The sequence below is a fragment of the Coptis chinensis genome, chromosome 5 (assembly GCF_015680905.1).
Source record: "Coptis chinensis isolate HL-2020 chromosome 5, ASM1568090v1, whole genome shotgun sequence".
In the NCBI taxonomy this organism is placed as follows: Eukaryota; Viridiplantae; Streptophyta; class Magnoliopsida; order Ranunculales; family Ranunculaceae; genus Coptis; species Coptis chinensis.
The window spans coordinates 41916940-41989028 of NC_141460.1; the positions used below are offsets into that span (position 1 = coordinate 41916940).

Here is a 72089-nt window from a genome sequence, read left to right on the forward strand (position 1 = left end):
TTATACAATATGCAACCATTAAACAAGGACTAATAAAAATAGTCCAGTGCCCAGATATGAATGCAAACCCCATCAGTAACAATGAGCTTTAAATGCTCTTCCTCATGAGGTATTGATGGTTCAAATTTACACATGGTCCAGTGGTGCGTTGACAACCCGTAAAAACACAATTAGATTACTCTAACCTTATTCTTACGGTATCAACTATTTTATTTACTACTCTCACATATATATTCATGCAGTATATAGAGTACGGAATCGTTCCACTCTTAACTCTCAAGACTTAAACAAATTCAATTGAACAAATACAAAGAACAATGGTGAGAGTAATGTGTGATTTGAAATGTCTATACTATCATTCCCAACACAATAACAATAATAACAAGTCATAATTTAATAACTAATTTAAACTTTATAAATCTAATTTTAACAATAGTCTAAGAATCAAAATGAAGACAACCTAATTTATGAATTTAAAACAACTAAAACTAAATAAGAATTTAATCAATAACTAAATTAAAATGGAAACTAATACTTGAATTCTAAAACTAATAGTGATTCTAAACAATAATCTACTTTGTTCTAACACTAAGTAATTGAAGGTAAAAACTAGATCTAAAACAAGCTATTCTAACTAATTAATGAAGTCTAACCTAATTTTCTAACCTCGATCTAGGTATCCTTAAGAGCTAAGCCTTCTCTATATAAATGGAGGAGACCAGATCCACTTTTTCGTGAATGGGCTGAGGAGCCATGTTTTGGGCTGAAAAATCGAGCCCAAAACCCAATTTCTTCAGTCCACAAAGGCCTTTTCAGCTGGATTTAACTTCCACGGACTTTTCGCCCTTTTTTGCTTCTCTGATTGGATCAAGGCTTAAACCATTAGAAAGCTCTTTCCTAGCTTGTCGTTTTGACATAAGGTATGCCCAATTACGAGGTCTGAGTCCAAAGATACAGTCTTGGAAGTTTTATTGACTTTTGTGTGCTGTTTCTGCCCGCATTGACTTTGACTTTTCAGCTTTTGACCAGGCTTTACAAAGGCTTTTTCTCCTTGAATCTTGGCTTTTTATCATAGAACTTCTTAGCAACCAACCCTTGCTCCTTTATCTCGTAAAAGGGACGCATTTTTGCACATATTCGACTCCAATGCCTGAAATACACAAAAGCACGATAACAGTACTAACTCTTACTTATTAATCACATAATTGGTCTAATGCAATATTGTTAAAGGGGTTAAAACTACAGTTTTGGGCTCTTATCAAACCACCCCCAAACAGCATTTTTCTTGTCCTCAAGCAAATATGAGAAATTAGAATAAGTGACAAAAAATAGAGTTCTAACTAATCTCGTTTCGCCAAGTGTGATTACATTGACCATATGCAACAAGGCCTTAAACCACTAGGAATTCCTTAGTGGACGAGTTATAGCCTCGTGAGAGTTTCCTAGTGAAGGTACTCACAAACTTCATCTATACTACAACGACTAAGAAATAAAACTATTGTTTCCTTATTTATGTCTCAATGATCTATACATCTCACTAGTATTTAAACAAGAATGATCATTCTAAAACTTAAACTAATACATGCATAACAATCAAATCATTTTAAGAATAATAACTATACAATGAACTATGATATGAAATGCAATGGCAGGTCCGTTTCTGAAACTTTTGGGTAGCGTACCTAAATAGGTTCTCACAAGGAATGTGTCAAAACACATAACACTCTGATTTTTCCACTCAAGTTTGCTAACTCCAATGTACAGTGGGCACACGTTTCCTCATAATCTCAATGACAATCCAAGGAAGTCGAGAGCAATCAAACACATCTACCACTTACCATCACATCAACCTATTCCTAATTAAGCTAGAAGTCTTTACTAGGTGATACGGGGCGTAAGTGTTAGTTAAAGAAGGAAGGAAATGGATATTCAAAAAGATAAGTCTGAGAAAGTAGGGTCTTCATATTATGTAACTATAGAAAACCTTGTTCTTTTGCTTCTACACTTTGTTTCCATCCTTAGCCTTTTTATTTTAGCTTTTTGACTTCTTTTATTCTATTTTTGGAATTTTTATTTTATTTTCTTTTTCTTTTCTTTGGATGGAAACTTCTTTTCTTTTCTTTTTTCCTTTTCTGAAGCAACTAACTAATTTTTGTTTACATTTCTCTTCACTTTTCTTCACTCATCCCATTTCTCAGACTTATCCAGATAGGTAGGCTGATTTTATTTTTTCTTTTGTTTTATTGGGTAAAGGATTTGTGGTTTGTGAAAAGGCTAATGAAAAGCTCAGTGGGGCGACTAGCGGATAATAAATTTTATATAGGTGTGAATTTCTGGCTATATCAACCCAAAGAAGGCCTAAATTCTCGCTTAGGATATGGTATGGTGATAAAGCAAGTGGATGTGTGATTTCTCTACTTGGAATTTACTTCTCCCTTGTGTCATTACTCAGATATTTCACTCTTATGAGACTTTTAGGCTAGATGCTCACAGGATATGTATTAAGTACTCTAACTTAGGTCTCAGAAAAATACTGCCAAGTACAATCAAAGATGCTCATGCAAGATGTTTGTGAAAAGATGCAATAACTATGACCTACGTATTAATCTATGTTTCAAAAATTAAATCCTAATTCAAGTACTACGTGAGATTTCTAGACTAATATCATTATAGAAAAGGGAACAATACCATTATCCCTAAGTGTATAACATAAACTTTTTATTTATATTTTTAAATTTTTGAAATTTTATAAGACAAATAATACATAATATACAACCTAATATATGCTTAAACATTTACATCGTGTTTCTATACCACCCCCAAACAATTTGGGAGAAAGGGGTTCATAAAACAATTTAATAGCACAATTAAATTATGTAACTAACTAATTTTTATGATTTTTCACATTTTATGAATAAAAGTGCGTAATTTACATCTTAAAAGTGTCTAACTTTTGCAAATATTTCTATCCCACCCCCAAACAATCGAACGCTTTGTCCTCAAAGTGTAAAGAGATAAGGAAAGAATTTACCATAGAAACGTGGCAACAAATTGGCAAGCACTGAATGAAAATATTGTAAAGAAGATAAGATAACATGAAGCACAATTAAACTGTTACGTACTAACTAACACAAACTCTACTGGAGTAAACATGACAGGCAAAGGGGTGGCAAAAAGAGTTGAAATGAAATACCAAAATACGCCACCCCCAAACAAAATTTGAAACTCTTTTGAAGTTTGAAAATTTTTGTGGCCTATACTCCATTAAGGTGGTATTTTACAAGAAATTATATGGGTTTTTTAAAGTCAGATTCCCCTAGACTTAATGTGGGGTCGTTTTAAGTCAGATTCCCCTAGACTGTGCGTACCCCCAAACAAGTAAGAACTGGGGTGATACAAAATGGATGATGCGTGGTCAACTATAAACTAATAGCCGAAAGAGTTGGGTGTCTAGCCATAAAAATATGATGCTAAATGCACCCCCAAATAGAATGAAATTGTATAATTAGAAGCAATTATGTAGAAGAATGAAAGAAAACTTATGTAACCCATCAAAAAACATATGCAAACCATCATGTTGTTGCTGTTTTAAAGAGTTAGAATGACCCAAAAGATGAATTAGTGATATTTTAGGTGAGAAAGGAATGAAGTATGGATTTTGATGTCTTTCATGAGGCTTAGATGAGGAAAAATAAGACAAACTAGGTTTCTCACTACACTCGGTCAAAGCTTGGCTCTCAACTACAGGAATGGTGTACTCATAGGATTGTGTACTAGGCAAACACTCTTCACCGTGAGGGTTGAAAAAATTATAGAGGGTCTCTGAGGCAATAGGCTCAAGTGCAAATTCGAGGTTCTTCTGAAATGGTGGGTGAATGGATGGCTTAGTTGTGGTAGATGGTTGGATTATAGGAGGTGGTAACTCAGGTGGATGGTGGTCAGTTGATGGTTTATCAGTTGGTGGATCCTCACATGCTCTTAAGAAATCATATAATTCTTCATCTAGCTTAACTGAATCTATAAAGCTGTGGTTCGTGGCTTTATCTGTAAGAATTTCATCTATGTTTTCCATTGTTATTTCCTTAGCTACCAAACTAAATTTAGATTCACATTGTTCTAAAGATATTACTTCCTTTAATTCCTTTACATTATCTTGTTCATGCCTTAGATTAGAATTGTTGATTTCTATTTCCTCACTCTCGTCCTCTAAAACAATATAAGTTTCCTCAATGGCATCATGGTTATCCAAAACAAGTCCTATAGAGTCGTCTTCAAGAATTTCCTCATCCAGGTTGTGTGTGGAGTTAATATAATGGTTAATGGGATGGGGGAAGGTAATGGTTCATCTTGTGTGTTGATCTCTAGCAAGGTTGAAAGTTCTGTGTTAGGTGAGGGGATCATGGAAATCATTTTGGCTAGATTCTGAAGCATAGTTTGGGTTTCTGCATTTTGTTCTCTAAACGTTTTTCCATTGTTGGCTATTTGTTGGAAAATTTGGTCTGGGAAGGGTGGCGAGCTAGATAGGTGGGTGATTTCTAGCATGGTGGAAAGGTCTAGCGTAGGTGAGGTTAGCATCAATCTTGTCCGTTCTAGGTTCTAAAGTATTATTTTGTTTTGGGTCATTATTTTATCAAATGCTGTTAGCGGAGGGGAAGCTTGGTGGTGTGGTTATGGTTGGTACGGTGTTTGATAGTCATAGTTATTGACGTTTGAGTAACTCTGGTTGATTTCGTACTGTGCTGGGTTAGGTTGACTCCATGTATAGTTTGGATGACTAGAAAAGTCTTGATTGTATTGGTTACTATGAAAATTTGAAAATTGAGGCTCATAATTATTATTATATTCTATAGTAGGTCCAAACTCTTGGTATGATGGGCAATGAGAAGCCCAATGGTAAAGACTACCGCAGCATGAACATGGTGAAGGGTTTACATAATAATCACATGATTGTTCGTTTACATATTGATATGCCATATTGGTTTTAAAAATATATTCTAAGCCAATTAATATGCAAACGAAACTCTAACTATAAATTTCTAGATAGGCATATGCGTTGACGTTTATGAAAAAGAAGCCTGATTATACTAGAATTAAACTCCTCTGACAGAAGAGGCGAGGAGTGGAAGAAGGAGTACCTGAATGACTCCTTGCTATGCGTTTGAATAGCGTCTTGTATACGTGATCTCAGTGTTTGTATAATGTTAGAAACACTGAATAACTTGAAGAAATGAAAATTTGGACTGACCTGTGAAAATCGGGCTGCTCCATAAGAGGGCGCGGGTCGCGCTCAGAAATGTCCTTGGTAGGGCACGGGTCGCGCTCCTGTCTATCTCAAGTTCTAGGTGGTTGAGCGTGGGGTGCGCTTGGAAATAGGCTACCTAGGGCGCGGGTCGCGCTTGTGCTTGACACAATGTCCAGGCAGTTAAGCGCAGGGCGCGCTTGGAAATAGGCTATCTAGGGCATGAGGCGTGCTCCAATTGCTCCAAAAAATTTGAAATTTTTACAGTAGTTTTCTAAGATGTCTATCAAGTATCCTGTAAAATTTCAGATCAATCGGAGCTATGAAAGTCCTTCTAGTGCCCTTCAAAGTTTGTGAAACAGTTTTCGGACAGAATACAAACAACTGAATGGTTAACCAATCAAAACAGAGACAAAAATCACCAAAATTGTACTGGAGACTCTTGACAGATCATGGGTATTCTTGTAAAAGTTTTAGAGAAATTGGAAATCTACAAATCCTCTTTATTGGCTGTTGTTCCAGAAATTAAGTGTTTGCAAAACTGCAGAAATACACTGGAAACATTCAATGAGTTAGGTGGTCAAAACAAATCAAAAACTCGTAAAATTGTTACTAAAAACTCCTGAATTAGGATAGATACTCCTGTAAAAAGTTTAGAATTTTTGGAACTGCCTATGTAACCTTACTTGTCTGTTTTTCAAGAACTTACGGTTTGAAAACTGAAATGCAGCACTATAAAGATCGTATTTGTTCACAAGGTAAACCAATTAGGAAAATTCTGAAAATATTCCAGTAAATCAATAACACCTTAAATATTATACCTGAAACTTTTCAGAATTTTCGAAAATTTAAAAATATATTTACTGCAGTATTCTTTGCTGTGATTCCGCAGACACAAGGGAGGGAGGGCGCGCTCTAAACAAGGCAAAAGGGATGGCGTGCTTAAAATAGTGAACAGTAACAAAAATATGAGAAAAAAGAATGAAAAATGAAAAGGGTGGGTGGGTAGAGAATGGGGGATTACCCCTTGAATTCAAGCAATTGAATTTTTGTCTTGAAAGAGATTAAGACGGCAGCGGCGCCATTTGACAACCCGTAAAAACACAATTAGATTACTCTAACCTTATTCTTACGGTATCAACTATTTTATTTCCTACTCTCACATATATATTCATGCAATATATAGAGTATGGAATCGTTCCACTCTTAACTCTCAAGACTTAAACAAATTCAACTGAACAAACACAAAGAACAATGGTGAGAGTAATGTGTGATTTGACATTTCTATACTATCATTCTGAACACAAGAACAACAATAACAAGTCATAATTTAATAACTAATTTAAACTTTATAAATCTAATTTTAACAATAGTCTAAGAATCAAAATGAAGACAACCTAATTTATGAATTTAAAATAACTAAAACTAAATAAGAATTTAATCAATAACTAAATTGAAATGAAAACTAACACTTGAATTCTAAAACTAATAGTGATTTTAAACAATAATCTACTTTGTTCTAACACTAATTAATTGAAGGTAAAAACTAGATCTAAAACAAGCTATTCTAACTAATTAATGGAGTCTAACCTAATTTTCTAATCTCGATCTAGGTATCCTTAAGAGCTAAGTCTTCTCCATACGAATGGAGGAGACCAGATCCACTTTTTCGTGCATGGGCTGAGGAGCCATGTTTTGGGGTGGAAAATCGAGCCCAAAACCTAATTTCCATAGGCCTTTTCAGCTAGATTTGACTTCCATAGACTTTTCGCCCACTTTTGCTCCTCTGATTGGGTCAAGTCTTAGACCATTGGAAAGCTCTTTCCGAGCCAGCCGTTTTGACATAAGGTACGCCCAATTACGAGGCATGAGTCCAAAGATACGGTCTTTGGAAGTTCTATTGACTTTGGTGTGTTGTTTCTGCCCGCGTTGACTTTGACTTTTTAGCTTTTGACTGGGCTTTACAAAAGTTTTTTCTCCTTGAATCTTGGCCTTTTATCATAGAACTTCTTAGCAACCAACCCTCCTTTATCTCGCAAAAGGGATGTATTTCTGCACATATTCGACTCCAATGCCTAAAATATACAAAAGCACGATAACAGTACTAACTCTTACTTATTAATCACATAATTGGTCTAAAGTAATATTGTTGAAGGGGTTAAAACTACAGTTTTGGGCTCTTATCATGCGTGTGCTCTCTAGAAGATGAAAATATGCCTAATATAGCTACTTTAGGTGGAGAAAGCTAAGCTAGGTTACACCTTCTACACTATGACCATAAATGACCTCAAGCTACATGATGCCATTAATCTCTTGCTGGATTTTTGGCAAGCCAAAAATGTTGTACCTTGTGCCTGAAATGAAACCAATATTCCTACCACATGAAGTACTTAGTGCTCTTGTAGATGCAAGTACACCATAATCTAGGCAAAACTTGAATTTATCTCTATATTAACCTTGAAGTACTAGAGATTAGTAGATTCCAATGAAAAAGTTCAGAGAATAATTTCTAAAAAACCATATCACAATATATAATGATTCATATATTATTTAATGTTTGAATATTAAACATTTTCATCAACAAAAAAGAAATAATGTTTAACCCACAGAGTTTTAGTGAAGGAGTCCTAAAAACTTAACAAGGAAAAAGAGGCACAACAATGTAAATCATATATTTATACTAAGTGTAACAACAAGTAGACAGACTCACACTATAACACCCTAGGGGAAAGCACAGACACCACAACATGTATATATAGCAATAGTACTATACTATACTACATCACTACAAATGTAGCTAGATAATGTCTAATTGGAACAGAATTCCAAGTACTTGGCCAATTCTCTTATAACTATGAAACAAAGTATTAAATGGTTCTTAGAATACTGGACCCTCGATCCAGATCGAGCATTGAATGGTTCCCATACTAGACCCTGCAACCAATGTAGAAGACTATTCAGTGGTGACTAGCCATCAAGAAATTTTTTATAGAAGGTGATCGAAACAAGGATCAAGTTATAAACATGTGGCTACTAAATAAGCAAGTTTCAGGTGGCAAATATACTCAAAAAGTGAGTGCTAAGCACAGGGAATCAACTGAAATAGAAAAAAAAGGCCCACAAAATAATAGCATACAATCATCGAAACCATTACACATTGACACTTGTAATAACAAAACCTCCTTGTTCAACAAAACTTGTGGTTAACCTGCATTACCACTCAAAGATATTAGCATGTTATTTTCTTTTCCCCCACCAAAATTTCAAACAAAGGTGCACCAAAATCATGTAAATTATAAACAGAGTACCTTCCAATGCGGCTTTAAATTGACGAGAAGATCAAGAAACAAGAAAATTGACACTATTATTTTGGAACGTGTTCTCATTTAATAATTTGAATAACTAGAAAAACTTGTTTGCCAGTGTCTGAAATTCAAAAAAGAAGAAGAAGAAAAAACCCCAGAGTATTTAAACAATTAAACCTAACACACACACTAAAGTGAATTGCACTCACTTTGATCGCCAAACACTCATTAGTTGTGAATTCAACCTCATCTTATGCCCAGTAGTACATCGAAAGCCTCTTTGTCTCAACCTAACAAAGGGAATTATTTGCCAACATACTATTGATGGGGAATAACCATGATATTGATAAGGAATACTAAGTATATAAGTAATAGAAAAAATCCATGTTGTTTGCACTATCAAGACCACCAAAAACAGAAGAATTTTTTCTCTGTTTAACAAAGTAAAAAGGAAGAAGTATAGATCGACAATTGCAGTGGAGGAGTTAGGGTATAAAAGAGTTATTGAAAGTATAAACTGAAAGAATAAGGTTTCAACTTTCCATAAGAGGCGGCGAGTTGCGTAGAACGCTAGAAAGCCACTGTAGAGGGAAGGTGCGTGAAACACTTCTTTCATTTTTCTTTTTCTTGGTTTTTTAGTCCGTAGGGTTAACTTGTTCACTCATTGTTCCGGTTTTACCCTTGCAGTACATGTGGCTAAGAAGGCTGCACACCACAACTATAGTGCACCAAGCGCACTCTAGATTTTGGTTTTTTATATAGTTTTTATTGTTTGAGATTAAATTATTTGTGGGGGCAAAACAATCATGAAAAAAGTGACCAAGAATCACACATAAAAATTTTTTTTTTTCACTGTGTTATAACTGTAGGTCAGGCTATGATTTTTAAGTTAGTAGAGATTCCTATCTCTATTTCAGGAAAAAGAAAAAAAATTAAGAAAGATAAAATAATATGGGATATGAATGCTGAAAAAAACAGTGAGTTGCTACGAGGAATATGTATAAACTATAGGTGGGAGCGTCATGCTGAGAAGTGAAATGAATATCTTGAACTTTTCAAGAGCAAGGTGTCTTAAGGTAATAATTTTGATCGTTAGATTAAAGAAGGGGATGATGACACGTGTCACTACATCTCAACTCTCAAATTAGTAGGGATAGTTTGGTTATTTTAGGTGGGAGGGGTAGGGGTGGTCATTTATGAGGGAGCTCTTTCGACCATCGAAGACTTCAACATCATTATGACATGGTCATTTATGAGGGAGCTCATTTGACCATCGAAGATGTCATCGCAATGTTATCAGACCCAGCTCGGACAGTGACCCGGTAAAAGGACTGGGTCACTGGGTCACCAGTTCGACCAGTGGGTCACTGGTTTAACCATTTGGTCAATGCTTAAGCTAAAAATATTATATAATTCAATTACTACGCATATTTTCACAACTCAACCTCATTAGTGGCCTGAGTGGTCTTAAAGCCACTTCACTCCCAAAAAACCAAAGTTCGAGTCTATATAAAGGATATGTTTTTCAAAATTGAAGTGTTTTTTTACAATTTTAATATTAGATGATGTTTATATTTCTTATATAGTTAATAACTAGCAAGAGAAGTTATTGTGGTGTACCGGTAGAGATCCTCAGTTGTTTACTAGTCACTCAAGGTTCGAGTCATAGTACTAACCAAATTAAAAAGTGCAAGAAAACTGGACGAGTTAATCGGGTTTAGCCTGGCACCAAGAACTTGTTCCCTCTTTCTCTCGCGTCAGGAACTCATGCCCTTTTCTCTTTCTCCTCACTCGATAACTCCTCTCTCTCAGCTCAGATATAGGTGCATACTTTTTTTTCATTTCTCACTGTCTGCCTTGATCAAGTTTTTTATTTTCTCATCTCAACAACTTTTGCGACTTGATTATTATTACAGGTTCCCCCTTTACACATTGGTTTTTTTATTGTCTCGCAACCCACTGTCTGCTCGCAAAAGGTACTCAATTGGCTTTTTCTTTTTTGTTTCGTTCTTGGGGTCCCCGTTTACCCCCTAATTGTTTATTCAGCACAAATTGGTCCCCACTTTACGCTATCAAGAAAAGAAATGCGTCGTTACTCTTTTTAGTACTTGAATAGTATTTTTTTTTCATTCACTTTTGTCTTCGATTTGTTAACTTCTCTTACCATTGGTGAGATGATTCCTTCATTATTCGACACATTCTGCTGTATTTGTAAACTCTATAGTGGTTTGTACTCTAAGATTTCGTGGTCAGTTGATAATGTGTTATGTGGAATATGCTGAATTTGCGCTTGCCAAGTTTTTACTAAGGCTTCTGAGTGACTTATATATTGTTGGTGCATTGGTTAGTTGATGCATTTGCCAAGTTTGGGTTGTTCAAGACGGCAAATATTATTTTTATAGAGATAAGGGCTCAATGAATGGATGAGTAGAAGCAACATAATTTTGTCGAGAGACAAGGGACTTGTTAGGATACATTGGTTAATGCATTTGCCAAGTCTGGGTTGCTCAAGACGGCAAATGTTACTTTTAGAGAGATGGGGGGTCAATGAATGGATGAGTAGAAGCAACATATATTTGTCGAGGGACAAGAGACTTGGTTAGGATACATTAGTTGATGCATTTGACAATTTTGGGTTGCTCAAGATGGCAAATATTATTTTTAGAGAGATGGGGGGTCAATGAATGGATGGGTAGAAGCAACATAAATTTGTCGAGAAACAAGGGACTTGGTTAGGATCCATTATGATTCTTATGTGGTTCTTTTAAATTATGATTCAGAAGAATGGAGGGAGATTCAGTCGATTCAGTAGTTAGAAATTGGTTAAATGATGTTAAAGTTTTTGAAGCTAGAGTTTCTATATGATATAAGTCAAGCTTGTAGCTGCAGTAAAAATACTTGCCGGAAAGAACCGGTTGGGTTTGTCCCACCAAAGGAAGCCCGACCCCCACTTGTTTCTTGATTTGCTATCGAAAATCGGCGTAGGGGGAGTGCCCCACTGCCCCCCATTCAACATTGTAAGACTTTATATGAACACTATCAGGGGCTATCGGGATTGATCAGTATTTAATCGGGGGGTTGCCCCATACGGATTTATGTTTAACTACCAACACTACTGACTCATGTGGGTAATATATAGTGTCCTCAGTGTAGTCAGGAATGTGGAGTGAAAGATATTATAAAATTGTACATTTCGCAAATAGTTGTTGTTGATGGAAAGGAACAAAAGGTAAAAGCATGTGTTAGTATATTGTATTTGAATGAAGTTTGCAAATACAAGTTTTATGGATTGGGCTTTTTTTGTTGGTAATGCAGAAAGTTCTATCACTTCAGGCTGAAAATGAATTTCGGATGAAGTTTGCAAATACAAGATTTATTGATTGGGTTTTTTTTTGCTGGTAATGCATAAAGTTCTATCACTTCAGGCTGAAAATGAATTTCTTAAGATGAAGGTACAACTATTTCTAAACATAGGATATCAAGTGCAAAGTGTTACCTTCTCTCTCTCTCTCTCTCTCTCCCCAAAGCTTATATACTTTATAGATGCTCAATTTCTCATTGAATGACTCGTAGCACCTCAATGTCTCAAATTACATTTGGTATAGAAATCGGTTAAATGATGTTAAGGTTTTTGAAGCTAGAGTTTCTATACGATATAAGTCAAGCTTATAGCTGTAGTAGAAAGACTTGCCGGAAAGAACCAGTTGGGTTTGTCCCACCAAGGGAAGCCCGACCCCTACTTATTTCTTGATTTGTTACTAGCAATCGGCGTAAGGGGAGTGCCCCACTATCCCCCATGCAACAATGTAAGACTTTATAGGAACTGTCGCTATTGAGGTTATCGGGATTCAGCATTTAATTAGGTGGTTACCCCAGATGGTGGGGTGCATGTAGGAGCATAGTCCCTATTCTTTATCTATCTTGTACTTCTATTTAAGGAAGCTTGGGAGAAAGAAACCAGAGGATACACTCCCCTGTAGGCTTTGTCTCTTATTATTATTAGATAAAAAAATGCTCATTATAAGCTTGTTTTGTTTTATTGTTTCAATTACTAAAAGTAATTATTTTCCTTACTCGTCAAGTCAATTTTGACTCGGATCGGTCAACTCGGCCAATTAGTTGACGATTTAGTCGGGGAAATCTATTTAACAGTTGGCTTGGTCCTGGAGCTACTGGTGACGGGTTTGTACTAGGGGATTAATCCCTGATTTGACTGCTTACATGTTATTAAATTTCAACAGGTTAAATGTGGACACTTGATACAGTCAACGTCATTTTTGAACAATTGGCATCTTTGGTACATTTATGGTGATCTCGAATTCTTAACTGGGTTGAACTTATTACTAAAACATAATGGACTAAGTTTTAGGTAGATCGAAAATTGTTTGTAGCACCTATAAGTGGAAGTGATTAACAAATTCCTACATGAACAACAAATATTAAGAAATATTTTATAGGGAAGTTAGATCAAAATGTAGTAAACAATCAATCATTAGGATATGGTTAAGTCATCAATTGGGCCTATTCCTTGAGAAGTTCACTTATATGATGTATGAACCACATATTTCAGACTTTTTTGTTCTATGTTTCTTTTATTTGAGGGCCAGTTTAGACTCAACAAAACACGTCTGTCATTTCCTCTTGAGGGCCAATTTAGACTCAATAAAATAGGTTTGTTCACTCTGTATCCAAGAGCTTAAAACAGCACAAACAGCCTACATTGCAAAAATGGATGGGCTGTTCTAAAAGTCATGAAGACAACATATAGATATGAAAGAGTACACATCTATCTTGCAGATGGGAGTACACATCTGTTTGATAAATCAAAATTTTCAATGTCAATTTCGTATGATTGTAATCTCATTTAGGAGAATGCATTGTAAAAGAAATTGAACATGTTCATTACGTGTTTCCCTTAAAGAGTTCATTATGGAGCTAAATATTATATTATATTTTATGTCCTTGCAGGTGCAGTTTTTTTGTTCCAAGTCTTTATGTTTTATGGAAAATATTTAAGCCGCAAAAAGTATGTTTTCATTTGAATTTGTTCTAATCCCAATCTTGGAAAAAATATTTAATTGGGCTCTAAATAACGTGATTGTTGGATATGATGTCTTATAGTAATTCATGCATTCATTGTGTGTTATTATTATATATCTTAAGCAAAACAATTTTTTTTTTAATTAATAAGTATTAATCATTTGCGAGTCCACTAGCCGTTTCCATTACAATATATTTCCAAAGCTAATCATTATTTGTTTTGTCCTTGCAGGATCAGTTATGTTGGTCTTTTTTTGTTCTAAGTCTTTATGTTTCTTGGAAAAATTTGAGTCAAAAGAGGTATGTCTTCATTCGAATTTGTTAATGATGTAAACTTTTTGATAACTATGGGACTCGAAAGTATATATATATATAATTTGTGTTTTCGGTAATGGCTTTGTACGAGGTGCTTGGATGATCTGGCATTAGTTAAGACATTCAGATTCTTTGGTGTACTAAGTCCTAGTGTTGCAGTGATCTCATTTTTTAAACCAGTTATTTAACTGCTCTAGTATTCATCAAGACGGTTAAGTAGCTGGGTTAATCAATGAAAAGTATATTGTTTTAAATTTTCAGGTTATGACAAGTTTTATATTTATTAAATGTTGAAAATACAGAGGAAACTGTCGAAATTTTTCATAAAAGTCATGTACTTTAGGTATATAATTGTTCGAGTTTTGAGGCATTGGATTCGAAAGTATATATATTTAATATGTGTTCGGTAATGGCTTTGGACGAGGTGCTTAGATGGTCTAGCATTAGTCGAGACATTCAAGTTCTTTGGTGTACTAAGTCCTAGTGTTGCAGTGATCTCATTTTTTAAACCGGTTATTTAACTACTCTGGCATTCGTCGAGACAATTAAGTAGATGGGTTAATCAATGAGAATGAGAAGTATATTGTTTTAAAATTTCAGGTTATGATAGATTTTATATTTATAAAATGTCAAAAATACAAATGAGACTCTGTAGAAATTTTTCAGAAAAGTCATGTATTTTAGGTATATAATTGTTCGAGTTTTGTGGCTATAGCAATTCCTAAAAGTCAAGGGCTCACTCTTGATCAGGCTATGGTAGATATTGGTGAAAGAGAAAGCCTCGGTTTGACATTTGTTGTTTTGTCACCTACCAAAAAGTTGTGTGATCTGGCATTTAGCCCTATGTTCACTTTAGATAGACTGCAAAGAATTGGAAGATGTGCTGGTCTTAAAGGTCGATTGCAAGAAAAGAGTCGTTTACTCCACATGTCAACTACAAGCATTAGTTGAAACTACACTTATCTTGAGATTTTGTTTATATTCTCGGTATGTTAATTCGTGATTGCATCTTATAGTTGATTCATCTATATGTACCTTTAAACATCCCTAAAGTTAGACAAAATATGTTTCTTATAATATCGTAATTGAAACTTAAGGGAGGTCACACATATTGGTTTTCCATAGTTTGACACTTACTAATGTGTTTCCTAATATTTCTTATTATCCTTTTTTTTTTTTGCCAAGCCTGTTTTTAAACGATAACAGTAGCTCATTGGTGTAGTGGGGTTTGAACCCCAGACCTTTGGTATCATCACCCAAAGGTTTTACTAACTTTGCTAGTTTGCACCTGCAATGTTTCTTGTTATCTAGTTAGATAAGTAGTATTTATATTATATTTGCTTTAGTTCAATTTTACATTTGCGGTTAAGCTTACAATTATCATGTTTTTAATTTTGAAGTAATGTCTATGTCATTACCTTGAAGAAGTTTTTTTTTTTATTACTTTGATAAAGTTGATGTTTTTTGTTTTTATTTAAATCTATGTAGTGACTCGGCAAATAGCAACCATGAAGAATATTTTTTGACACTTGCTGCGTATTTCATTATTCACTTCATCTGATGCTAGTTTATCTCGTTTGTTCCTACTGTACTTTGATTCACCTCCATCCCCCATCTTCTTTAAGCTTGATTACTAGTGTAAATCTGTACCATATGTTTAGATGCAATTGCAGAGTGAGAGCTCTACAATGAACCAATTTGTAAAGTCTTACACATATTTTGTTGTATGTATTATATTTTTGAACTTATAGGATGTAAATTGTTATGTACTTTTATTTTTGGATGGTGTTGTATATCTTAGTTGTTTGTAAAAGTCGAAAGTAAGTATGACGTGGAGATATGATTTAATGTTGAAATTACAGAGGAGGCTCTGTCAAAATTTTGGATGGTGTTGTACATCTTAGTTTGTTGTATGTATTATGTTTTTGGATGGTGTTTTACAGGTATAACGTGGAGATATGATTTCATATTGAAATTACAGAGGAGACTCTATAAAAAATAATAGAAATGGAGAAAAAATAAGGTTGATGTACAACTAATTTGATTTTAGTCTTAGTAATGTCTTGCAATGTTTGGTTGTTGTTACAATTATGTTAACATTAGACTTACTTTGTTAATATGTTTTTTGACATTCTTAAATTTGTGTTATCGTATGACAATTTAATAGGTGGGACTTTTAAGTATATTGTTCTAACATAATTTGGAAACTATGTCAGAAAATAGAATATTTTGAAAGGCTACTTGAATTATAGATTATTCATGACAAGGTCTAGAAAAAAAGAAACAGAGAAGTAATGATGTGTAATCCAATTGAAATTTTTCATTTACGGATAAAAAATATTAAATTTATAGCCACAAAATAGTATACTAGACTACCAGTACAATGACCATATTAGTAATTGCTGAGACTATTAAAGGGATTTGGGATATGATAAAATAAAATTTTCTCTTTATGTAGAGTTGGATTTAATTATGCCAAAATGACACTCTGGACTTATGATTATTTTCTTAACTTCAAAGCATTTGAGTAATAGGATTACATGATTGGACTAATTTTAATAGAAGATAGTATTTCAATCTTTTAAATGAACATGCATAGTTTGCCTAATCTTTTATCTGAATATTTTGAATTTTTTTCAAAGTCTTTTAATTTTAGTCCAACTGTGGTGATCAATTTTTTTTTAATATAATTTATAATTAACAAAATGCTATGCTCTGCTCACACCGCTACTCCAATGCAGTATACTAGCAGTCCATTCTGGTGTTTGGCACTAGTAGTCCTTTTTCTTGATGACATGTTTGTGCAGCAAAAGGCGTCCATTCTGGTGGAAGTTCGTTGATCTCCACTGACCAAGGTCTTCTGTCTTTTGTACCCCTTACGCATACGACAGAGCCAAAATAATGGTGAACATCGCTGCTGAATAGGAGGGTAGCAAACTTCAATATTTTTTGCAACCTTTGCTGATTTCACTGTAGATTTTGATGCTCTTATACAGTTCAACATCCATGATCCATCCCACGAAAAGTAGGTCCAGAACTCATCGTACGACGCATATTTCTAACAAGCTTTCTCAAAGTCTTCTTATATCTTCTCAGACTACTACATCTATATATGCACTGCAACACCTCGGCTATGAGGGATTGATCCCCCTTCTATCCTACTCATGTCCTCACTTTAATAAAACTTGGGCTGAAGCAAACATCTGCGGGGTGGTTGGCCTGCCTCAATTCATTTTTGGTTCATATTCCTGCTGCCGTATGTGCATTTACTGCACCACGCAAACATCTATACACATAGTTTCAAATCTCGACCAAGTGTAATCTGATTTGCTATATTCTTGGAATATTTGACAAGAAGTTCACAAGCTTGGACCCCTTGCAGTTATGCTATATATAGCTGCGACTAGAACCTAAACAAAAGTCAAATACTATTCTTCTCTACTGTATTCGTTCCTTTGATATTTGATTCTTGATATGACATCGTTGCACTTTAGAACAGATGCTTAATCTAAGGTTGTTGAGGATAATTCACTAAACATAAGGCATATTTTCTAGTTTTAATTTTCATTCCTTCTTAAAAAATGCGCTTTGCATAGTCTTATATGCTACCAAGAATGTGTTTTTGATGTCTGCTTACCAGTTTTTTTGCTGGGTAAGCTCGTTCAATTGTATTAAAAGGGAAAAGAACAAAAAAATGGTGTGAGTGGATTGTGACATGTTCACATCTCACTCGGAATCAGCACTAGGTCTTTACAAAGATTCAAAAAAGTGCAAAGCACTATCTAAATCTACAGTAGGTACTAGCAGGATGCTCCCATCTTGTAATCCATGAAACTCTACCAAGATATGTCCTTCCTATGATGTCTTCTTACCATATATACCTACTAACACAGGGTGTTGAGCAGACCAATTCGTTTTTTGGACAAAGATAATAGCAACAAAATTTTCCTTGTGGTTTCATACAGTTATTTGATCTTTCCAACCACATTGCCTTAGCACAAGTATGTTCGTCAAGACATATGGGGAGAAGATAACATCCCAGAATTCCCTTTTTCCCATTGTTGGACAAAGACAATAGCAACAAAAATTTCTTTGTGTTTTATACAGTTATATGGTCTTTCCAACCACATTGCCTTAGCACAAGTATGTTCATCAAGACATTGCTTCTACCGACACTCCGTCGTCATCATCAAGATTCAGATTGGACATCTCATCCGAGGCTCAACCTGAAGGCACTTCACACAGCGCATGAGCCATGAAATTGCAAATAGTTCTAGAAACAGAAAGCTAAGCTCTACTGTAGATGCATACTTCAACCAAAGAAATTTTACTCCACTTCCGACTCAAAACAAACAGCAACATTGGAGAACAAAGTCAATCATTGGATACTACACCGAATGCATGCATTTAACCAATCTACAACCAGAGAGATTACTCGAGCATCTCCTCCCTTCTGCTAGTGTCTCCGAAATTAATAAGTAAAATGCAAAAAGATCCCTAACAAATCACAGTTCTCAATCATCTGAAAGATCCTAGTTAGTCCTTCTGTCACTGCTTGGAATGAATCAGTAGTTCATCTAGAGTTGCTGCATAAGTAGAAACACACCAAACTTATTAACAGTGGAATTTTAAGGAATCACATATGCTTGCTACAAAGAAGGAAATCATAGTAAGAAGGTAATTTTACTTAAATCATGGTAAGAGAGAACAGATAACAAAGACACAGCCACAACTTCTAGTAACAATTACATATATAGAGTAACACTTCTTAAGACCAACTCCTAAAAACCATGAAAGCATCCTTCCAGTGTTCCCCCATACCCATAACTCTCTATCTGCAACTGAATATCTAACTGTGTATATGCAATTAACTAGTTGTCATTTATTTCACTGCTTGTTCCGTCTTTCACCCTATTTGCCTCTGTTTCTTATTCCCATATATTGGTAAGATGGAAGTATAAAATGAAATAAGTTTGTACTAGTAGGTACTAGGCAGTTCAAGTTCAGCGAAGCATAGATGTGATCAAGGAACAGACTATCAATGGAGCAATGTGCGAGTGTGGCATATCAAGTTAAACCAACAGGAGCCCTCACCTTTGATCTGAATTCTTTGATGATGGAAATCAATAATTTGTCTCCAGCAATTTGTCTCACATGTTGAATCAGATGTTGGCGAGAGAGTTTCTTTTCCTGCAATAACAATTTGGCACCAATTAAACAAGGGAACACTTCACACCAATTCATACTTACATGAAAAAAAAAATGTTTAAACTAACATGTTGTAATTCATAAATAAACGTAACATACAAACATTTACTTACTTGGTATTCCCTGTGAAATTTCTGGATCAAACTGATTTTGATAGGAGGCAAGAACCTTGAAAGAATTGAAATCAGTGTTGGAAATGGCATCCATGGTGACTTAGGCTTAACTGTCGGCTCTTGTAATACTTTGCAATTAGAAAATCCATCTGAATTGAGTTCATCCAATCTTTTACCGTTATTGACCAAGCACATATGGTTGACATTGAATTGCTTACCAACAAAGCAGCTGGGAGGGGCCTTGAAGCTAATTACATATTCTGGCAAAATATGTGTGTTCATATGTGTGCTCCAAACAACATATTTCGTAGGGGATAGAAGATTATCCACTCCAGAATCAAAATCCATGGAACTAGGATGAGATTGATCAGAACCAGGGTGAACCTCCTCCATAGTTCCCAAGATTACTCGGCAAAGTACCACATGCCTTAGGCCATCTTCACCTTTAATCGTTGACATTGCACTGTACAACATAGCAAAAAACAAGAGATGACACACTTAGATTAACTGGAAACAAGAAGACTTCATATAATACATACACATCACTAACAACAAGAAATATAAAGTATAAACGGATTGGGGAAATTAAAGCATACCAGTCAATAGACAACCCATGAGGAGAAAGGTAGATCCCAAATCCATACGATCCATTGTTCTCAGGTTTTCCACAATGACCAAAACCATGATTAACAATCCTATTCACCCCCTCTTTAGAAGCACCATACCAAGCAAATTTAACATTCCCAGCATCCTTTCCACACTTCTTCGTCATCGTCTCAGAAAATACACGAAAAGACTGCAATCGAGCTTGTCCATTAAACCCCGAAAACACATTCTTATGCACAGCAACAACCTCAGTATGTTTTGCTAATGATTTCATACCCGAAACAAAAGCCTTCTTAACAATCTTATAACTATTATCTTCTTCCCCTAGTTTAACCAATCCAACAGTATCAAAATACCCAACTTCCTTCTTCGGACTAACTCCATTCGAACCACTACTACTTTCTGAATCCGATATTTCCATCTCTTCCTGATGATGACTATTCATCTCTAAATCTAAATTTCCCATAAGAGGGGTGTGTTTTTGCTGTGGTTTACACCTAAATCTACGACTATAAACTCTACCAGATGTGGATACTTTGCAGATTTTCCTGCTGTTCTCCATTTGATTAGCAACAATACCAAAAGTACAACAACAACAACAACTAGTAATCCTCAAAGAAACACGTATTTTTTGGCCTATAAACTTCCCTGCATCTGCAAATACATACATGAATATATATAAACTAAATCAGACTACTAATCGGTATCGAAAAGCAATATTAAAATTTAAGACATTGCAATAAAACTTCAAATACGAAATGAAGAAGAAAAGTAACCTGTAGTTTGAGGAAGGTGGTAGAAAGTGGTAGAAAAATGTTTCTTGTATAAAAAGTTTGAAGAAATGTATGTACAAATGAAGAATTTTGAATTACTTGGAGGACAAGAGTCAGATAAGAGTGGAGAACGTGGTGTACTTATAGGACCAATAATTTTTTCTTTTACTTTTTCGTTATAAAACCGACTGAGTTTTTTTGGCGGTGTAGCAAATAGTTTTCGTGCCGACCTTTTTATAACGTCCGAAGCGGTTTTAAATTTTTTTATTTATTTACTGTTGTTACGTGTCGTGTTTTTATTAGTCGGTGTAATGAATGGTCCAATGGGGGATTGACGTGTGGATTTGAAAAATGATGACGTGGGTTTCTAATTTGAGTAGAGAAGGTGGACTTTCTAATTTGGAAACCGAATGTTATTTGTGTTTGTCTACTTCTCCAAGCAAACGGTTTTCACGCTTTTTCCATTCTGTTAACTGCAAGAGAGAGGTTTTGCGGAAAGCATATTGAGTGGACGAATATACCCTTTTGGATTATTAGAAGGTTTCTAATTTGGTTCACTTGACAAAGCTGTGCTGCGGTATTGTATCGACATTGTGATTGGTATATATCAAACATGAGACGATTTTGTTGACATGCATTTTATGGATTTGATTTTGAGGGCTTATCTTAAAGTTCAAGTTTTATGCTACCACAAAATAGTAAAATAAGGTAGTTTGATCTATAAAACTTCTTTTATTTGTTTTTTTAAACGCCCAAAGATGGCTTACAAAAACAACATGGAATTCCGGCGTGACCTTTTGGCAAGGATGATGTGACATCACAGATCATCACCGTACAAAAATCAGCTTGTTTTGAATTATCTGACATTATGAAATGCATTTCTTCATATTCAAGTATTCAACAACTTCAGGATAGTTACCAAAAAAAAACAATTTCAGGATTCTTCTTCAGCTATCAATTGTGTGTAAAAAATGTAAAAAACTGACCTGTTAACTGTAAACTTGTAAGGTGTTTGTTACTGCCGGACCCCATATTGTGTTGGGCAGACCTCAAAAACTAAAATACTTATTACAAATGTGTCATTGGTCCCAAAAGTTGTTTTGTGTTGAGCAGACCCCAAACCAAAATGAATTTGACTTGTTGCAATCTTTTCAGCCCGTCTCTTCTATTCTCTTATCTTCTACCATTAAAAACCATAAACCCTTAAACCCTTAAACCCTAACACTAAACACTAATGGAAGAGCCCAACCCCATTTTATAACATGAAGATAACGAAGAAAATGTAATACATCATGACCCCATTCAAGAAGAAAATATAGAACAAGTTCCAAGTGACCCCATTCAAGAAGAAAATGTAGAACAAGTTCAAAGTGAAGAAAATAGAGGAATGGATGATGATGCATTTAATAAGAATAAGGTAAATCTAAATTAAACGTAATTATGCATGTAGTAATTATGCATATAATAATTATGTATGTAATAATTATGCATGTAGTAATTATTGATGTGTACAGTGATTATACATGTAATAATTATGCATGTAGTAATTATACATATAATAATTATGCATGTAGTAATTAAACGACCCGGCTAGGTCGTTTGTATTTCACACAAAATGGTCTGGTCACACCGTCTGGACTGTGTCCAAAACGATGTGGCCATGTCGTTTGGGATTTGAATTTGGAAAAAATGATTTGTCTATTTTTTTGCCACTTGAACGGTGTGGCCACACCGTTTGGACTAGGTCCCAAACGGTGTGGCCATGTCGTTTGAGATTTGAACTTGGAAAAAAGACTTGTCTGTATTTTTGCCACTTGAACGGTGTGGCCACACCGTTTGGACTTAGTCTCAAACGACATGGCCACACCATTTGGACTTAGTCTTGAACGATGTGACCATGTCGTTTGAGACTAAGTCCAAACGGTGTGGCCACACCGTTGAAGTGGCAAAAAAACAGACAAGTCTTTTTTCCAAGTTCAAATCTCAAACGACATGGCCACACCGTTTGTACTAGGTCCCAAATGGTGTGGCCATGTCGTTTGTGGCATTTGGTACTTAAGCCAAACATCAATTAACAACTGTTCTTTATTTAGGATCCTTCGGTGTGTTTCGAGAACTCTGGAAACTCGAATGACGTGGATGATGTTCAACCGCTTTCAATGGATACAACAGAAATATTTACTACGGAAGAGGTACATAGTAGGCATTGTTTTCACTTGTTTTTATTTTCTAAATGAAATTATATTAGTTTATTGATTGTTGTTTTCTTTTATATCTTTAGGTATTTCATACACGTAGTGACGTAATTGGTTGGGCAACCGCCGGGAAAACAATGTAATGTGGTTGTGGTAATTGGGAAGTCGCAGAATGCTAACGGAACCGAAAGTACCAAGGCTGGATTTAGATTATGAGAGTTCGGTGTATCGTTCACACAAAAAAGCGAGAAAAGCTAATAAAAGAAATACGGGAACCAAGAAACATGGATGTCCATTTAAGTTAAGATGTATTTTCCAACGCCAAGACCGCCGATAGTTGGAAAATTGTCGCTTCTTAATGGTGTTCACAACCATCCATTGGCGAAGACCCTTGAAGGACATGCATTTTGCTACTCGACCGTTCCATAATTCGAAGTTCTTGTCAAAGATGACTCAAAATGGAGTTAAGCCTAAAGAAGTTTTGAAGTCCATCAGACATAGGTTTCCTGATAACCTATCTAGCATATATCAAGTCTACAATGCCAGGCACAAGGTGAGGACATTGGATATGAACGATCGCTCGCAAATGCAGAGATTGCGTGAGTTGTTAGCAGAAAACCATTATTTCGAGGAGGTGAGAGAGGATATGAATACGGATGACATAACGAGATTGTTATGGGCCCATCCGGACGGTGTTAAAATGGCTCAGACTTTTCCAAAAGTTTTCATCATAGACGCAACCTACAAAACCAATAAGTATCGGTGGCCTTTTGTACAGTTTGTAGGGGTGACTTCAACCTGGAAGTCTTTCACGGTCTGTCAAGTGTTGCTCTAGTCCAAAACAGCGATAGACTATGAGTGGGCTTTGCGTCAGTTTAACGGTTTGCTGGGTGAAGAAAGGCCATCTGTGATCGTGTCTGACAGGGACTTGGCCTTGATGAGTGTCGCTGATATTGTGTTTCCTGACGCGCACAAGCATCTCTGTAGATGACATATCTCTATGTGCATCCTTCAGAAATGCAATGATTTTTTTCCCACCACAAAACTTGTAGATAAAGGCCAGTTCTCGTGGAACACTGTAGTAAAATCGAGGACTGAGGATATCTTCAACCGTAGAATTGCTGCTTTGGAAAAACACTATAGGGTTGAGTACTCTAATTTTGTTAGTTATCTGCGAGAGACTTGGTTGCCTTACAAGGATCGATTCGTATGTTGTTGGACAGATCAACACATTCACTTTGGGAGTACAACGACTAATAGAGTCGAAAGGTCTCATGCTCAGATGAAACGTGTTCTAGGAAACACAAACATACATGATTTTCTAAGTATGTTTTACTTGATCCACCCGATTTTAGAGATCCAGTTGTCTGAGATTAGAGGTACATTCGAGAAGATTCTGATTGTAATCCAGCACCACCACTGGATTCCTTTATTTCGTGAACTCCGAAACCTGGTCTCAAGAAAATGTTTGGACTTGCTTTATGAAAAACTAGATACCCGTGTAAGCCGTGCTGCTAAGGACTCTGAGTTCATTTGTGGGTGTTATTTGCGCACCAGTCATGGATTGTCATGTGCTCACGAAATCATTGAACTTCAAAAGCAAGAACGTTCCATATCTTTGAGTGCTATCGATCCCTTTTGGAAAACTCTGTCTATTTTTCCAAGTGTGTCGGTGGGTGTTGGTCTCGATTGTAGACCTTTGATGGATATGTTTATGAAAAGGTATGAAATGGCTTCTGAAGAAGAGCAGAGGGTTATGGTTAGAAAACTTATGGAGATTGCTGTGCTAGAAAGTACATGGCTAGAACCACCTCATGAGGAGGCAAAAACCAAAGGTCGGCCTAAGGGTAGCTGCAAGAGAAAGCTTCCAACTGAGGATGAGAACTCTTCAAAGCGAGATTCATCTGGTTTTGAACATTCCCAACATGAGCATGAAGAGTGGGTCTCGTCGCAACAATCAGAATGTACGCCAAATTCCAAGCCTTCTCATAAAACACCCACACCATTGAAATACGCTACTCCAAACCCACCTGCAGAGAAGTCTTCTCCAAAACCACCTTTACCACAAAAAAAAACCACACCACGGAATAACTCTTCTCAAAAATCACCTTTACCACCTAAAACAACCACACCATGGAATAACTCTTCTCAAAAATCACCTCAAAAGTTAGACATTGGCATCCTGAGGGGGCCGAGACATTACAGTTTGGACATTCCAAAAGAACTGCACAAATATATTGTTAAAGTGGATGCCCCTGTGGGTGATGGCAATTGCGGGTATAGAGCAATGTGCATTGCACTAGGAAGAAGTCAGGAAGAGTGGCCGTGGATGAGAAATGAGTTGTTACAAGAACTTAATGACAACCTCCCCCTATACTGTACATTGTACACTCACAGTGAGATTAGGTACGTGAAACCTACAATTTCCCATGAATGCGGTTAGGCACCCCCTCGTAAGTGGATGAGCATGCCCTTTTGTTTGGATATCTATTTGCTTCGAGATTTAATGTCGCCCCTCGTACATTTAGGAAGTATGTACTGCCATCTTATTTTGCCAATCGAAACCAAAGCAAATCCCGAGAGAGTAAAGAAAGTGTTGGGTACCGCTTTACGTCATGTGGATGTCATTTTGTCCATGTTGAACTTGTTGATGATTGTCCGGTTCCAAAACCGATGCGAAGATGGCGTAGAGCTCGACACTTAATTGCAGATAGTTGGGATACTGCATTACAAGCAAGACAAGCGCAATTTACGGCATTGAACATTCCCAATTTAGTATTGGAAGACGAGCACACTAATGATGGGTCCGAAATACCAATAATAGATGTTGACTAGGAATAAGTCTATGTAATTAATGTTCATGTGGTTGGAATTGTAATTTGGTTTTTGATACAATTTTCTTAAATTTGATGGTATTTTTTTGTCGAATTAATTGTATGGATGTATGTATGTTTGTTTGATTTTGGAAAAAATGACTTTTGGGATTTGAACTTAGAAAAAACGACTTGTCTGTTTTTTTGCCACTTGAACGGTGTGGCCACACCGTTTGGAGTTAGTCTGAAATGATATGGCCACACCGTTTGGACTAGGTCCCAAACGGTGTGGCCATGTCGTTTGGGATTTGAACTTGGAAAAAACAACTTGTCTGTTTTTTTGCCACTTGAATGGTGTGGCCACACCGTTTGTAGTTAGTCTGAAACGACATGGGCACACCGTTTGGACTAGGTGTGGCCATATCGTTTGAGATGTGAACTTGGAAAAAAGATTTCTCTGTTTTTTTGCCACTTGAACGGTGTGGCCATTACCGTTTGGATTTAGTCTCAAACGGTGTGGCCATGTCGCTTGAGACTAAAACTTGGAAAAAAACTTCTTCTATTTTTTTTGCCTCTTGAACGGTGTGGCCACACCGTTTGGATTTAGTCTCAAACGGTGTGGCCATGTCGTTTGAGACTAAAACTTGGAAAAAAAAATGACTTCTCTATTTTTTTGCCTCTTGAACGGTGTGGCCACACCGTTCAAGAGGCAAAAAAACAGAGAAGTCATTTTTTGGCAAAAAAACAGATGTTGCGTGTTGTTTCGTGTTTTGGCAAAAAAATAGATGTTTTGTGTTTTGGCAATTTATCAATATGTTATACATGGCATAAGAGAAATGAGAGTGGAGAAAGTGAAGAAGATATTCCAAAAGTTTGACAATAACAAAGACAGAGGACTCAACACAAAAGAAATGTCATCTCTTGTAATCTCTGTAAACCCAAGAGTTCAATTCAGTGATGAACAAATCACTGCCATCCTTGAAGAAGTTTTCAGAACTCTATGAGGAAACTAAACACTAGCATGCACACATAAGATTAAGAACTGACAAACAAACCATTCACATAAATAACCAGTAAATAATTAGAACTTAGTTTAACATAACCAGCAAGAGTAAGTTACATCATTCTCTTCCAACACAAGAGTAAGTTATCTTCCAACACAAGATAAAAAGAGGTAAGCTACAGAATATAAAAGATTGGCTCTATAACACATTTCCAACAAGACTTCCAACAAGACTGCCAATGCTCAACACACTAAACCCTAAACTAACCAAACTCAACATTGCTAAATCCAATGCTCCATAACGATATCGTCCACCAATGAACTTGCACCGGGTCAAATTGTATGCCTCCATGAACTCGTTCCGTGCATTGTCTGGAATCGCAGTCCCACCCAATTGCAGGCCTTTATTGAGCAAACGAGAAATTTCATCAACGACGGGGTGCTGTCAAAATTAAAACGAAAAACTACATTAGCATATACATTTACATTTATAAAATAACAAAACAAAACAAAACAAAAAAAACTAACGTTGTAAAGTATTAACTCACCAGATTATGATATGGAAGACTCTGTAGGGAGTAGTGATTAAGATGATCAGGGTTTATCATTCGAATATGACTATTGTTTTCATACCAACTCATGTATCTACTAACACACTCCCATGGATAAGACGGAATGGGTCCTCAATGTTCAAGCTGTATCAAGTGATTCTGCCATTTACTACAATAGGAAGACACAATATTAAATTTCACATCGTACCCGTGTCCGAAAGTAGTTCGTGTCGAGGTCTTTGGTCTTGGGGGATCTGAAGGTACAAACTGCATATGACCCAACTAACGCACAACCCTCGAAACATTGTACTGCTCGACATTATCAAGAAAGCATATAAATTCCTCGAAAAATGTTATTTCATCCACCGGCCGTATAGCTCGGACTTCAGCATAGGGATACCATTCAACCTGTCAAATAGCATATGATCGAGGAAATTAATCATTAACCACATACTAATAATATCAATTAATAAATAAAACTATTTACATACAAAAATGCTTACATCGGTACAAGTCATATTATCAATCATCACTCGGGTATGCTGTTGTGCTAGCATAAAAAGACTGAGTAACTGAGTACTTATGAGTACGCGACATGCTCAACTGATAGTCATCGTTTGGGAATGGCCTGAACACCGGGAAGTACTCATAAATCCATGCCTAAATTAATATAGACACCCAGTTAATATTGTAATAAATAGATAAAATTGACATTGAAAATAAAAACAAAAAAGCTAATACCTGTAGGAGAGTGAAATAGCCTGAAACACCCTTCACTTTGGCACTTGTGGCAGTCCCAAGACCCTTGTCCAAGTAAGCCAGTAAGGCTGCACCCCACGCGTAGTCTCTGATCTCGGCAAATTTCATAAGCAGTCTCAGATAACAAACGGGAACTGCAGTTCCAGACGTGTCGGTGAAGGCGGTACATCCAAAGAAAACAACAAATAAGCTCTCACAAAGAAACCGAACTCTTTTTGGGTTGACGCCTTCTTCACAACAACCCCATTTTCATCCCGTAAATCTTCATCCGTTACCTTCCCAGCAAACTGCTTCATCAAGAAATCCATCCTAAATTTGGAAGTGAACTTATTGGATTTCATCTCCACATCTATCTTGTCCATGGGTATGCCAAGACCTTGGTGGAAGAGTCTTTTTGTCTGTTCCAGAGTCAAATCAGTGTCCCCAGTCACTGCTTTGCCTCTGATTGGAACTCCTAAGAGTTGGGAAACATCGTCCAACGTGATTGTCATCTCGCCCCACGGCATATGAAACGTGTTGGTCTCTGGATGCCACCTCTCCACAAACGTAGAGACCAACACAGGATCCTGATGCCTATATACACCTAAGACCAGAGCACATACGCCGGTCCTTTGAAGCTCCACATGAAAATTAGAACAGTCTGAACACTCTCCGACGATATCCCATTGTACCAACTTGTTTAGGTGCCCATGACACTTCAACACCCCTCGCTCCACCTAAAATAACAAAAACTCAATATTAATGTATGCACAAGGTTTCGTAATACAAAATTTAAATACTAATAGACAATATATAATAATATTACCTTCCCCTCCCAAATATCGCGAGCCACGTGCACCGCATAGTCATACAACAGATGTGACACACGAGGGCCACCTCCATAAACACCTCTCTGGAACTCCAAGTCATTGTTGGACTTTCTCACAATATTCACTGGAGGTACAGGTACAGGGACTTCCTCGTCATCCTCCTCCTCATCCTCCGCGTCCTCCTCTTCTGCATCATCAACACCCTCTTCGTCATCTTCTTCACCATCACCTACAGCTACACTCTTCCCACGATCCATATTTATATCATCTACATCTACATCTTCATCTAAATCTAAATCTAAATCTAAATCTACATCTACATCTACATCTACATCACTCAAAACTCTCCGCTTTCTTCTCTTTTGATTTCCTAACTCTACACCACTTACTACATTATTGGGATCATCCGCTTTCCAATCCCCTCTACGAACTGATGCTAAGGTGGTTGTTGCCCTTTCTCTCTTTTTCTCAGGCTCCTCCCGACCCGAACTACTACTCCCCCTACCTAACAACTTCTTAGCACCCGTGAAAACACTTTTTGCTACATTCTTCACATTCACATTCTTTGTTTGAGGCATTGCTACAAAATAAATAGGAGTTAAAAATAAGACATTCAACTAATTTAAATTGTTTATTAACAAGCAAATGCACAACTTCTAATACTAAGACATTCAACTTGTAAGTGTTTATTAACTTTGGAGTTCACTAACTAAAGTCTAAAACATGCATATCCATAGCTTCCTCTAATTCTATGGCCAAACATAGTCTACAAATACTGAAGCCTTCTTTTTTAATTTTACTTGTTTGCTTCATCACCAACAATTAACAAAGAAAGTTTGTTGTGGTAGATTGGTAGTTCTTTTGAGAAAGTAGTCCAAACTTGCAACTTCTCCACTATATTAACACCCCCTTGGTGCCCCACAAACAACATCTCCTTTTCATTCTAAACACACTCAACAGAGAAAAGATAGAGAAAATGGTTGTGATCACAGAAGAAATGAGAGCCAAGGCTGACCTTTGCTTTGCAGATGAGGAAGGAAAAGAGAGAAGCAAGTTCTTGCTCAAGGAAGTGGGACTGCCCACCGGCCTCCTTCCATTGAGAGACATACTAGAATGTCGTTACATGGAAGATACTGGCTTTGTATGGCTAAAGCAAAAGAATAAAATAGAACACAAGTTTGAGAATATTGGAAGACAGGCCATATATGGTACAGAGATCACTGCCTATGTTGATAAGTATAAGATCAGGAAATTGACTGGTGTCAAGATAAAGGAGATGTTAATCTGGGTTAGTTTGAATGAAATTTCTATCGACAATCCTGTCGATGGAAGGATTGCTTTCAAGGGATTGGCCGGTCTTTACCGGACTTATCCATTTTCAGCATTCAACAACCCTGAAGTCAAGATACAACTCGAGTATAAGTTACCACCCAAGATAATTGACAATGTCGAGGTAGCCGAGGAAGTAAAGGAAGCTATGGTAGTCGAGGAAGTAAAAGAAGCTATTGTAGCTGAGGAAGTAAAGGAAGCTATGGTAGCCAAGGAAGTGAAGGATCCCATAGTAGCCAAGGAAGTGAAGGAACCCATGGCAGTGATCAAGAAAGTAGAGGAACCCATAGTGGCCAAGGAAGTGATAAACTTGTAAGTGTTTATTAGCAAATTGCTTAGTTAACAAGGAACAAGAGAAGATAGGAGATGTCGAATGGAATGGTTAGAAAAAGGAGGTATGAAAGCCAATATCAAGTTTACAACGCCACTATTAAGCAAAAATATTTTGTGAAAGGTAAAACTTACAGGAGTCAAAATCAAAATTGGACATATATACATTCTAACTTATGGACTAGAAGAACAAGCTCTATAAGGTTTTGTGTTTGACAAAATCATGAGAAACAATAATAACAATCATATAAATGAGTGAACATAATCAAATTTAAAGTTAACAACAAAGCCTCAACTTTCTTCTCCGTTTAGGAAGTCAACATAGTGTAACAAACCATACCACAAACCAGAAGTTATTGTACAGCAGCTTCCCATTAAGTTATAATAGAATCAAATCTCAGTTTTCTAATAGTAGGAAGGTGAGAGACGCAACCCCATAGTCTACATTTTTAACTACTGATAATATGCTCTAAAATCTAAATCGCTTTTTTTTTTTTTTTTTTCGGTTTCCAAATGGTCCAAATGTCCGTAAAGATATAAGCAGTACTCAACAATCATCCGCATCGGTGGTTCAATCAAGCAAGGTAGTAAAATACTCTAAGAACCTCACTGATATTAAGTTATAACCTACAACTAAAGTTCCTCCAAGAAGCATAGATCTTCTTAGCATAGTCTACTATCTTAATATCTTATAAGTCCTACCAAGAGAGGGAAAAACAAAACAAACGGGCACGATATAACCAAAAATTACCGGAACAAATTGAACATATCCAAACATGTGAAACTTAAGAACAGTTTTTAAACAAGTAGCTGCCAAGTTACAGATTATTAAAATACATGATAACAGTTGACTCATCGCTTCTGGAATCAGACCAAAACTTAGTAGAAACCTTCCTTCTCAACTCAACTCTCTGATCATCATCATCATCTATAAACCTAGTAGATTCCGAACAAGGTTCAATCCAGCTCAGATTATCAGAACTAACAGACGACCCTCCAGACTCATCAACAGTCTCACCAACTATAGTCTTCCCGTAACGGTTCTTGCAAAAATATATCTAATAGGTATGAACTACGGCATTGTTTTTTGACTTGTATGAACCAACCAAATACAATGTACAATGTATAAACAAACACCTTGAACACTCAAACTACAATGTATGAACAAACTACAATGTATGAAAAAACTCACTTTGAAAGCAAAAAACTCACTTTGAAATTGGTATTGATAGAAGAGCTTGGGATCGAGATCGAGATCGAGCAGTAATTGAAACCACTAATTGATCGAGATCGAGCAGTATTTGAAACCACCAATTGATCGAGATCGAGCAGTAATTAAAACCACCAATTGATCGAGATCGAGCAGTAATTGAAACTCACTAATGGTGGGTTTGATCGAGATCGAGCAGTAATTAAAACAGAAATCGCGAGTTTAATTTTGTGGGTTTGATTTTGGTCGAGAGAAATCGCGAAGAGGGTTTGAAGGATAAAGGTGGTAGCCGGTTTTCCGGTTTCTTGGGTATTTGGTTGGGGGGTGTATGAGTCCAAGTTGTGCCCAACACAATGGGCAGACCCCGGCCCAACTCGGGGTCTGCCCAACACAAGTTGGAGTCTGGCAATAACAGGACCCACTTGTAAAGTGTAAACAAGTGACCTCCTCCATGATACTATGTTGGAGGGTAGGGGTGCAAGTGGATATCCAAATATTCGAATCCGATTATTCAAAAATTGGATATTATCCGAAAATTTTGGATTCGGATTCAGATTCGGATATTTTTTTTATGTCCGAACTGGTTTCGGATACGGATTCGGATACTGCCATATCCGCATCCAATAATATCCGATCCGATTTAAAAAATTAATAGTTCTTATATATAATTAATTTATTCATTTTTTATTGTATAAAATATTATATAAAATCATAAACTAATAATATAAAACTATAATAACAAAATAATAATAATAAATAACAAATATATATATTTATACTAGTTTTTATAGTGGTAAAATGAATTATTTAAAGCAAATAAAATTTTAATTTTCGGATCGGATATTATCTGATATCCGTTTCGGATATCCGAAATCGGATTCGGATATCAGTATAAATTTTCGGATTCGGATTCGGATACAGGCATATCCGCATCCGAACCTATCCGTTTGCACCCCTATTGGAGGGTCTGACTAGTAGGTGACCGGGCCTCGAGCCCAAACTAAGCAAGTCCCTCCATGGACCTAGTGGGAGTGATACTCTGAGCCTATGTACAAGAGAATGAAATTGGTCTTGCTCACTGCCAAGGGTGCACACTTTAATTCCTACCGGAAAAAATCATTGTTGTTTTGATCACACAAACTTATACGAAATTGATTGGATAAAATTTTCGAGTATTAACAAGTGGAATGGAGGGATAATCCGTTTTCTGCTACGGGTTCTTGTCTTCGGGACTAAGATAGTGAATCAGTGAATAAATCTTAATCAAGGAGAAAAGAGAAAACAATGGAATAGATTTCCAAAAAGTCAGTAACACTTTGGTTTTCAGTTTGAAAACGAAAAGCAAAATCTGAGGAGGGAAAGAAGACTCCTCCATACTAATGGAAACTAGGGATGTAAAAAGTCTCTTTCTAAAATTTGATATTCCTTGATCGCTACTGCACATCCATTTTGATAATGTAGAATTGATGCTTTTTGAGCATCAAGTATATATAAAGACACTACATGACCTCTGTTTTTTAGAAAGCAGAAAAAAAAGGATCGCATCTTATTGTATCTTTTGATCAAAGAAAAAAAGGATCACATCTTTAAAGTCATATTCATTACTACTAAGATTTAACAATTGTAAAGAGAAAGTTTGGTGTTCATTCATATTAATATCGCAGTAATTGGATGGACAGGGATTCATGCAATTCACTCTTGCTCCTACATTGCATTTGTGACATTGGATGGACAGGGGTTCATGGAACTTACTACTAGTCCTACACTGCACGTTCGTTAGACATTTTATGTTTTAATTTTTCTGTAGTCTAGATTTTTATTTTTATTTATTTATTTATTTTTAGTATAGTCTAGACTAGGGGTGACTTTGGATTTGATCGGATCGTATATATACATGTTTCCGTTTTGGAAAATTTTCTAAAAAAAATTCAATATGCATTATACATTCTAATTCCGATCAATTTTTTTTGGAATACTAATTTTTCGTCATAAATTGGACAATTATTCAAAATTCCATGAAAAAAAATAAGGAAACTTAAATTGGTTATTTTTGGAAAATTCAAAAATTTTAAATTTGTTTAGATTTTAGAAAGGGTCTAGCTACCGCAAGGATATCCTCATAGGGATGAGGGTCTGCGGACAGTTGGATGTGTGATCCAATGGTCTGAAAATCAAGAACAAAAAGGATAAGAGAGAAGATGAGAGGATGTTATATTTCTAGACCGTTGGATCACACATCCAGCATCCAATGGTCGTGGACCTCATCCCTATGAGGACATCCTCGGGTAGACAACCTCTTTTAGAAAATTCAATTCATTAGTTTTTTTTTTTTTTTTTGAAATGGCTAGGGGTTAAGGATACCCCAACCTTTTATTAATACAAATCAAGAGCGCAAGTACATTTTTCCTTCTTTATCCCCTTTAACCAAATCAAACATTTTTTGGTCCATTGGGGGGATATAAAGCAAAATATCATTACATGAAGACTTGCTCAGTTTAGATAGATAGTCAGCTACTAGATTTCCTTCTTTAAAAACATGCTTAAAAGAGATTTCTTCAAACTTCAAAGTATCGACCCATATCTGTGCTACTATATTCCAGCAATACCATGGAGGTGCCTCTTTCTTCTTCAGTATTTGGATCACTCTCATAAAGTCGGATCGAACTTGGAGTCTGTGGTGGCCAAATATCGTACATACCGATATTCGCCATTATTTCACTAATTTCTGATACAATATCGGCATGAGGGCCGATATATTCATGATAAATTTCAGGTACAAATGAAAGAGACAAGGAGGGAGGGACACATGGAAAAAAGCTATTGGAGGGACACATGTGGAACAACTATAAAATGAGTGAAGACAAAAGAGAGAGGGAGCAGATTCATTTCTCCCACTTTACTTTTTCTATTTCTCACATGTAAACAGAGAGAGAAAGAATGAACAGTCCATTAACCATTAATGGAATAAAGAATAAACTTAATTGATTAGATTCTCTTCTTGCATCTTACATTGGTGCCGTCTGTGCATCGAAGACAAGAAAACTTTGCTTTTCTTCTTCTTCGATTTCGAATCTATGTTCTGATGAAGGAGAGTTTGATTGGTCAATGAAGTGTTTCTTAATTTCCACCATTAAAGCTTCATGAGAGTGATGATGCATTCTGATAGAAAAGATGGGGTATCCAAACTAAAGTCATATAACTTTTCTTAAACTCCTTAAATTTGGTTTCTTGAAAACCACCTTAAATTGTTTTCTCTAAGTTCATTTTCTATTATATAAATTGATAATGGGTTACTTGGTTATGAAGTGGTGATGGTGAGTCTTGTCTAGGAAGATGGTCGGTTGAGATAATTATTAGGATTCGCTATATTTGAAGAAATGAGATAGAGATAAAATTTTTGTGAATTAGGTGAAAGCCTATACTGATAAATCATTTGGAGACTGATATAACTCGTTTACATGGGGTAACATGTGTTTTTAACTTGGAGCGGATACTAGGAATTTATGCAGTTAAATTTCATAACCAATACTGGAGGATACACAACAAAAAGTTCAATATCGATACCCAACAAAAAATCCGATACCCAACTTCGAAGACAATATTGAACCAATACTTGGTAGAGACATGCGTTTCTAACAGACAAGTGAGACAACAGACAAAAGTTCGAGACCCATACCAAACTTCAATTTCGAAACCGATACCGGTACCGGTATTTCAATTCCATACCCACAGATTCGACACCGAGACCAGTATCAAAGTTGATGCTGGAGACCAGAAACAAAGTTCGATACTGGGGGCGACTTGCCATCGTCGATACCGATACTGGGGGTGACTTTCGATAACCAAGTTCGATACCAAATTAACAAACCAAAGTTCAACATCAAAGACTCCACCAATACGATACCAATTTTGGATCCGAACTTTAAGTGCCGATATCGGGTTGAGAATAAGTAGAGGCAAATTTGGTGAATATAAACTGATTTGGCGTGATTAAAGAGTGATGCGAACTCAATTTTTTTTTTTTTTTTTTTTTTTCTAATAGTGTTGATGATAAACCTTAGTTATATAAATGTTGGGGTTTACTTATAAAGCTTGAGATGATGGGTTCTGGAGCTTGATTATATTGATAAGATTCTCTTCTTTTTTGTTGTTTGTTCAGGTTAGTCATGAATCAGGAGTAATAACCAAGTGTTTAATATAGAATTGGAAAAATATAGAGATGGGAATAATTTATGGAGTACTCTAATTTATGAGCTTTTAGAGAAGAAGAGAGACTCATGTGAAAGAAGGAAATTCGATACCTATATTGGTCTAAATATTTCGATACTTGGATATTTCGATATTGGGTATCGAAATTGCACACTTGGAGATATATCATTTCGAGGTCGAGATATAAGAAGCTGATAATGGATTGGCTAAATTAGAGATAATCACTTGGGGTTGATATGTCGATATCCGATATGAACAAACCATTCGGAGCCGATGGCAGATAAATATTTGGAGCTGATATAAAAATATCACTTGGGGACAAAAATTATATTTATGATATTTCATTAATGTTTTAAGGTGAAGAAAATACCGATATGAAATTATCGCTTGGGGGCGACTTTTTAATAACAATATGGATCTATCAAGTGGAGATTGGATTAAGAGCTCAAAATTTTCTTTTATCCAAAATTTTATTTATCAAATCCTATTTTGAACTCAAAAAATTTAATTGTCAAAATCTTACTTTTGGATTCAAAAATTCTTTTTATCAAAATCAAATCCTATTTCGAATTCAAAATTTTTATTTATCAAATCCTATTTTGAACTCAAAAATTTTAATTGTGAAAATCCTATTTTGGATTCAAAAATTCCTTATATCAAAATTCTAATTCAAATTTTTAGTTGTGGAGAATCCTTGTGAGTGCTCTACGCATCGCCTCCGATGTCAAAGAGCGATGTATGGCCCAAGGCAAAATCCTATCTCAAAAAAATAATAATAATAAATAAATAAATAATAAAAAAAATATATATATATATATATATATAACAAGAAATTGTCATCTCGAATTTCCAAAAATTACTTATAAAAATTTCCATCTCGGATGAACAGTGTTGGGGTGAACAGTATCGGATAAAATGATATATCAGATAAATAGTGTATATAAAGAGTGTGGATGCACACTATCGGATAAAAAGATATATCGGATGAATAATATATATGAAGAGTGTGGATACACATTATCGGATAAAGTGATATATCGGATGAATACTGTATATGAAGAGTGCGGATGCACACTATCGAATAAAATGATATATCAGATGAATAATGTATATGAAGAGTGCGGATGCATACTATCGGATAAAAGGATATATCGGATGAATAGTATATATGAAGGATGTCGCGGATAAAATGACACTGATAGTGTATATGAAGAAAACGGATCACGGAGACTATCGGATAAAATGATATATCGGATGAATAGTATATATGAAAATTTGAAAATTTCGGATGCAAATATCTATCGGATGAATAGTTTTTATATGAGGGCGAATATTCATGATGAATAGTGTATCGGATGAATAGTAAAAAAAACTTAAATTGTTTCTCGAAATCTTTAAATTTTCACTTATAAAATTTGAAAAAAGAATTCGAGGGGGCGAACCATTAATGGAATAAAGCCAAATTATTCTCTTCTTGCATCTTACATTACCGATATTCAAGAAAACATTATTTCACTAATTTTTATATAATTTGATCGGCATGAGGGCTTACTTTTCGATATATTCAAAACTGATTTAATTTCATACAGACCAAATGAAAATAAGAGACAAGGAGGGAGGGACACATGTGAAACAACTATAAAGGACCGAAGAATGGTCAAAGCAGAGAGAAGAGGCAGATTCATTTCTCCCATTTTTAAAACATTTCTATTTCTCTGAAATGTATAAGAAGAAGTCTTTGTTAATGGTAGATTTTGGGCGAATTAGTAGAGGGTAAATAGAAAGATAGCTTAGAATAGAAAGTAGCCATTAAAATAGCTTCTAGATCTAGATTTAATTGTTTTCTTTAATAACCATCCATTTCGAATGGAATAAAGAATAAATAAATTTCAATTTTAATTTATTAGATTTCTTCTCCATTAGCATCTTTCCACATTTAGTTCACCATGAGAATGGGTTTAATTGTTCACATGCTAGTTATGAATTGGTAGAAATGCCATGTATAATCCAAGACCCCTCTAACTCCTTTATCATAGAAAAACTTCCCTTTTCTTGCGACTTCTTGTGGGTTCGTAGTCTAATTCCCTTCTTCTCATAGACTTAAAAAACGACTAGTTAGATTAGAAAACATCCATGCTAGAGCACTAGGAGTGGAATCTTAACTTAATCTACTCCACTATATCTCATAGGATTGAGAGTAGAAAGATTTGATAAACTTATAGCATCATTAAGTTTAGTTTACTTACGTTTTGAATTCATCGTTTATTTCGTAGGTAAACTATTCATTTTACGTTTATCACTTTCCACCATTAAAGCTTCATGAGAGTGATGATGCATTCTGATGGAAAAGATGGGGTATCCAAACTAAAGTCATATAAGTTTTCTTAAACTTCTTAAATTTGGTTTCTTGAAAACCACCTTAAATTGTTTTCTCTAAGTTCATTTTCTATTATATAAATTGATAATGGGTTACTTGGTTATGAAGTGGTGATGGTGAATCTTGTTTGGGAAGATGGTCGGTTGAGATAATTATTGGGGTTCGCTGTATTTGAAGAAATGAGATAGAGATAAATTTTTGTGAATTTGGTGAAAGCCGATACTGATAAATCATTTGGGGACTGATATAACTCGTTTACATGGGGTAACATGTGTTTTTAACTTGGACCGGATACTAGGAATTTATGCAATTCAATTTCATAACCGATACTGGAGGATACACAACAAAAAGTTCGATACCCGATACCCAACAAAAAATCTGATACCCAACTTCGAAGATAATTCTGAACCAATACTTGGTGGTGTCATGGGTTTCTAACAGACAAGTGAGACAACAGACAAAAGTTTGAGACCCATACCAAACTTCAATTTCGAAACCGATACCGGTACCGGTACTTCAATTCCATACCCATAGATTCGACACCGAGACCAGTATCAAAGTCGATGCTCGAGACCAGAAACAAAGTTCGATACTGGGGGCGATTTGCCATGGTCGATACCGATACTGGGGGCGACTTTCGATAACCAAGTTCGATACCAAATTAACAAACCAAAGTTCGACATCAAAGACTCCACCAATACGATACCAATTTTGGATCCGAACTTTAAGTGCCGATATCGGGTTGAGAATAAGTAGAGGCAAATTTGGTTAATATAAACTGATTTGGCGTGATTAAAGAGTGATGCGAACTCAATTTTTTTTTTTTTTTTTTTTTTCTAATAGTGTTGATGATAAACCTTAGTTATATAAATGTTGGTGGGCTTACTTATAAAGCTTGAGATGATGGGCTTTGGAGCTTGATTATATTGATGAGATTCTCTTCCTTTTTGTTGTTTGTTCGGGTTAGTCATGAATCAGGGGTAATAACCAAGTGTTTAATATAGAATTGGAAAAATATAGAGATGAGAATAATTTATGGAGTACTCTAATTTATGAGCTTTTGGAGAAGAAGAGCGACTCATGCGAAAGAAGGAAATTCGATATCGATACTGGTCTAAATATTTCGATACTTGGATATTTCGATACTGGGTATCGAAATTGCACACTTGGAGATATATCATTTCGAGGTTGAGATATAAGAGGCTTACAATGGATTGGCTGAATTAGAGATAATCACTTGGGGTTGATATGTCGATATCCGATATGAACAAGCCATTTGGAGCTGATATAAAAAAATCACTTGGGGACAAAAATTATATTTATGATATTTCATTAATGTTTTAAGGTGAAGAAAATACCGATATGAAATTATCGCTTGGGGGCGACTTTTTAATAACAATATGGATCGATCAAGTGGAGATTGGATTAAGAGCTCAAAATTTTCTTTTATCAAAAATTTTATTTATCAAATCCTATTTTGAAATCAAAAAATTTAATTGTCAAAATCTTACTTTTGGATTCAAAAATTCTTTTTATCAAAATCAAATCCTATTTCGAATTCAAAATTTTCATTTATCAAATCCTATTTTGAACTCAAAAATTTTAATTGTCAAAATCTTATTTTGGATTCAAAAATTCCTTATATCAAAATTCTAATTCAAATTTTTAGTTGTGGAGAATCCTTGTGAGTGCTCTACGCATCGTCTCCGATGTCAAAGAGCGATGTATGGCCAAAGGCAAAATCCTAGCTAAAGTTAAAAAAAAAAAAATAAATAAAAAATAGAGTTGTGGATAATCCTTGTGAGTGCTCTACGCATCGTCTCCAATGTGAAAGAGCGATGTATGGCCAAAGGCAAAATCCTATCTCAAAAAAAAAAAAAAAAAAAATTACAAGAAATTGTCATCTCGAATTTCCAAAAATTACTTATAAAAATTTCCATCTCGGATAAATAGTGTTGGGGTGAACAGTATCGGATAAAATGATATATAAGATGAATAGTGTATATTAAGAGTACGGATGCACACTATCGGATAAAAAGATATATCGGATGAATAGTATATATGAACAGTGTGGATGCACACTATCGGATAAAAGGATATATCGGATGAATAGTATATATGAAGAGTGCGGATGCACACTATTAGATAAAATGATATATCGGATGAATAGTGTATATGAAGAGTGCGGATGCACACTATCGGATGAATAATGTATATGAAGAATGCTGATGTACAGTATCGGATGAATAGTATATCGGATGAACAGTAAAAAAAACTTTATATTATCTCGAAATCTTCAAATTTTCACTTATAAAATTTGAAAATTTCGAGAGGGGGCGATGTGGTGGCCAAATATCGTATATACCAATATTCACCATTATTTCACTAATTTCTGATACAATATTGGCATGAGGGCCGATATATTCATGATAAATTTCAGGTACAAATGAAAGAGACAAGGAGGGAGGGACACATGGAAAAAAGCTATTGGAGGGACACATGTGGAACAACTATAAAAGGAGTGAAGACAAAAGAGAGAGGGAGGAGATTCATTTCTCACACTTTACTTTTTCTATTTCTCACATGTAAACAGAGAGAGAAAGAATGAACAGTGTAATAACCATTAATGGAATAAAAAAGAAACTTAATTGATTAGATTCTCTTCTTGCATCTTACAAAGTCTACTTAATTAGGTTCATATCTATCGCACCTAATATCCCTTTTTGTACCCCAAGAAGTTCCTGGTGCAGCACCAAAAGTCTATTAGAGCTTCCACTGTATGCGATAATCACATCTCCATTGCAGTCTCTTATAACTCCTCCAAACCCCGCTATCCCACCTTGAAGAGATCCGTCAGAGTTAAGTGTGGGAATGGTTGTGCCCGACTTCTCCTATCAAACCCATTTTTCTTCATTGCGTTTGAACCTAGCTCCTACACCTAGTCTGAACAAGAGAGTTCTCAGTAATCCATCCTCTTTAACTGTTTCCAGCATCTTCCCTAAGTATGTCTTCATACTATTGAGTACTCGGATACTTACTACATCGACAATTCTGAAACACTATTTCTTGAGTCTCCAATTCCTTTCATTCCAAATGGCTTGGACAACAACACAAGTCAACGCCTTTATCACATCAACTGTTGTCGAATTTGATCTGCAGATACGCATCAAAATTCATTAGTTGAAAGCTTACAAAAATGGTTTTTGCGTGTGTAGGAATATATAGAATATAAAAGATTAAAAAAATACTTACTAAGGGAAATGGTTGTGATTACTGTAAGTAATTTGTGAAAGCACCAACAAATCTTAAGAAAATCAAAAATAATTTTGGAATTAGGATCCGATTGATTTTGGAAAATTCAGATCATAAAATCGCATTTCTAAGATATCCGATTCTGATTTGAATTAGAATTTCAAAAATTAGGAAATCAAAACTTGAAAAAAATTCAAATCACATTTCAAAAAAATCTGAAGTTTGGAAAAAAGTAGCACCCCTGGCCTAAACTCAAAACTCTAAACACTTTGAAAACCTTATGAGGCTCGAAGGTTTGACATGCATTTTTGAGGCTCAAAGGCTTTGAAAACTTTTCAGTAGCCCAAAGGATCGAGTATTTTTACCGAAATAGTTAGAATTTTTTTGTTCACCCAAAGTTCTTAGCTTGGCCCATGTAAATGTCTAACTTTACACCAAAGATTAAGACTTAGCTCTAAGTTAGGATAATGAGAAGGGGATGGTTTTGTTTGGTGTTAATGACTGTTTTTCATGAGTAAGAAAATGCCTACGTATCTAGCATTGGATAAGTGAAACTGGAATCAAACAACATGTAGCTCTAGAGGGTGGCTTTTATAGGTGTTGAAAGTGTACATCGGATATAACACATGTACTGATGAGTACAGATATGTGGTCAAGATGGATGACATGAGTCTATGAGACGCATGCGGATAGCAGTTGTAAGTGTTTAGGTTTATCTGAGTTGGCATATATAGGGTGTAATTAGAGGTGCCAATGGGTACACGATTACCCAGAACCGAACCGAAAAAGAAACCGAATGTTCCGGTTCTGGGTCTTAAAAAGTTAGACCCATTTAAAATAGGTCATTAAGAACCGAACCGATAAAGAACCGAAACTGTAGAACTGAATAGTAAAAACCGTGGGTACCCGAACCGGAACCAGAATCGATTATTGTGATTTTGATATATAAAATTTAATATTATATTACATTTAAGATAATAAAACTCATACATTATAATATAAAATATGTTTTTTACGTGTAAAAGTCTATTAAATTTATATAGCATAATAGTGAATGTGTGTTGTTAAATATATATTTTATAACAATACATTAAACAAGTGTATCATAGATGTTAATAATAATGTCAACGTGTATATTTTGAATTAACTAATACATTTTATATTTATTAACTTATGCACGTGTATATTTAAATAGGATACACTTACTTGATATATTGTGGTGCACGCACTTATTATAAACCAATATGTAGTGTGCATGTTAAAAATTAGTGATGAGATGTAATTGTAAGACGCATGTACTCGCATTTTCAATTTAAAATGCGAGTTAATACATGTGTACAAATATATGTGTATGCAAGTAAAATATATCAAGATAACAAATATATGTGATTGCACGTGTACACGATCGAGTTAATACAAAGAAACAAATATATGTATATGCACGTAAAAAAAACAAATTTTTGGAGTTATATATTTGATTATATTAATTTCTATATCAAAGCTTGAAATTATCACATGAATGGTAAATGTTTTAACGTGTGTATGATTGATATGTGTTCATAGATTGATGTAAATATGATTGTTAATACATTACTAATTATACATAAAATATTATCATGTAGGAAAAGAAAAAAATAAAAATAAAAATAAAAACAAGTTTTAGTGTTTAAATAATTGAAATTGTTTGATAATCATAATAAATAATAAAGACCCGAATTATAACCGAAACCGATAAAAAACCGTGGGTTTTGGGTTGGGTTCTATAATTCTCATACTAAAACCGATGAGAACCGAAATTGATAGAACCGCAAATAGTAAAACCCAAACCGAAACCGCTAAAACCCGACCCAAAACCGACCCGTTGGCACCCCTAAATGTAATGATGGTTTTCCGTAATGATGGTGATGATTGTAATGGTGCATGTATTACGGTGGGAAATGGGCTTAAGGATAAAGTTGGTAATGATGACAGTAGTAGGTCATGACGTCACAAGATGAGGTCGAGTGACGAGTCACTGGGTTGTTGGGTATGCGAGTCTTCTGATATAACGAGAGCTTGGAGTTGTTGTTTGCGAGTGTGATGGGCACTCGTATGTCTGGGGGTTGTATTATATTGGGGGAGTCGTTGCATGTGAACCTCATGCACATCACGTGACTGGTGGGATGTCCCTTAAGCCCATAAAAAAGCTTGATCAAATTTATCTATATGCAAGCATATATGATGGTGCGCTACTACGTTATATTGGAAATTTGGAATAACTTTAGGCCCCTAGAGTTCAAGCTTCCCAGATTATCTTACCATGCTTACAACATGATCTAAAAATTTGAAATGGCAAACAAATACAGGAGATCTTGCCAACTTATGATCATCACTGGATTCATTGTTACACGCCTACACATGCTAATTTTGGGGCATATATATGCAGCTAGGGCATGAGTTGTAGATATGCATGTGGAAGCTTGCTAATAGCTCTTATAGAGTTATAGTCTTATAGATAAACTTCTCTAGTCTCTCAGCTCGTCATAGAAAAATGAGAATTTAGACATCAGACTTAGGTAGAGTGATCAAGTGTATTTGCATGGATGAATAGGTTAATGTATGAAGATTAAGGAATGATTTGATATGAAATGAGTAAGGTTTTATTAATCTTTAATGTCGGTTACAACTCCATCTTGTTTCTCTCTTTCTCTCTCCAGTTTATAATGATTTTATGGGGGAGAAGATAATGATCTCTTTCTTCTGAATCAATCTTTATATAGTGTTTCCAACTAACTTTTATCCAATCAGATCATGACGCATGTCCATTCTTCTTCTTTTTCCTTTCCCTCTCTTTTCCCCGCTCATACCTGCAACAATTCCACTTATATGGAGATATCGATCCTTCTGTCGATATCTTGATGTTTTAATGAAACTAATGTGCTGAAATATCAGTTTATGATATTTGCCCGTGATATCGCCCCCTCTCGAAACTTTCAATTTTCCCTCCCAAAAATTTGAATGTTTCGAGAAAAAACAGCCGAAAAAATAATTTGGAAATTGAATTTTTGGGGAAAAAATGAAACGGTTGGTTTTGTAGGGGAAAGGAAATGGTTGCATGTTTGTGTAAGATGAAAAGACTCCCAAAATCATGAGTATAAAAGCCTTACTGTTCCTTTCTCTCTCTTACCTTAGCAAAAAAGAAAGAAAAAACAGCACCGCCATTAACAAATTCTTGAAGCTTACCTTCAGTTTCTCCACAAATCACACTCTCTTCTGCAAACTACACCATAGGTTAGTACATAGTAACACAAAAAAATTCTTGTCTTTACTATTTTTATGACCCTATTTTTACTGTTCATGCCCATATTCTTCGCCTGTTCATTTTCTAAGTTAAAATAAAATGCTAGATTGAAGGTTCTAAGAATACTATGTGTCTATGTGCTGTTTAAACTTTACAATACTATATAAAAAATTTAAATATGTAGGGCTTATGAAATTCATGTTTTTATTTGTTTCAGTATGGCTAGGAGAAAAACTTATGTTAATTTTAAGAGAACTATGTCGAAGCGCTCTTGGCTTCGACGTCAAGCTCGTATGCTCTCAATGTCCAACATACCATTACGAACACCTATACCACCACCTCGAAATCTCGACATGTGCATAGTAAATAACGTAATATATAATTATATTGAGTATAATGATAGTAGTATCGATGAGGAATATAATTTTAATGAAAAATTTATTGTGCCTAGTGATATCGATATGTTAAGCGAAGGTACCGAGTCCGAAAATAGAGTCAGGTCCTCCTCCTCAGCCTCAACATCACAAAGGGATGTCCCAGCCTAGCAACCAACATATCTTGCTGATGGCCTACCATGCCACCCTTTCAAGATCGTGACCTCGGAATCAAAGTGTGAGATTACGGAAGATAGCAGTATATGGAGTTGAGGTCCGAATCCCCACTTCCCAAAATTACCCAACTTAGAACTAGTTAGAGATGTGTACCAGATATTAGATAATGTACCCTTTGACATTATGGTGGGGCTAGGAAATGGACCAGATGCCAAAGTGGTGATGCCCAGTCAATCATCTTTACTATTGGGCAACTAGTTGCTGGTTTACGACTCCCATTAACTGACCTCAATCGAGAGGTGTTGAACCATTTGAATATCTCTCCAAGCCAAAGCATGGGCAATTTTTGGAGATTGATGTATATATGCAACTTCTACAATGCCCATCTTGATCCCGACATGCAGAGATCCCAAAAGATCATCAGGCTTGTCGATATTCTAAACCATTATACATTTGTTGAACGTACTGAAAAACCCAAGAATGGTCCAGCAGAGCCTAGTGGATATTTTTACCCCAAGAAACAGAGTAACCGAGATGGTATTGTCAGAGTTAACCGACATAGCGACTGTAGATGGCTTCTCTACCCTCTCATCATTTCTGGTCAATGGGAATCATCCAAACCCATCTTCGTTCCTTCTTTGGTGCACCATGTGTTTAATCTTAGAGGTACGTTACCGTTTACAACTATATATCTTGAAAAAATATTTCCGACACTGCATCTTGAATCATTTTATCTTATTGGCATATACTTGTGCCACTGTTTTAGTGTTGAGACCTGCCACTTCGAAAATTCATGGGAATTCTCCTAGAGTATTGGAGCTCCTAGAAGGTACTAATGGCGAAATAAAAGCCAGACCTGGTTCTGATAAATATGGAAATCCTACTCCAACTGTCACTCTTCATGATATCGACAACTATCTTCCTCCTCTCTATACTTTAAAAAGTCGTGTGTTCAAAACAGATAAAACTCTAGGTCAATATCAATCTCGAGGTCAAGATCCTTTCCCTTCCCAAAATGTCCATGGTTCATTACGGCCTTGTTCTTCTGAAAAAATATTTAAAAAAACTTTTGATTCCTCTGAATTACCTCATAACACTACTCAATGCTATTTTGATTACATAATTAATGGTTTTGTTATAACTGACGATCTTTTTCCCAAAATCAAACAAGAAGTTCTAGACTTCTATAATTATCCACTTTTGCAGGATGTGTTTGATCACCACTGTTTATTGTACACAGATGTGGCATCTCGCATTCCTCGTGTAAAAAGCACTGCAACTGGTAGTTTTTTTAATTGTCTTCCAAAAAATCAACTGGAGGTAGTTCATCCCAGGTTCCCACTTCATCCAAAGACAAGCATACCAATACTGATATGCATCAGAAGAAAAGGAAACAACCATCAACCACCGAGGTATTGGAAACTATCGAGGTGTCAAAAATTGCAAAGATTACAACATCTACAGCACCTGCCTCAGTGCAAGTTAGACCAGCTGCTCCTTTTACTGCTGATACCATTGCTCCATCTAAATCTTATGCTTCTTTCCTCTTCTTCTACAAAATTTGCACCTGCATTGCTTTTGTCCATTGGTGATCCTGTTCCTATTTTTGCTTCTATTTTTGCTGAGAACCCATTACCTAGACTAGCTCGGTGAAGCACTTTCTTGGACACTATTCTTCCTCGAGATAAAATAGCAATGGCTTGCCTAACATCTTGTGATCTCTTCAGTATCAATTATACTTCATTTGAGAAGGTATATGCTCATGTCCTACTTCTTATTTCTTATAATTTTTTATCGCTTACCTCCATACCTGTTTCTGTAATTTTAAACTCATATGAAAGATGATGCTAAGAGCCAATTCGAGGCCGACATGAAAAAATTCAGTTACTTCAAGAAATAAAATGAACAACTGATTAAAGAAAAAGATACTCTCCAAAAAAAACCCTTGATGAAGAAAAGAAAAATCATGTGCTCGCGATTACAAAACTTGGTTCTTCAAAAAGATCTGGAAATGCTGTTGTTGATTATCTGAAAAATTTTGTTGAGGAGAATACCAAGTTGGTGAACCAAATGAACCACTCGTATGAACAGATAGAAGCTAAATATAAGAAAGAAAACACAGAGTTCATAGCCCAAATAGTCCAGGCCGATGCCGATTTGGCTGAAGTTGATGAACACATGGAATATTACGTCACCACCATGAAAAGTTTCAGACCTTATCTTCCTCAACATCTCATTGATCAGTATTACCTTAATGCTCGTGATGAGAATGTTATTTCTTCTGAAGCTCCCATTCAAACTGACAAAAAAGTGGTCGAGGCTGATAAAGAAGTTATTGAGACTGATAAGGAAGCTAGTGATGATGACATTACAGAAATTAATCCAACCGATATCGCGACTACTCCACCTTTCAACCCTGAAGCCTTACTCCTTGATCCCGCCTTTCTTGAGGGAGTCAATATGCATGCTAATATCGATTTCACTCTTGAGGCCAAAGCCAACGACCTAAACCAGACCAATGACTCATCCCAGATCTAATCTTTTCTGCATGATTTGTTCCAGTCTATAATATTGATACAATGGCTTGATTATTTTTGAAACATTTACTTAGAATTTTCTTGAAGTATGAAATACATCTGTTTGTTTTTATCCTTTATCTATACTTATACGATGTCTATTAACAAAAATAGTATCAATTGATACTTAGCAATATTAGAAAAGAAATTTGGAATTTAGAATATTGCTCCACTTAAAAGTAGTATCAATTGATACTTAGCAATATTAGAAAAGAAATTTGGAATTTCGATACTACTCCACTTAAAAGTAGTATCAATTGATACTTGTAAATATTTGAAAAGAAAATTAGAATTTTGATACTACTCCACTTAAAAGTAGTATCAATTGATGCTTGTAAATATTTGAAAGGAAATTTGGAATTTCGATACTACTCCACTCAGAAGTAGTATCAATTGATATACATACCTTTGATTATTCTTGCTTGCTATTAAAGAAAATCTCCATATACCAAACTCTCCCGATTTGTTGCCAATCCCTGGCGTTTCTTTGACCTAAACAGGATTTTTTAACCTGAACTCCACATTTCTGCTAAGAACGGGAATTTTTTACCTGAACTTGACATTACTGCCAATAACATGATTTTTTTACCTGAACTCGACATTGCTGCCAATAACAGGATTTTTTTACCTAAACTCAACATTGCTGCCAAGAACAGGATTTTTTTACCTGAACTCGACATTGTTGGCAAGAGCATGATTTTTTTACCTAAACTTGACATTGCTGCCAAGAACAGGATTTTTTTACCTGAACTCAACATTGCTGCCAAGAACATGATTTTTTGACCTGAACCCAATATTGCTGCCAAGAACAGAATTTTTTGACCTGAACTCAACATTGCTACCAAGAACAGGATTTTCTTTGACGTGGTATCGAGGTGAGGACCTACAGATCACCAGGGTTTTTTCTTTGACCTGGTATCGAGGTGAGGATTTACAGATCACCAGGGTTTCTTCTTTGACCTGGTATCAAAGTGAGGGTCTACAGATCACCAGGGTTTTTTCTTTGACCTGTTATCAATATATAATTCTATAGATAGTAGGATTAACGATATTTATACAAATATTGTCTTTTAAAATTTTAATCTCTTTATTGAATGCATAACCTCGAAAATACATCATGACACTTAGAATATTCTTTATTGATAAAAAAAACTTTCAAATTGCTTACATTTTGAGGTTTTGCTAAGACTTCACCTTCTGCATCTTTTAACTAATAAGCCCCATTAATCTTATGAATGATGTAAGGCCCTTCCCAACTTGCTGCTAGTTTGCCAGCCCTTTTCTCTTTAGTTGCTTAAGTGACCATTTCAAGACCAAATCACATTCCTGAAAATGTTTTTCTCTCACTTTCTTGTTGAAAGTTTTTCTGAGCTGCCGCTGGTATGTGTCAAGCCTTAATCTTGCTTGATCTCTTATTTCCTCAAGATTGAAGACCTCTGCTACTATTACTTCATTATTTTGGCCATTCATTAAAACTTTGGTTCTGGATGTTGATACCACCAATTCTGATGGAGTTACTGCTTCCATGCCATAAGCTAATGTGAAAGGAGATTCACCAGTGGCAATTCAAGGTGTCGTTCTATAAGTCTATAAAATGCTATTTAGTTCATCCACCCAGAGACCTTTCTTGTCCTCCAACTTTTTCTTGATATTATCCATAATGGTTTTATTTGTTACTTCTGCTTGCCTATTACCTTGAGCATAATATGGCGCAGATGTGAAGTGTTTTACCTTGTATGATTCTAAGAAAGCTTTTACTTTTCCTCCCTCGAACTGTGGCCCGTTATCCAATATGATGGCATACGACAACCCGTATCGACATATTACCCTTTCGAAGAGAAAATTTATCACATCTTGCTCTTTTATGTGTTGTAGAGCTATGGCTTCTACCCATTTGGTGAAATAGTCTGTGAGAGTGAGCATAAATCGCCTTTTACCTCTTCCAGGTGCTAGAGGACCGACAATATCCATGCCTCATTGCGTAAAACGCCATGGATTCGATAAGCAGTGCAACTCTTCAGCTGGAACATGTATAGCCTTTCCATGTATTTGGCATTGAATACACTTTTAAGTATATCAAAGACAATCTCTTAGCATCTGAGGCCAAAAATATCCTTGCCTCATTTTTTTATTTGCCAATGATTTTCCAGCTGAATGGTTTCCACATTCTCTTTCGTGGAGCTCTACAATGATTAGATGTGCATCTTTGGGTGATATACATTTCAAATGCGGACCTCCAGGATTTTTTCGATATAGCTCATTATCGAGCAATACATATCTTTGCGCTCCAGACTTAATCCTTTTGGCTTCATTTTTGCCATCAGGTAATTTACCATCAGATAAGTATGATATATATGCTTCCATCCATGACTCCCCCAGTGTGTCGATTTCCATAATCTCTAATTCATCGATAACGATACTTGGCCTCTGTTAAACGCTGATGTGCAAGGTGCGACCTTCAGTGTTTTCCAACATCACTGCAACATAAGCCAAAGCATCGACATGCCTGCTTTCATTTCTATTGAGGTGTTAAAGCCTTATTTTATTGAAGTCTTTCAGCTTGTTTTTTATAAAACTCAAGTAATCCACCATGTTTTCACATTTTGCTAAATATCCTCCATTAATTTGGCTGACAACCAACATCAAGTCACTAAAAATTGATAACTCTTTTACTTTGAGAGACTTGGCCATCTCGAGCCCAGCGATTAAAGCTTCATACTCAGCCTCGTTGTTAGATGCATGGAATCCCAATGTCACTGCTGTCTTGAGCCTTTGAGTTTTGGGTATGACCAACACAATCCCGATACCACATCCCTTATTCCCTGATGATCCATTGACAAATAGTCTCCAACCATTTGTTCCAGCCCATGGCTCATCTGCATCGATAACCTCCTCAGGCTCTTGCAGCGTTGAGAATTCCTCCTCTTCCATACCCCAGCTAGCATCCTCGCATGGAAAATCAGCAAGGAAGTCTTCCAGTACCTGGCTTTTCTCCGATACCCTGTTTGGATATTCAACGCCAAATTCATTTATTAATACTGACCATTTCGACATCCTTCCCGACTTAGCCGTTTTTGCCAAAGTTTGCTTTAATAGGAGATTTGTCATAACAATCATAAAATGTGATTGAAAGTATGGCTTCACCCTCTGAGATAAGAATAAGAGCACCAAAGCGTACTTCTCCAGTTTCGATTATTGTGTCTCTGCCTCGAGCATTGTTTTTCTTTGAAAATACACTGGTATTTCAACACCATTTTCAACCTTCACCAACATTAAACTTATAGCAAATTATGATACAGCCAAATTATGATAAGCAAACTTTCTCCCTCATTTGGTTTTGTAAGTGTTGGAATTTCTTGTAGATATTTCTTCAACTCAGACAATGCTTCTTCACATTTTTCATTCCAACATAATTTAATATTCCTTTTAAGCAACTTGAAAAGAGGCTTACATTGATCAGAAGTTCTGGAGATGAATCTGTTGAGAGCAGTTATTCTTTCAGTCAACCTTTGTATCTGCTTTCTAGTTATTGGTGATGGCATCTGCTAAGTGCTCGTATCTGATCCGGATTAGTGTCGATACCTCGCTTGGTAACAATGTATCCTAAAAAAAATCCAGAACTGACACCGAAAGTACACTTCTTTGGGTTAAGCTTCATGTTAAATTCTCTCAGTACTTGAAATACAGCATCGAGATCCTTCACGTGGTCTTTAGCTCTCATGAATTTTATAACCATATCGTCGATATACACCTCGATGATTCGCTTAATGAACTTTTTAAACATTTTCTCGACTAGCCTTTGATAAGTAGCTCGTGCATTTTTCAAACCTAATGGCATTCTAATGAAGCAGTATATACCTCTATTTACGATGAATGTTGTTTTGAGTTGATCTACAATAGCCAGTATATACCTCTATTTATATTCTTCCTCCTTTCTCTCTTTATAGTTCATGCTACTTCCAAAACCCTCTATTTCAACAACTATACTACATCTTAATTTCTCCAAAACCCCATATCGATACTATCTAACCAGTCTTGCATTCAGAAGCATGTACAACGAGGAGCAGTTAGTTTACTTCCCATGGTGCTTCATTTTTACTACTGTAACTCTTGTAGGACACTTTCCCTCAATTTCCGCGAATGGTTTCTCGTATATCTTCCAATAATAGAATACCACATGACAGGACCTCGTTAAAACCTAATGTTTTTCCATGGATAGAAAGTGACTGATAACTACATGAAGCCACCACCAATAGCTTTTAAGTCAACAGAAATACCTCATTGTACCTTAAAGGGTATCTAAACACAGTGCAACCGCAACTGCAACCAACAACATTACATGGGTAAGTGCTGATAGGAGCTAAAGTCACGACCCTTTTGAACGATCATATTCCACTTACGCATGAAAGTGGCAGTGGCATATCCACAACTCGTTCCACTTACATCAAACATGTAAGCCAAATCCACATGGCCCCCACCTCCGTCACTCTGTTGAAGAGAAAATAGGATTTGATCTAGAAACTAATAATGCCATCCCCATCAAAAAGTGTTGTCATACTGTCAGTAACCAAAACAGATTTTGGGTTTAATCTCCCTGGTTGATACATAACTAGCATAAAAACCCCTTCTAACCGAACACTTGCATAAAACCTCCTTATTATTTAAAACATAACATTAAAGCCAAAACAGACCAAAATACCCTTGTAAAAACCGGGCTGACGTCATCAATTTTTACTTATAATTTCGACTTAAGGACAAACCGGGCTGACGTCATCCTATGTAAATTTATATTTACATATGAAAATTCATATTTACATAACCTGTGTCACCTGTCAGATGTTAGAAAAAATGTCTATGAAATTTCATATTTGCATATGTAAATTTGTATGCACATATGTAACTTCATATTTGCATATGTAAATTCATATTTCCATAACCCGCGTCACCTAGTTAGAACTCAAATGTCAAAAAAACATCTATAAAAATTCAGTGACTGTAAATATAGTTTTACAAAATGTGTCTATATAACATCAAAATGAGCAATCAATGGAGCAGCGCCACCAAGGCCAGCCGGACGACGAGAAAGAGGAGCTTGAACAGGTTCTACAGCAGGTAGAATTTCAGGGTTATTTTTTGTTTCTGGAGTCTAAATCTCTTCCTTAACAAAGGTATCCACATGAGCAGCAGTTTGTATAAGTTCACAACTCTGGTCACTTTCAGAGATCTTCTCTCTAAACTCAATCCCTTCGAAAGAGACAATATCATCAGAACCAACATTGTCGGCATCTGAAGAATTCGCAAGTATAGCTGTTAATGTCAAAAAATATAAATAAGTCACGTTCTCATGTACTCTACATTCTATATGACGTCATAAAACAGTAATGCATAAATGTAATGTGATCGAAACTATTACCGACCACTATGGTGAGGTTGGATGTTGACAAGGTGTTTTCCCACAAGTTCACCGACCTCGATGTTCCCATGGATCCTGCAACCTCCAAGCAATGCTCCCCAAGCACTGGAATTTGGCTCCATGGACATTCTCTCGATCAGCTCCACAGCCTCCACTAAAAGCCCAGCACGAGAGAGGAGATCAATAACACAGCCATAATGCTCCACCTTTGGGTCAATACCATAAAGATTGCTCATGCAAGCTAGAAATCTCCGGTCTTCGTCCACCATCCCTGCATGACTACATGCACTAAGCACAGCTACAAAAGTTATGTCATTAGGACATACACCAGCCTCTTGCATCTCTTTAAAAAGTCGAAGAGCTTCCGCAGCATGTCCATGCATGGCCATGCCAGTTATGATGGTGTTCCAAGTAAGAACATCCTTAAGTTCTATAGAGTAAAAGACTTCGTAGCTAGAGAAATGCTTCCACATCTAGCATACATATCTACCAAAGGCTGCGTACCCACAATAGTAGTTAATCCAATCTTATGCTCACTAATATAAGCATGTAAACTAGCTCCTTGATCTAGTGCACCTAAATGCCCAAAAGCCGATGACAGGCTAACGACAGTAGCCTCAGTCGGTTTGACACCCAAATCCCGCATCTCATTAAACAATTCCATAGCCTCATTCGATTTACCACTCTGTGCGTAACACGCTAACATTGCATTCCATGACACCACGTCTCGCCTAGGCATCTTATAAAAAATCCCATGAGCTCCCTCAACATCATCACATTTAACATACCCTGCCAACATAGAATTCCAATAAACCAAATTTCTTTCAGGCATCTCATCAAACAACCTCTTTGCTTCCTTAATACTCCCAACCAATGCATATCCATTAATCATAGTATTCCAAGACACAACATCTCTACACACGATTCTCTCAAAAACCAACTTAGCTAGCTCCATTTCACTATATTTCACATATCCATCAATCATAGCATTCCAGCACACCACATCTTCAACACAACACATCTCAAAATCATGGTTGAAACTTATTGATAACCACTTCAAATTACTTGAACAAAATCACGATAAGACATACCAGTAATTTAACTACTTAGTATCGTCACATCCAAAAAGGATAAGGATTTGCAGGATGAGATATGATGAAGATGAATACCTGTAACTTGGCAAGTTCATCCACAAACTCTCGAGCTGAAATCAAACGTTTCAAAATCTGCAACGCTTCTTCGTCTTCTCCGTCTTCTAGTTTACGTTCTAGTAAAGACTTCAATGCATCAATTGCCTCTGAATGTGATTCAAGAAACTCAGAAAGTGGGGATTTCTCGTTTTTCACTTCTTCTTCAAAAAAAGGCTGAGCCCCATTTCTTGGTTCTTCATGGTCGAAATTACAATGCATATGGAAAAAGGGTAAAACGGGTAATAAAATAAAATAGGAAATAGAAATCGGACTGGAATTTCGCTGATATTAGAAAGCAGGGAGTTTTTGTGATATGGGCCGATAAATAGGGAGGTTGTGTGATATAGGTGGATAGGAAGGGGTTTACACTCATCCGGATTCAAACCAAGGGGCTGAGCCCCATTTCTTGGTAACCAAAATAATAACATAACCTATGCAACATAATATCTTTTTTCCAAATCTATAATTATTACTTACTTATTTAGACAAGGCTAATAATAATACCCATAACATCAAGTAATAATCATCCTTCCATTAACTCAAAATTTCAAAAACTGGATTCAAACCCATAACCTATTTCTCGAGAATCAGGGACTTGAATTACCCAACAATTTAAACAACCCCACCCCCAAAGACTGAAAACAAATCACAAAAATAATATAAAATAAAATTGGACCAAAGAACCAAAATGGGGATGTAAATAGTGTCTAATCCACTATGACACTATAACTGCTTATATAGTGTCTTGAACTGTTAGCTGAAAGAGCCATAAATGAGGGGCAACTGAACCTATGGATATGATAGAAGTAGACTCTACTGCTGCAATTCATGGTTTTTTGTTGTAAGGAGATCCCTTAGAAGCTAAGCAGCAGTGAAGGACTCCCAAATGATCTACTTTAGATTGAAGAACTAGTATCTATTTGTTTCTTTGTCAGTCCGAAAAAATATTCAAAATGCAAAGTGTCATATGGCCCAACACCAAACAAAATCAAATAATGCCTAGCTACACTCTACAAAACCCAAATCTCCACATAACCCAACTCACAAAAACAAGAAAATTATTAACTAAAAAGAAAAGCAACTTGATAGTTACCAGAGCAGTACTATGATGACTGGCATGAGAATGTGGCGATGGAACATTGTCGTTGAAAGTTCCCCTTTGGCTCATAAATAGGCCTCTAACCTCTTCCATGTGCCTCGACATTTTAGCATCCATATTCGCCTCCATAGTCTCCATCCTCCTCTCAAGGAGAGTATTTGCCTCCATCAAGCCATCATTCTTTTTCATCAAAGAGTCTCCCTTTTCCAGTACAGTTTTACAAACCCCTGTACCTAGACCTCGGAAATGACCTCTTTTATCTGGCCCAACCACCTGTTTTCATTGAGCAATTTATAGCAAGTACAAAAACTAAAATAAATATCTATCATGAAATTGAAACAATTATACCGTAGCAATTGCGTCTCCAGACAAATCATATTGCGACTCTGGATGCTCAGAGATGTGATTCTTAATAGAATTTTGTTAAAATTACAAAAATAAGATGAAAGTCATTCATGTTAAACTAAAGATGTATATATAAGCTAAATACATACTAAAACACTAACCAATACTTCCTGGCTTTGTGGAACAGTTTCCTTTGGTTTGTAAATAAGCATATAGGAGTCTGCCCTTGTAATCTCTGATTCAGGAATATCTTTCTCCAAAGCTAGCTCATTCCGAGCTATAGCAACTAAAGTTCTGCCAAGAGATGAATGCATGATTTGTTGCTCGCGATTCAGTTTGTTCCTTGCACTCATGGCCTACATATTTAAAGCAATGTCAAATCAAACTAACATGAAGCACTACCTATTAAAACATTGACACATACCTTAAAATTATTTGTATTGCAATAATCAACAAATTTGTGCCATTCCTCCAAGGGAATGTTACAAGGCGCAACTTCTTTCACCAAGGAAGGATCTTCATCTTTGACAAAAGTTTCATACAACGTGTGCTTGTAGTTCCTCCATGCTTCATTCAATTTCTGCCTTGTGTAGTCAATATCTATCGTCTTCTCATATTCAAACACAAATTGGCATCCCAAAGTCTTAACAACTTTGTCTTTGAGATCCTTACCAATATGTCGCCAATCCTCATAGCATACTACAAAGTCTCGATGAGCAATGTATCCCAATCTTGTGCCAAATTCACTAACAACGTCTATGGCTGTGACTAGTTGGCTTTTTTGGTTAGTCTGCATTACAAGTTTCGGACGTGGTTGACCCTCAATTTCTTCGATGCCAATTGAAGGGCCTTTTTTTTTAGAAGATGTAGATACGGATGAACCCGGAATGTTTGTGGCATCATCACCTGCACAAACAAACAACATGCCACAATTAAGCTTGTACCATATCATAATTATTAAAAGAAATCTTAAATGTTAAACTAAAATTAATTACCCATGTCTTCATTGAGATGATCATCATCCAGTGAGTTTGAACCACCAGGTGAGTAGTGAGTGTCCATGTTCACTAAATAAAATGTGGAATTTCATGAAGCAAAAAGCAAAAGAAAATAAAGAAAACAGTGACATTTCAAAGAGAGCATACAAATCAAATTATAAGATTCTAATAACATAACATAGGGAAAAAGAAGTTATTAATCCTATACTTGTGCTGATTTTCTGCTCCCATGATGATACTTCACAATCAATTATAATAGTTTAATGACATAAGGACATAACCAATGACATAAGGACATAAGGACATAACCAATGACATAACCAAATAGTTTAATTTTATATAATGCAATAACCAACAAAGAAATACACGTCATTGGTCTAGGGTCTATTAGATCTTTGTCTCTTTTTATTTCTCCTATTCTCAACAACCACAAACACATCTTTTGGGTCATTAGGTACTAGATCATCCTCCATGGTTTCCACATTGGAAGGCCCTCCTATATCAATATTAATATTTATCGTTCTATCATCTGATAGCAGACACACTTCATCATGATCAGAATACAACTTTTTTGGAACGTCTATATATGACTACATGCCAATCAGGATCCATTGGATCCCTCGAATAAAAAACCTGTGCAGCACGCTCCGCGAAAATAAATGGTTCATCAGCCATGCGGTCTGAACTCATTAGGTTAGACAAGTTCACCAATTTGAGGTTTGCTTCTACATCTATTTTCACACCAATTTGGGAGCATTTTACCCAATCACACTTGAACAAAACAGGCTTGTACCCCTCTCGATACTGTAGCTGGACAATTTTCTGAAGAACACTATAGTATTCGACATAGTCTTCAACTAGATATTTGTCCTTAGCACTAGACCGAAAAGTAGTCATGCATCTTGTGCTAACATCGCTGTTTTGGTTCCTTCGTGCTCGTTCATAATCCTTGGTGACAAAGAGAAAACCATTTACACAATACTTTGTGTATGTTGTTGCCTGTGCCTGTGGGTCCTCTCACAACATCTTTGAACTGGACATCATTTGACTCTATGTACTCAACCTGTGTTTTCAACCATGATGTGAAATTATCACACAAAGGTATCCTTAAATGGTCTGCCCTCTTCCTCCCGGTTCTTCTCCGGTCCTTAAGAAATTTGGTGTACTTCCTACACATTATTTAACATGTTAGAAAGAAATTGCATTTGATTAAACCAGTATGCAATTCCAAACAATAATGTCAAGGTATACTTATTCCTGCCAATAATCATATTTAGCATGGCTTTTTAATACCCAATTTTGTGCTTGTTCATACTCAACACCTTCTAACCCATAGCCATGACCCACACCAATTGGCCCAACCTCCTTGATAGTATTATCATGAATCTTATCAAACAATCAGGTACAAATGGAGCTTCATTTTCAGCCATCCTATCAAGTTTCTCTAGAATACCACCCCCTCCTTTATAGCCTGCATAATGAATAAGGGTCTCTTCTTTCAAGTAGCGCTCCGCAATACAGCCCTTGGGACGTGCTTTGTTTGAGACGGATCCCTTATAAGTCTTCATCATCTTTAAATGACAAGGAACACATTATAGGAATAACATTAATAGGAAACAAAATTTGCAAGAAAACAATTACAAAACTAATACCTTTTGAATGTATACATCCATCTCGCCCAAACATGACCACATTCACGAGCCTCTTGAGCAAGGTGAATGGGCAAATGCATCATGATAACAAAAAGTGATGGAGGGCAATGTCTCTCGAGTGCGCACAATGTCTTAATCATATTTATTTCGAGTACATTGAGTGTTTTGACATCTATTATTCTAGCACATAAAGCACCAAAAAAAGTACAAATGCTTTTGATGATGGATCGAGCTTCCTTTCTGCTGCTATCTCTATAGGCATGTTGAATCGCTACCGGGAGCAAGTGTTGCATCAAGATGTGATAATCATGTGACTTCAATCCCTTTAAATCTACTGAATCAGCCTTGACAATATTAGACCAATTACTACTAAAACCAACGGGCACACTCAGATTGCGCAATGTATCAAGAAAGCATTTCTTCTCCACTTTGTTAAGCCAAAAAATTCCCGGCTTCATAACATTTTTACCATTCACCTGGGATAACCAATACCTCCTTTTAATTTTCAAAAGCTTCAATTCTTTGCGTGCCTTGTCATTATCTTTGGTCTTCTCTTTCGAATTAAGCATCATTGCAATCAAGATTTCACAAAAATTCTTCTCGATATGCATGACATCAAAGTTATGAGGGACTGGAATGTACTTCCAATAATCCAACCCAAAGAATCCCGACCTATTGGTAAAACACGATTCACCTTCATTTTCTCGGTTATCATCGCACTCAGTAACATTGTGTTTCTGTTTGCCTTTCCCAACTTTTGCTTTTAAGTTCATTGTCATAGTATCAACCTCGATCCCAGTTAGCCTTGCTGGTGGCTCCTCTAGCTCTTGAGTTTTATCATAGGTGCTTTCTCTTGTATCATTTCTGGCTTCATCTAACAAAGGCAACCAGTGTCTGCTTCTCATGTACACATGCTTACCTCCATTGCAAAGCCAAAAAGAAGCAGTCTTTGGACCACAAGCTGGACAACCAAGTTTTCCTTTAGTCTTACAACCGGAGATATTTCCATAAGCTGGAAGGTCATGTATTGTCCACATCAAAACAGCCCGCATTTTAAATACGTCTCCTTTTGATGCATCTTTTACCATTACCCCTTCATGCCACAAGTCATTCAACTCCTTGACCAATGGTTGCAAAAACACATAAATATCTTTACCTGGCTGTTTTAGACCTTCGATGAGTGTTGTGAGCATGGTGAATTAGGGTTTCATGCACAACCAAGGTGGAAGGTTATAAGTCACACACATCACAGGCCACGAACTATGCAATGAGCTTAATGACCCAAAAGAATTGAAGCCATCAGTTGTTAGCCCCAAACGGACATTTCAAGGCTCGGCAGCAAAATCTGGGTATTGTGTATCAATTAGCTTCCACACCCTAGAGTCAACTAGCTGCCCCAAAGTACCTGGAGGGGACTTTCCAGTTGAATGCCAACGCATAGCCTTTGCTACCCAATCCACTCTATATAATCTCTTTAACCTATCTGCTAGTGGAAAATATCTTAAGATCTTCGTAGCACCAGACCTGACCCCTTTCTTTCTTTCCTCAATGTTTAAAGTCTTAAACCTCGAGACCCCACAAATATGACAAGAAACCTTACATTTGTAGTCTCCCCAGTATAACATACAATCATTTCTGCACGCATCAATTTTATCATACTTCAATCCTAAATCTTTGATTATCTTATCCGCATGATACATATTTTTTGGTGTGTTATTCCCACTTGGAAGCACCAACTGGAATAGTTGAAGCAATGCAGTAAAACTTTGGTCAGTCCACCCATGTGTGATCTTCAAATTAAATAATTTCACTACAAATCTAAGAACGGTGAAGTCCTTATTTCCAGCATACAATTCACTCATCACCTTACACAAATTAGAACTAAACTTAACATCTTCAAACAAGTCATTTTCAAATAAGTTATTGTGTTCATTATGTTCTCCCATTAGCGTGTCCAAATTATCACCACCAAGTTCCCCCACCACAGTGTTAAGGGCATTAGCCATGTCCGTTTCATTATATGCATTATCACAAAAACTTGATCCTTGTTCAACATACTGATTTTGTGCTACTTCACCATGCACGAACCACACATTATATGTTTCATCAAAGCCATGCCTAAAACAATCTACTTTGACGTCATCATGGGTCTTGGCCGGGCCTTGGTTTAGGCATTTGCCACATGGACAGGGTATGACCTTTTTATTACGATGGTGTATCTTCGTGAACTCCACAAATTTCTCTAAACTAGCTATAAAATGCTTATTTGGATATTTTAAGGAAATCCAACTCTTATCTATCGATGAAGCGAAAGCATCCATACCACTATATATAACAAAGAAAAGCTAGTATGTAAGAAGCATAAACCAAATCAGATAATTAGGCATCAAATAAATCTATGATTTAGCATTCTAGAATGCAATACTAAGCACCTCACCATACAATGCAATGCATCCATGCTAAGAATTAAATAGATGGAGAACTAGAATAGCTTCATTTTCCAACAACAATTTTCATGCAAAATATAACAATTAAATTACTGACTGTCTACACATGCCCTAAACCTAAAAGAAAATAACAATAACCCAAAATTTCTCAAATCTAAGCCATGAATTAATACAATTATTTTACCAAAATAATAAAATAAATAAAGCATTAATAAAGTGCAATTAATAGAACCAGATCTAAACCAATAACAACAGATACAAACTATCTATAAATAAAACTATAAACTTAACACCAATACTCAAAACAACGACTTTATAAACTATATCATATAAAAAAAACCATCTATTTATAAGCTCAAAGTGAAAACACCAAATTTGCACAACCATTTATTTATAAGCTCAAATCCATACCAGTAACAAATGGAGAATGTATTGATGTCACAGAATTTACAGAGTATATCATAAAGCTCGAAATTGTTTCCTAAACATCTTCATAAGTTCTTGCATGATACTTTCTAGAAATAACACATTACAATGTTAATAGGATAAACATCACAAACATTATGTTTATGAAATTTACAGTAAAAAGGTAACAAATAAAAGTACAAACTTCGGAAACGTGGTTTCCCATTTTTCAATCACATGCAACTTTACATTCGAATAACGCATTTGAAATTCCGCTATTTGTTTTCTTAGATAAAATCTATCAAGGCATCAGAATCTAAGATATTGCATCAAATGGAGGAATCTAGTCCATAAGCACAACTCAACCCATGAGCAGCTACTTATTCTTTAATAGATCCCCACAAACCGAAAAAAGTTTGAAAACCATATGAACCAAAAACACAACTCAAATTGGATTTTGAATAGAGCGAAGCGAAAACAAACTTTGAAACATGACTACTAGGTAAAACCAAATTTTTGAAGAAAGTTCTACTATTTTGCAAGTTACACCTATAGGAAAGGCAACCTTTTCCCATAATACACATTTACTAGCAAGATTTGTAACTGCGAGAAATCTTTTTGAGTTGAGAGTTGCAGCAAACACTCATTACGAATGAGATAATAAACTGCCAAATTGCCAATCACTAAAAAAAGAAACCACGGATCTAAATTTGAACTTCTAAACACCAAATTTTTTCACAAAAAGATTATAGATATCGATGCTTAAAGTGAAAAAGATTGAAAATTTACCTAAGAAATTAGGTAAAAACACTTAACGAGCAAAGATTGTGTTTGGCTGCCTTAGAACAACGAACGGGTCAGACAAAAACACTTCTCTAGAAAAAACTAGGAGAGAAAACAATGACGGCGTTAAATCTTCAAGCTCACAAAACTTTTGGGGGGAGATTTTCACCTTGGCACCTAAATGTAAGCCGACGGTTTCCTAAAATTTTTTATTGCCTAAATAACAATAGAGCCACTGAGAAGAAATTTGGGATTTTAGGGTTGAATTTTGCTGCGGATTAGATCCCCAACAAAATCGTCGCTAGGTTGGAATAGATAAAAAGTTAGCTGTGACGGGCCTAGGCTTTTTTGCCGACGGATAATTCTCATCAGCAATAGAAGTATGGACTGGATCCGTAGGCATATCTATTTTGGATCCGTCCGGAAATGTCAATTTTTTAGTAGTTACTTGGGACCGCGCGCATGTTGTGTATCTACTTTCTATCGAGTATTGCATTGTGATTGAAGTGATGTTTTATAACAACAAATTTCGGCATCACCGTCTGGGCTCCAACTCTTATTGGTAATTTTATCTCTCCAGCTGGCTTGGTAGAGCATCCATTAAAACCATACAAGCTGAATTGTGGTGCTTTTAAATGAGTCTTATCAAGACCGATGCCTGTGAATGCTTTCTAAAGCAAAATATTCACAGAACTACCACAATCCACCAATATCTTCTGCACATCATAGCCTAAAATACGCAAAGTTATTAACCATGCATTATCATGAGGCAACATTACTTTCACCAAATCATCTGGGACGAACATAATTGCTCCTGGGATGTTGGCCGATACCAGACTCTGATTTACTGGAATAGGGTTGACATTGACCTCAAGCACCTCTTTTACCATTAAAATATTTCTTATTTTATCTCAAATAATTTTCTTCTGAGGTATCTCCCCTTTGTAGATCATATTGATTACTCTAAGGGGTTTCTCATGTATGGACGTATAGTTGCAGTCTCTACAAGTCTGACATCAGGCCTGAACTCTCGTAACTTACCATCTTTCATCAATCTATCAATTTCTTTCAACAGCTGCAAACATCTGTTTGTTTCATGGTTCTCGACTTTGTGAAAGTTGTAATAAGGTTTGCCCTTTATTTCCTTGAGAGTGTACTTTGGCCATATCAGAAAATCTTCTTTCGCCACCCTCCTTAAAATATCTTCAGGTGTGGTATTGATGGTGATAAATTTTTAGGATCCAGCTCTTCTTTCAGTGTTCTTTCATACCTCCTTCTTTGTTGTGGTTGACTATCCCAATTTGTATAATTTTCCTGAGGCCTTTTGTGGTATGATCTCGAGGATTCCCGACTCTCATGTCGATTGTCATCATCTCTGTCTTTCTTTCCTGACTCTGATACTTGCAATACAGTTTGCACCATAGTTGCTTGTATCCCTTCTTCCACCCCGAATATCTCTGTCAGCTTTGTCATACAGCTCTTGTAGACTTTTAACTTCATTCCTTACACAAGAGATATTTGTGCATATCTGATCTTGGGATCACACCTGTTTGGAAAGCCATGACAGCTGTCATTTCAGACTCGTCAAGCCTCTCCACTGATTGAGTTTCGGCCTTGAATCTTGCCAAGAAATCTTTCAATGACTCCTTCTTTCCTTGTTTCAATTGGAATAAAACCGATACCTGCTTTGACTTTACTCTATGATGACCATAATTGGTAAGGAATCTCTCCTCGATCTCACCAAAGCAAGAAATGGTCCCCTCATGTATTGTACATAACCATTTCAATGCTTTGCCTTTTAAGCTTGAAGAAAAAGACCAACATAGCACAGAATCCCAATACTCAGTTCCATGATATATCAAGAACTAGTGTCGGTAACTGAAGAGATGGTCCATGGGGTCTGTTGTCCCATCATATTGGGTGAATTTGGGATTTTTGAATTTTGGAGGTAATGGCACCCTCTCTATTTCCTTTTTGAGTGGGTTTCAACCTACATCATCGGCCAATTTACAAACCGAAGCTGATACTTTCTCCAGTAGTTGGTCCCTCGAATTGCCTTTGCATCATCTCCTGCACCATTTCTTTCGTGATTGTCTGGGGTGCTTGTTTTACCGGCCTCTTTCTCTTGCACCACCTTTGGTGTCGATTTCGCCACTGACTATACCTCATCGAGGTGGCATTTTCTCACTTCTTTAATATGGCTTTTCTTCGCCACTAGCCAATGCCCGAACTTGATTCCACCTTACGCCTCTCGTTCTCTTCCTTTAAAACTTAGTTTTCTGCTACCAGAGCTTTGTTCTATTTTTCTAGTTCCTTAAACTTGTTTAATAGAGTTTGCAAAGAAATCTTTTCCTCATGCACTTCTTCTACTTCCTCCACTAATCTGCTTATTGAACATCTTGTTCTTCTTTCCTCATTCTTTGATGTGCTTGCTTCATTTACCACACTCTTACTAGGAGCCATTGAATAACTACTGATTTGAGGAAAAATCTCAACCAACAAATCTGTAGAGAAAAAAAAGGAGTTTTTTTTTTTTTTTTTTTTTTTTTTTTTTTTTTCTCTCTTGTGTAAAGCATACCTGTGCTTATGTATGCCTGGACAAGGGCACGCCCATGCTCCTCTCTTTAGCAAACGATCAGGTTGTTAGGCATGCACGCGCTCAACTTTTGCCTAGCCAAGGGAGCGCCCGCGCCCCACCATATTTCAACACGACTTCAACTGTTTCTGAAAATAGTATAAATATAAAGTTTTTTCTGTAAAAACTTAATCTAGCCAAAAGAAAGAAAGAAAGAGATTGTAAGAGAAAAATTCTTAGTGAGTTAAGTGTTCATTCTTTGTGAGTGAATTGAGAGCTCTTGTAATATGTTACTCTGGACATCTAGTAAAGCTTGGAACTCACAATGTGGACGTAGGCAAATTGCCAAACAATGATATATCTCATCTTGTGGTTTGTTCTTCTTTTCTACATCAATTGTTTTACTTTATATGCTTGTTTAATTGACATTGAGAAGTGTTGGGATAGTACTTGGAGGGTGTTGAAGTCTTGTCTAGAGAGAAAGATCAATTCTTGTGTAGGGTTGATCTATTTGTAGTGGATAACGTTGTTTCTGTATTAATTTATTCACAACAATTAATATCAGAGTAGGTTTATGACCTAGGATTTTGAGTTTTAGTAAAGAACCATAGTGCTCGAAATTTGTGTAGACAAGGTGTTCGATAAAATTTCTGAGTGAAAAATATTTTTTGGGTTATTGTGTGTGACTTGAAAAATGGCTCCCAAGATGTCAAATGCAAGGTTTGAAGTAGATAAGTTTAATGGGAAGAATAACTTTGGGATTTGGCAAGTCCAAGTAAAGGCCATCCTCATCCAACAAGGTTTGCACAAGGCTTTAAAGGGGATTAAATCTAAGGCGGCGAGTATGAGTGATGATGATTGGGAAGAGTTCGATCTACAGGCTTGTTCATCAATCCGGTTGTGTCTTGCTAATGAGGTCATGTATAATGTGATGCGAGAAAATACCGCTGCCAATAATTGGCTCAAGCTAGAATCTATGTATATGACCAAGAGCATGACGAACAAGGTGTACCTTAAGAAGCGTCTTTATCGATACATGATGGTGGATGGTTTAACAATGCAAGAGCACGTTAGTGAGTTCCGTCGACGTCTAGCGGATTATTTGAATGTTGGCATGAAGATAGATGATGAAGATCAAGTGGCATGTTTAATATTCTCTTTGCCATAAAGCTATGAGCATCTAATGACTACCTTTATGAATAGAGAAGATATTGATCTTGACGAAGTTCAAAGTGCTCTTCTTTCTTATGAGTTGATGAAGAAGACACGAGTTGAGAATAACATTGATGCAGGTCAGGGGCTAGTGGCAAGAGGAAGGTCGTATGAAAAGGCCTCTACAAGTAATGAGAGGTCTAGGTTCAAGTCAAAGAAGCTGTTGAAATATGTGAAGTGCTACAATTGCGAAGAAAATGGACATTACGCAAGTAATTGTTGATAAGAGCCCAAAACTGTAGTTTTAACCCCTTAACAATAATACTTTTAGACCAATTATGCGAGTAATAAATAAGAGTTAATGCTGATTATGTGTTTTTATGTATTTCAGGCATTGGAGTCAATTATGTGCAGATATCATTGTCACCAAGTTCGGCATTTTTTTGAAAAAAACGCGTTTAAAACCCGAGATATTGACAAGGCATCTGGTTCCAGTTTAAAACCGGGTTTTAAAAAAAAACCCGTTTTAAACGTTTTAAACATGTTTTAAACTTAAAAAACGTTTAAAACCCGAGATTTTGAAAATCTCCCGTTTAAAACTTTTTTTTTTTTTTTTTTTTTTTTTAATCTAAAAGAAAACACGAAGAAGAAAAAGGGGTTTTGGAGTTTACCTTTTTGAAGAGTAGGCGTTAGATTGACTTATTGAGATAGTTCTATTTTGCTTTGGACTATTACTAATTAATTAGAAATTTTAAAGTTATTAACTTATTTGTAAAACTTGGTTATGCCATTATGGGTGGTAATTAGTAGTATCTTATTTAGAGTCGTGTTTTGGTATTGAATTTAAAACTTCTAGTATTTGGATGAGTAATGATAATTTGATACTTTCATGTATTTGAATTTTCTTTCATTTGTATTATTTTTATTTTTATTTTATGTGTCAATTCTTTTTTCCACTCTTATAAAAAAATCAAATTCTTTATCTATTATATTCTTTATTATCGATTTTTACCGTTTATTTTACGTATTATACGTTTTAAACCCGTTTTATCGTTTTAAACCCATTTTTTATGCCCCGCGTTTTTTTACGCTTTTTTTTCCGATTTTTTCCCGAGACGTTCCGTTTAAAACACGAACTAAGTTTTTTTCAAATACACCGTTTTAAACTCGTACCGTACTTGGTGACAATGGCAGAAATATGTCACTTTTGCGAGATAAAGGATCAAGGATTGGTTGGTAAGAAGTTTTGTGATTAAAGGCCAAGATTCAAGGAGAAAAAGCCTTTTTAAAGCCCGGTCAAAACTAAAAAGTCAAAGTCAACGCGGGTAGAAATAACGCATAAAAATCAGTAGAACTTCTGAAGACTATATCTTTGGACTCAGACCTCGGAATTGGTCCTACCTTATGTCAAAACGACCGGATTGAAAAGAGCTTTCCAATGGTCCAAGTCTTGACCCAATCAGAGAAGCATAAGTGGACGAAAAGTCTGTGGAAGTAAAATCTAGCTGAAAAGGCCTCTGTGGACTGAAGAAATTGGGTTTTGGGCTCGATTTTTCGGCCCAAAACATGGCTCATCAGCCCATTCATGCAAAAGTGGATCCTGTCTCCTCCATTTGAGAAGAGACAAGACTTAACTCTTAAGCATCTAGTTTTTTAGTTAGCCATTAGCCAAGAATTTTAGATCTAGTTTTAGATTCCATTAATTAGTTTCTATTACCTTGTTTTTAATTTAGTTATGGAATCATTGATAATTCTTCATTAGATTAATAAAAGTAGTTAGTTATTCATAAATTTCAGTTTTGGTTTATTAAATTTCTTAGATCTAAATTCAGTTATTAGTTGTTATCATTTCTTAGTTTCAATTCAATCTTGCATGATTAGATTTCCATTTTAATTCAAATAAGTAAATTTATAATCTTTATATCATGTCTTGCTTAAATTCATATAGAAATAATAGTTTTATGAATCAAGGCTAAACCTCCATTAGAGGGGTTTGAGGAAGCCTTGATGAAAACTTAATTTGTTAGCTTAGAAATAGTTGTAAGATTCTATTTCACTCTAGGAGGTAGTTGATTCACCATGAGAATAGGTTGAACTTCCTCACATGCTAGTCATTATTCGGTAGAGATTGCCATGAATGATTAGGGATTAGAACGATCAATTCTTATCTTAAGAACGTAAGAATTGGATTACAACAATCTATGCTAGTTTATTAAGTTGAATTCAAGGTGGAATCAAATTCCCCTAATTCTTAATCTAGATTCGAACCTTAGTATTTGAATTGCCATCCTAATATTTAGAACATTTCGATTATGTCATTTCAATCGTTGTTAGCATAGTTACATAAGCATTACTCTCACGACTTTGGTAGAACCAATAATCTTAGTTAGCATTGAATTCTGAAGAACTAGGAGTGGAACGAATTCTCTACTCCACTTAGTGCAATAACATTGAGGGTGTAGAAAACTTTGATAACATTAAGCGTAAAATAGTTCTAGTTTTACTTGCGTTTGAGTTTAATCGTTTATTCATAGGTAAAACTAGCGTTTTCCCTATTATGAATTGTCCTCACCCAAAGAAAGATAACAAGAACAATGGTAAGAAGAAAGGTAAGGCTAAAGTTGAGGCAAGTTTTGCTTCCGGCTCTGAAGGGGATGATGTGAGTCTCTGTGTGTCCACACGAGACTATATGGCCGAAAGGTGGATTCTTGATTCTGGATGTTCCGACCATATGTGCTTGAATAGAAAATGGTTTACTTCTTATGAGAGCATTGATGGTGGTTCCGTTTTGATAGGTAATGACGTTGCTTGTAAGACGGTAGGAATTGGAACTATACGGGTCAAGATGCATGATGGTGTAGTGAGGACTTTAACCGATGTGAGGCATGTTCCTAAGCTAAAGAAAAACCTTATTTCTCTTGGGACCTTGGATTCCAAAGGCCACAAGTTTGTAGGGGAAGGTGGAGTCCTAAAGATTGTTAGTGGCTCTTTAGTTATTATGAAGGGTCAAAGACATGGAACCTTGCATACTTTGATGGGTAGTACAGTGATAGGCGATGTAGCAGTGGGTGCATGTAGTGATGATTCTGAGTGCACTAAGATATGGCACATGCATTTAAGGCATATGAATGAAAAGGGTTTGTCTGAGTTGTGCAAGCGAGGGTTCTTGAAGGACTTGAAGAAGCCAAGTATGGGGTTCTGTGAGCATTGCGTCTATGGGAAGCAGTACAGAGTCAAGTTCAGTTCAAGCAAGCACACGACAACAGACATCCTTGATTATATGCATACGGATGTTTGGGGACCCTCCAGAGTGGCTTCAAAAGGAGGTAACCATTATTATGTCTCATTCATTGATGATTATACTCGCTATGTGTGGGTGTATATGATGAAAATGAAAGATAAAGTGTTTGAGATATTTAAGAAGTGAAAGGCAAGGGTTGAGAATCGCACAGATAGGAAGGTGAAGACTCTACAGTCTGACAATGATACTGAGTTTTGTGCGCAACAGAGAATTTCCAGACACATGACAATTAGGGGAACGCCTCAGCAGAATGGAATGACAGAGAGGATGAATAGAATCTTGCTTGAAAGAGCGAGATGTTTGTTGTCTAATGCAAGTCTAGGCAAAGAGTATTGGGGAGATACAGTGTCCATTGCATGTTACCTGTATAATAGATCACCAGTTCCAGCTATAGATTACAAGACACCTTATGAGGTGTGGTCACGTAACCCAGCTGATTATAGTATTTTGTGAGTGTTTGGATCGACTACTTACTACCATGTGAGAGAAAACAAGCTAGATCCTAGAGCTAAAAAGGCCGTATTCTTAGGCTTCGTAAATAGGGTAAAGGAATACAGATTGTGGTGTCTAGAAGACCACAAGTTCCTGGTCAGCAGAGATGTTACCTTTGATGAGACTTCTGTGTTATCTTTCAGTAAGCAGGAAAAAGCTGGGCAGAATGGTGAGTCTATAAAAGTTCAAGCTACTGAGCTTGAGTTGTCTGATGCAGCAGATGACTGGTTGGTTCATGATGAGGTACCAGATCATGGAACCACACATCAACAGGAAAAAGTGCATGAACATCCACAACTTGTAGTGACTGACCCTAGGCCAAAGAGACAAGTTAAAGAAGTGCACAAGTATGGGCACGAGAAGCCGGTAAAATACTATGGTAAGGTGGATTTAGTAGCATATGCACTGAATATTGAAGATGGTGAGCCAGATAGCTTCAAGGAAGCTATTAGAGATGCTCATTACAGAGATTGGTTGGTTGCTATGCAAGAAGAGATGGAATCTCTTGATAAAAATCACACATGGGACCTAGTTTTATTTCCAAAGGGCAAAAGGACTATCGACAGTAAATGGGTGTTCAGAAAGAAAGAGGTCCTTCCTAAGTCTGACAGTACTGGGTATAAGGCAAGAGTAGTAGCAAAGGGTTTCTCACAGAAGGAAGGACTCGACTATAGTGAGGTATTTTCTCCGGTGGTCAAACATACTTCAATTCATGTGTTATTGAGTTTAGTTGCTCACTTCGACTTGGAGTTAGCGCAACTTGATGTTAAAACTGCTTTCTTGCATGGGGACTTAGAGGAAGAGATCTATATGAGACAACCTAAGAAAGAAGATCATGTGTGCAAGTTGAATCAGTCATTGTATGGTTTAAAGCAATTACCAAGGCAATGGTACAAGTGTTTTGACAAGTTCATGATGCAACATGAGTACACCCGAAGTAAGTATGATTGTTGTGTTTACTTTCGTAGGCTTCATGATGACTTCATCTATCTCCTACTTTATGTGGATGACATGCTTATTGCTTCCAAAAGCATGGTGGAGATAGACAAGTTAAAATCTCAACTTAGCTCTGAGTTTGAGATAAAAGACTTAGGTGGAGCCAAGAAGATATTGGGCATGGAGATTGACAGAGATAGGAAGAAGCGACGGATAGTTATATCTCAGAAGAAATACCTTTAGAAAGTAATTTCTCGTTTTGGTATGGAGAATGCAAAGTCGGTTTCTACTCCTTTGGCTGGGCATTTTAGGCTTTTAGCTAAGTTTTCTCCTAGTTTGGTGGAGGAACAAAAGTATATGGCTCATGTTCTTTATGCAAGTATAACACCCCGTGTTTTTATTCTTTTATTTTCCTAATAATAATAATAATGAATAATAGATAAAATAATATAGGATAACTATCAGCTTAGGGATAAAAGTCTCGTAAGTAATAGATAAGTGTTTTCCTTGTTTTTCGGTGAGTTTTCTCACTTAGAGTTTATGAGGGAAAAACACAGCGAGAGTTTTAGAAAAAAATGGAGTTTTACTGACAGCAAAAAAAAAGAAGATTTTTCTGGTAGCTGGTTCGGAGCGCACTAAAGGTGAGTAGATATTTTGTATACATGTAAATTTCAACATGATGAGTGATGAAACATGATATTTAAAGTCTGTCCTGAATATATATGTTAATGACAGTCTTGTTCTTTGGTGTGTGTTTTGGCAAGTATCAGATCTTCCTAATCGGTATTCAAGTAGTTTCTAGTATTTCCATAAACGGACTGCTTTGTCTGCAACAGTAAATCATACGGCTTGAAGAAACTATAATATTGCCGTTTTGACATCTCTTGTACTTGTGTATTGTTTATCTACCATAAATTTGGAAGGGGTCCCCATTTAATAAATTTTTGAGTGGCACTAATAAAGTGATCACATTTCCTACAATGCAACTTCTGACATAGGTATAATTAGTAGAACAAAGAGCTGAAGTTGGCAAATAGTTTAAATAATAACGGGACCGTATTTTCTTGGTGCTCTTACCAACAGTAACTAAAAGACTAATAATACAATCAAGTAGTAGCTAGTTTACATTCAAGTTCTACTCTAGATTTAACCGGCGTGTGGTTAACTTTATTGAGTCTTAGCTATAGCTTAAAGCATAAGTTTTCTATCATGTTGATCATCATCTATGGCATGTGCGATATGTAGTATTGGCATTGCCAAACCTCTGCCTGGAGTAAGCGTCATTTCGGACCTCTCATGGGTGTGGTATGTTGAGGAAGATGAATAGTGCGATTTTACTTTTGGTTTGGGCTTGGGCCGAACTAAAAACGTGGGCTTGGATGTTTAATTTTTGAATTTTTATGTTTAGACTTAAGTTTAGACTATGGGCCTTAGGCTTTGGGCTTTTGGGGTTAGATA

The 72089-nt window shown here is 36.1% G+C and overlaps 6 protein-coding genes across 8 annotated transcripts; 1 reads left to right on the forward strand and 5 right to left on the reverse strand.

Annotated features, from left to right (window-relative positions):
• Positions 1–17935: 17935 nt before the first annotated feature.
• On the reverse strand, positions 17936–20817 carry LOC147497539 (putative inactive poly [ADP-ribose] polymerase SRO5). Its single transcript, XM_086559995.1, has 5 exons — positions 20603–20817; positions 19817–20480; positions 19221–19683; positions 18994–19089; positions 17936–18485 (listed from the first exon to the last, which is right to left on the reverse strand). The coding sequence occupies exons 2-5, from the start codon at positions 20386–20388 to the stop codon at positions 18477–18479; spliced, it is 1140 nt and encodes a 379-aa protein (XP_086416121.1). The 5' UTR covers positions 20389–20480; positions 20603–20817; the 3' UTR covers positions 17936–18476.
• Positions 20818–29685: 8868 nt separating this feature from the next.
• On the forward strand, positions 29686–30374 carry LOC147497540 (uncharacterized). Its single transcript, XM_086562919.1, has one exon. The coding sequence runs from the start codon at positions 29706–29708 to the stop codon at positions 30372–30374; it is 669 nt and encodes a 222-aa protein (XP_086419045.1). The 5' UTR covers positions 29686–29705.
• An 18732-nt stretch (positions 30375–49106) lies between these two features.
• On the reverse strand, positions 49107–49814 carry LOC147497541 (uncharacterized). Its single transcript, XM_086562920.1, has 2 exons — positions 49466–49814; positions 49107–49378 (listed from the first exon to the last, which is right to left on the reverse strand). Exons 1-2 carry the CDS (start codon positions 49812–49814, stop codon positions 49107–49109), a joined length of 621 nt encoding a protein of 206 aa, XP_086419046.1.
• A 558-nt stretch (positions 49815–50372) lies between these two features.
• LOC147497542 (uncharacterized) lies at positions 50373–50897 on the reverse strand. The gene has a single exon (XM_086562921.1). It carries the CDS (start codon positions 50895–50897, stop codon positions 50373–50375), a length of 525 nt encoding a protein of 174 aa, XP_086419047.1.
• Positions 50898–52833: 1936 nt separating this feature from the next.
• Positions 52834–53698, reverse strand: LOC147497543 (pentatricopeptide repeat-containing protein At5g66520-like). 3 transcript variants are annotated; one of them, XR_015197150.1, is made up of 2 exons: positions 53257–53698; positions 52834–53150 (listed from the first exon to the last, which is right to left on the reverse strand). XR_015197150.1 is itself a non-coding variant. In XM_086563718.1 (2 exons), the coding sequence occupies exons 1-2, from the start codon at positions 53643–53645 to the stop codon at positions 52990–52992; spliced, it is 525 nt and encodes a 174-aa protein (XP_086419844.1). In that variant the 5' UTR covers positions 53646–53698; the 3' UTR covers positions 52834–52989. The 3 variants fall into 3 exon arrangements, 2 of the variants coding, with proteins under 2 accessions (XP_086419844.1, XP_086419843.1); XM_086563718.1 differs by having other exon boundaries at positions 52834–53129; positions 53261–53698; XM_086563717.1 differs by having other exon boundaries at positions 53261–53698.
• A 3745-nt stretch (positions 53699–57443) lies between these two features.
• Positions 57444–59733, reverse strand: LOC147497544 (uncharacterized). Its single transcript, XM_086562922.1, has 3 exons — positions 58573–59733; positions 58295–58459; positions 57444–57893 (listed from the first exon to the last, which is right to left on the reverse strand). Exons 1-3 carry the CDS (start codon positions 59731–59733, stop codon positions 57444–57446), a joined length of 1776 nt encoding a protein of 591 aa, XP_086419048.1.
• Between the last annotated feature and the right edge of the window lie 12356 nt (positions 59734–72089).

Excerpts from the sequence above, each read along its gene's own strand:
- LOC147497542 (XM_086562921.1), bottom strand. The coding sequence starts at position 50,897 with ATGTCGAAATGGTCAGTATTAATAAATGAATTTGGCGTTGAATATCCA.
- LOC147497539 (XM_086559995.1), bottom strand. The coding sequence starts at position 20,388 with ATGGAGAACAGCAGGAAAATCTGCAAAGTATCCACATCTGGTAGAGTT. Across the intron at positions 19,684-19,816 it reads CATGGGTTGTCTATTGACTG|TGCAATGTCAACGATTAAAG; the intron begins GTATGCTTTAAT and ends TATGTTGTACAG. Across the intron at positions 19,090-19,220 it reads AATTTCACAGGGAATACCAA|GAAAAGAAACTCTCTCGCCA; the intron begins GTAAGTAAATGT and ends TTGTTATTGCAG.
- LOC147497543 (XM_086563717.1), bottom strand. The coding sequence starts at position 53,645 with ATGGCCATGCATGGACATGCTGCGGAAGCTCTTCGACTTTTTAAAGAG. Across the intron at positions 53,151-53,260 it reads CATCCAACCTCACCATAGTG|CTATACTTGCGAATTCTTCA; the intron begins GTCGGTAATAGT and ends TGACATTAACAG.
- LOC147497544 (XM_086562922.1), bottom strand. The coding sequence starts at position 59,733 with ATGCTCACAACACTCATCGAAGGTCTAAAACAGCCAGGTAAAGATATT. Across the intron at positions 58,460-58,572 it reads AGGCTCGTGAATGTGGTCAT|ATGATGAAGACTTATAAGGG; the intron begins GTTTGGGCGAGA and ends TGTCATTTAAAG. Across the intron at positions 57,894-58,294 it reads CTGAAAATGAAGCTCCATTT|GCACAGGCAACAACATACAC; the intron begins GTACCTGATTGT and ends GAGGACCCACAG.
- LOC147497540 (XM_086562919.1), top strand. The coding sequence starts at position 29,706 with ATGGTTGTGATCACAGAAGAAATGAGAGCCAAGGCTGACCTTTGCTTT.
- LOC147497541 (XM_086562920.1), bottom strand. The coding sequence starts at position 49,814 with ATGGATATTGTCGGTCCTCTAGCACCTGGAAGAGGTAAAAGGCGATTT. Across the intron at positions 49,379-49,465 it reads AAAGTTGGAGGACAAGAAAG|CTTATGGCATGGAAGCAGTA; the intron begins GTCTCTGGGTGG and ends CTTTCACATTAG.